Raw genomic sequence first — 72,089 nt, 5'->3', positions numbered from 1 at the left:
AGATGATATTCCAGTGGAAATTCACCAGAAACCATAGCCATACTTACATCAGAAAAAATAGGTTTCAAGCCCAAAAGGGTAATGAGATAAAGAACATCTCTTTTCATGATAAATTGGTCAGTACATCAAGAAGATTAACATTTGTATTAATAAATACATATGCTCCTAACACTGAAGCAGTGAAGTATATTAAGCAACTAGTAACTGATCTTAAAGGAGAAGCAGATAACAATACAATGATTGTAGGGTACTTAAATAATCCAGTATCAGCAGTAAGATATATTATCCAGGCAGAAAATCAACAAGGAAAAGTTGTAATTCAATCACACTTTAGAACAAATCAACTATATATATATATATATATACTATATATATATATACACACACACAGACACATATATATGCATATATACATATACACACACACATACACAGAACATTCCATCTGACAGCAAACAGATGACACAGGCTTCTCAAGTGCACATGGAACCTTCTCTAGAACAGAATACATGATAGACCACAAAACAAATATTAGCAAATTTAAGAAGATTGAAATCATATAACTATTTTCTCTGACTGCAGTGGTATGAAATTAGAAATCAAAAAAGAGGAAAGTGAGAAGATATACAGAAATGTGGAAACTCAACAGTGCACTTCCATTGGGTCAAAGAAGAAATCAAAAGGGAAATTAGAAAAAGCTTTCTTAAATGAAAATGGAACCAAAGCAAATCAATTCTTTTGGAATGCAGCAAAAGCAGTTCTAAGAGATGAATTTATAGCAATGAATGCATATATTAAGAAATCAGATTTCTTTTTCTAAAATATAAATTTATTTATTTTAATTGGAGGCTAATTACTTTACAATATTGTAGTGGTTTTGCCATACATTGACATGAATCCACCACAGGTGTACATGTGTTCCCCATCCTGAACCCCCCTCCCACTTCCCTCCTCATACCATCCCTCTGGGTCATCCCAATGCACCAGCCCCAAGCACCCTGTATCATGCATCAAACCTGGACTGGCGATCCTTTTCACATATGATAATATACATGTTTCAATGCCATTCTCCCAAATCATCCGACCCTCTCCCTCTCTCACAGAGTCCAAAGGACTGTTCTATACATCTGTGTCTCTCTTGCTGTCTCACATGTGGGGTTATCGTTACCACCTTTCTAAATTCCATATATATGCATTAGTATACTGTATTGGTGTTTTTTTTTTTTCCGGCTTACTTCACTCTGTATAATAGGCTCCAGTTTCATCCACCTCATCAGAACAGATTCAAATGTATTCTTTTTAATGGCTGAGTAATATTTAATGAGCCATATTTAATGACTGTGTATATGTACCACAGCAAGAAATCAGATTTCAAATAAACATCCTACTTTGCATCTCAGTAAACTAGAAAAAGAACAAATAAGACCAAAATGAATAGAAAGAGGAAATAAGATTCAGAGAGGAAATAAATAAAATGGAGACCAGAATAACAATGGAAAGGATCAATCATACTTAAAAGAATTACTGCAGAAATAGAATTGTAAGAGACTACTTGAACAATTATATGACAACACATAACTCAGAAGAAATGGATATATTTCTAGAAAAAAACTACCAAGACTGAATCAAGAAGAAAGAGAATCTGAGCAGGCCAGTAATGAGTAAAGACATTGAAACTGTAATCAAAACAACTCCAAACACAGAAAACTCTAGGACCAGATATCATCACTGGAGAATTCAATTAAACTTTTAAAGAAGAATTAATACCAATTCTTCTCAAATTGTTCCAAACTATTGAGGAGGAGGGAACATTTCCAAACTCATTCTAAGAGGTCAGCATTATTTTGATACAAAAACCAAATAAGAATATCACAAGAAAAGAAAACTATAGACCAATATTCCTGATGAATATATAGGCAAGAGTTCTTTTCCAAGTATTAGAAAACTGAATTCAAGAACATATTAAAAGGGTTATATGTCATCATAAAGTGGGGTTTATCTCTGGGTTCAACATATACACCAATCTGTGTAATCCATCATGTCAGTAACAAGATAGATAAAAATGTCATGACCATCTCAATAGATGCAGAAAAAGCATTTGACAATATACAACATACTTTCATGATAAAAACCTTTAACAGACTGGTTATAGAAAGAACATATCTCATGTTAACAATATATAAATGTATCACAGCAACAAGCTGTGTACCATAAAGTTATGCAGTGTTACATATTTTTATTCAGTAAAAGATAGTACATCATATATAATTAACACCATATAATTTAGCTTATGTGGGACTTTGGATAAGTTACTTCAATTTCTGAAACTCACTTGGGTCATGGTAAAATGTGGGAGAAAAACTGCCAATTTGTTGTGAGAGTTAAATATCTTAGATGCCTCCTATAATATGTGGTTAAAATACTGTATCTGGAGTTATACTTTTGTAATTATATCTTAATATTATGTTTATTTAATTTTTGATTATAATTATTAGATCTTGTTGGCTTAAAATGGAAATTTTATATATTGTGTTTAAGGTGATGGTACTGAAATTTGAATTCATAATGGGCAGACACAATATTATCTCTTCTCAGATGGGCATCTATTGAGTCTTTCAAGGACCAGTTGTGAGTTAATCTGGAAATATTTGTGATTGGTTGTGAGGACCTTCCCGTAGACCAAACAGCCTGCATCTGCATTAAGTACAATTTTTTAGAACCTGGAATTTCACCTCCCTTAGTGTATAGGTTATCTTCATAACATTTGCATTCCTCTAAATTCTGTAATTCCTCTGTTTTTTTTTTGGAGGGGTCATGGAACTCCTAGGTGCATATATTTTTTACAGGTAAATTAATATAATTTTACTCAGTACTGAGTGATAATTTTTTTCCCCTGTTCATATGTATGTAAATGGTATCCAACTTCTGATGTTTTGACTTGTTTGTTCGACTCGATGATGGTAACAAAGTCCTACCACTCAGAGGAAAGTGTACTTCAAATTTTGAATTTTATCTTTCCCTGGCCTAGTGATACATGACACTCTCCTGAGATACTGGGTAGCAGCCACCACAGCTCACAGTCAGCCAAGCAATCATGAGGGTCAGCAACTGATACAACCATTCTGAACCAAGACAACTCTTCTGCTTTTCACTTTAAGTACAGTATTCAATAAGTTACATGATAATATTAAACACTTTATATTATAAAATAAGTTTTGTGTTAGATGATTTTGCCCAACTAAAGACTAATGTAAGTGTTCTGAGCTTGTTTAAGGTAGGCTAGGTTAAACATATAATCATTAGGGATTTGATTTAGGTCATACCTGAATGGTCTAGTGGTTTCCCCTGCTTTCTTCAATTTAAGTCTGACTTTGGCAATAAGGAATTCATGATCTGAGCCACAGTCAGCTCCTGGTCTTGTTTTTGCTGACTGTATAGAGCTTCTCCATATTTGGCTGCAAAGAATAATTTTGGTGTTGACCATCTGGTGATGTCCATGTGTAGAGTCTTGTGTTGTTGGAAGGGGTGTTTTCTATGACCAGTGTGTTCTCTTGGCAGGACTCTATTAGCTTTTGCCCTGCTTCATTCTGTACTCCAAGGCCAAATTTGCCTGTTACTCCAGGTGTTTCTTGACTTCCTACTTTTGCATTTCAGTCCCCTATAATGAAAAGGACATCTTTTTGGGTGTTAATTCTAGGAGGTCTTGTAGGTCTTCACAGAACCGTTCAACTGCAGCCTCTTCAGCATTACTGGTCAGGGCGTAGACTTGGATTACCATGATATTGAATGGTTTGCTTGGAACCAGACAGATCATTCTGTCATTTTTGAGACTGCATCCAAGTCATGCATTTCGGACTCTTGTCGACTATGATAGATACTACATTTCTTCTAAGGGATTCTTGTCCACAGTAATAGATATAATGGTCATCTGAGTTAAATTCTCCCATTCCAATCCATTTTAGTTTGCTGATTCCTAAAATGTTGATGTTCACTCTTGGCCATCTCATGTTTGACCACTTCCAATTTGCCTTGATTCATGGACCTAACCTTCCAGGTTCCTATGCAATATTGGTCTTTACAGCATTGGACCTTCCTTCCATCACCAGTCATATCCACAACTGGGTGTTGTTTTGACTTTGGCTCCATCTCTTCATTCTTCCTGGAGTTATTTCTGCACTGATCTCTAGTAGCATATTGGCCACCTACGAGCTGGGGAGTTCATCTTTCAGTGTCCTATCTTTTTGCCTTTTCATACTGTTCATGGGGTTCTCAAAGCAGGAATAGGTGGTGGTTTGCCATTCCCTTCTCCAGTGGACCACATTTTGTCATTTTCAGGGGCTAGATCTGATAGACAGAGTGCCAGATGAACTATGGACGGAGGTTCGTGACATTGTACAGGAGACAGGGAAAAGACCATCCCCAAGAAAAAGAAATATAAAAAAGTGAAATGGCTGTCTGAAGAGGCCTTGCAAATAGCTGTGAAAAGAAGAGAAGCCAAAAGCAAAGGAGGAAAGGAAAGATATACCCATTGAATGCAGAGTTCCAAAGAATAGCAAGAAGAGATAAGAAAGCCTTCCTCAGTGATCAGTGCAAAGAAATAGAGGAAAAGAACAGAATGGGAAAGACTAGAGATCTCTTCAAGAAAATTAGAGCTACAAAGGGAACATTTCCTGCAAAGATGGGCTCAATAAAGCACAGAAATGGTAGGGACCTAACAGAAGCAGAAGATATTAAGAAGAGGTGGTAAGAATACACAGAACTGTACACAAAAGATCTTCATGACCCAGATAATATTGATGGCATGATCACTCACCTAGAGCCAGACATCCTGGAATGTGAAGTCAAGTGAGCCTTAGAAAGCATCACTATGAACAAAAATAGTGGAAGTGATGGAATTCCAGTTGAGCTCTTTCAAATCCTAAAAGATGATGCTGTGAAAGTGCTACACTCAATATGCCAGCAAATTTGGAAAACTCAGCAGTGGCCACAATAATGGAAAAGCTCAGTTTTCATTTCAATCCCTAAGAAGGCAATGCCAAAGAATGCTCAAACTACCGCACAGTTGCACTCATCTCACATGCTAGTAAAGTAATGCTCAAAATTCTCCAAGCCAGGCTTCAGCAATACATGAACCGTGAACTTCCAGATATTCAAACTGGATTTAGCAAATGGAGAGGAACCAGAGATCAAATTGCCAACATCCGCTAGATCATTGAAAAAGCAAGAGAGTTTGAAAAGCAAGACTAAGAAACACCTATTTCTGCTTTATTGGCTATGCCAAAGCCTTTGACTGTCTGGATCAGAATAAACTGTGGAAAATTCTTAAAGAGATGGGAATACCAGACCACCTTACCTGCCTCTTGAGAAATATGTATACCAGTCAGGAAGCAACAGTTAGAACTGGACATAGAAAAACAGACTGTTTCAAATCAGAAAAGGAGTATGTCAAGGCTGTATATTATCACTCTGCTTATTTAACTTATATGCAGAGTACACCATGAGAAACGCTGGGCTGGATGAAGCATAAGGTGGAATCAAGATTGCTGGGAGAAGTATCAATAACCTCAGATATGCAGATGACACCACCCTTATGGCAGAAAGTGAAGAACTAAAGAGCCTCTTGATGAAAGTGAAAGAGGAGAGTGAAAAAGTTGGCTTAAAGCTCAACATTCAGAAAACTAAGATCATGGCATCTGGTCCCATCACTTCATGGCAAATAGATGGAGAAACGGTTGAAACACTGGCTGACTATTTTTTTGGGCTCCAAAATCACTGCAGATGGTGACTGCAGCATGAAATTAAAAGACACTTGCTCCTTGGAAGAAACGTTATGACCAACCTATACAGCTTATTAAAAAGCAGAGACATTACTTTGCCAACAAGGTCTGTCTAGTCAAGGCTATGGTTTTTCCAGTAGTCATATATGCATGTGAGAGCAGGACTATAAAGAAAGCTGAGCACTGAAGAATTGATACTTTTGCACTGTGGTGTTGGAGAAGACTCTTGAGAATCCTTTGGACTACAAAGAGATCCAGCCAGTTCATCCTAAAGGAAATCAGTTCTGAATATTCATTGGAAGGACTGATGTTGAAGCTGAAACTCCAATATTTTGGCCACCTGATGCGAAGAAATGACTCATTTGAAAACACCCTGATGCTGGGAAAAATTGAAGGCAAGAGGAGAAGGGGATGACAGAGAATGAGATGGTTGAATGGCATCTCTGACTCAATGAACGTGAGTTTGAGTGATCTCCGGGAGTTGGTGATGGACAGGGAGCCCTGGTGTGCTGTGGTCCATGGGGTCACAAAGTCAGACACAATGGAGCGACTGAACTGAACTGTACTGAGGCTAAGCTGTATTTGGTAAGATGAGTTTATATGGATGCATATACATTATACTATACATTAAGGAATACCCAGGAATTTGACTCTAAATCTTCTGTAGTATTTTTATTTTATGACAGAGAAATTTTGATAATATATAAAATGTCCTTATCACAGTGTGGCACAAAAATCTTACTAATGCTGATAAGTATTAATATGGCTGGATCTATGATAGCTGACTAATATTTATTGAGAACTAACTCTGTGCCAGATACTGTGATAAGCACTTTATTAAGTCATTTATTATTTCACTGCAAGCCTGTAAGTTTTATATATAATAATAATATGAGAAACTATCATTATCACTATTTTACAGAGCAAACAGATAAAGGGAAATTAAAGTAGCTTTCTCAAGATCATATAGCTAGAACCAGGATTTAATAACTGGCAGTCTGGATCCAGGGCTTCCCTGGTGGCTCAGTGGTAAAGAATCTGCCTGCTAATGCAGGAGCTATGGCTTTGTTTCCTGGGTCAGAGAGGTCCCCTGCAAGAGGTAATGGCAACTAATGGCAGTAATGTTGCCTGGGAAATCCCATGGACAGAGGAGCCTGGTGGGCTACAGTCTACAGGGTCGCAAATGAGTCGGACATGACTTAGCAGCTAAACAACAACAACAAAGGAACCTGAATTTCTCACTCTTGGAAATTATACTGTGGTTATGTAAGATATTAACATTAGAGTTTAGTTGAGAGATGTAAGGGCCTTTGAATTAATTCTGTAAATTTTCTAAACCTTTAAAATCAGTTCAAAATATGTAAAAATCAATTATTTAAAACTTATGATCCTAAAAGATGATGCTGTGAAAGTGCTTCACTCAATATGCCAGCAAATTTGGAAAACTCAGCAGTGGCCACAATATTGGAAAAGGTCAGTTTTCATAAAAATCCAAAAGAAAGGTAATGCCAAAGAATGCTCTAACTATTGCACAATTGTACTCATCTCACATGCTGGTAAAGTAATGCTCAAAATTCTCCAAGCCAGGCTTCAACAGTATGTGAACCGTGAAATTCCAGATATTCAAGCTGGATTTAGCAAATGGAGAGGAACCAGAGATCAAATTGCCAACGTCTACTAGATCATTGAAAAAGCGAGAGTTCCAGAAAAACATCTATTTCTGCTTTATTGACTATGACAAAGCCTTTGACTGTGTAGATCACAACAAACTGTGAAAAATTCTGAAAGAGATGGGAATACCAGACCACCTGATCTGCCTCTTGAGAAACCTATATGCAGATCAGGAAGCAACAGTTAGAACTGGACATGGGAAAACAGACTGTTTCCAAATCGGTAAAGGAGTACGTAAGGCTGTATATTATCACCCTGCTTATTTAACTTATATGCATAATACATCATGAGAAACGCTGGGCTGGATGAAGCCCAAGCTGGAATCAAGATTGCCGGGAGAAATATCAATAACCTCAGATATGCAGATGACACCACTCTTATGGCAGAAAGTGAAGAGGAACTAAAGAGCCTCTTGATGAAAGTGAAAGATGAGAGTGAAAAAGTTGGCTTAACGCTCAACATTCAGAAAACTAAGATCATGGCATCTGAGCCCATCACTTCTTGGCAAATACATGGGGAAACAATGGAAACAGTGACTTACTTTATTTTTGGGGGCTCCAAAATCACTGCAGATGGTGACTGAAGCCATGAAATTAAAAGACACTTGCTCCTTGGAAGAAAAGTTATGACTAAGATAGACAGTTTATTAAAAAGCAGAGATATTACCTTGCTGACAAAGGTCTGTCTAGTCAAAGCTATGGTTTTTCCAGTAGTCATGTATAGATGTGAGAGTTGGACCATAAAGAAAGCTGAGTGCCAAAAAATTGATGTTTTTGCACTGTGGTGTTGGAGAAGACTCTTGAGAGTCCCTTGGACTGCAAGGAGATCCAACCAGTCCATCCTAAAGGAATCAGTCTTGAATATTCATTGGAAGGATTCATGCTGAATCTGAAACTCCAGTACTTTGGCCACCTGATGTGAAGAACTGACACATTTGAAAAGACCCTGATGCTGGGAAAGATTGAAGGTGGGAGGAGAAGAGGACGACAGAGGATGAGATGGTTGGATGGCATGACCGACTCAATGGATGTGAGTTTGAGTAAACTCTGGGAGTTGGTGAGGGACAGGGAGGCCTGGCGTGCTGCAGTCCATGGGGTTGCAAACTGTGGACACTACTGAGCGGCTGAGCTGAAATGATGATTTCCGTTTTTCTTTCTTTTTCTGAAATGAATCTTTACAACTCTTTCCCGGTACTTCCTATTTAATTTTTGTAATATTCATACCTTCTCCACACACAACAGGTAGCATGTCCTGTTGGAACTTCAGTTTCTAAAAATGCTGCAGTTTTAGATACAAGAACACTCATCACTATATATCATTCCTTATTTCATTCCAATATCTTACCATCTTCTTTGTATCCAGAGAGTAAGTTCAATTTTGACCTAAGTGTCACAGATTACTACCATGTCTTTTCATCAGATATAGTCAATTCTAATTTTCATGTCAATGATTTTACCTGGCTAGCAATTCTAAATTTGTCGTTCCCAAAGGGTGTAGAATCAGAAGATTTGTTTTGTGAGTTAGCTTAGTTAAATTATATTAGCAACTTTGTTTTAATTGCTTCTAAGGGACTTCATCCCCAAAGTACTAGAAATTTTCTAAATTCTACTCAAACCATACTGTGAACTTTAAATTGCTTTTGGGATTAAAAACATCCTCAAAGCAGCAAAGATCTTAAGTTGTTTTGGTACTCCATTGGCTGATCCTTTACTAGTGAAATAAATGACTATAAAAAGCTCTAGCTTTCATTTTTACTGAAAATCAGTTCTGTTTTGCTAGTGGTTAGTTGCCTTTTTTTCCCACAATGTAGAAATGGCAGCTACTTTATATTAATGAAAAAAAAATGATAAACAAATACTTCTTCTTTTAGTTGTTTTACTGAATTTACTGGGTTGGAATTTATGAGACTAGCAATCTCATAAAAAAGTAAGTCGACTTCTGTTTCTGTTTTAATATAAAAATACTGATACAAATAATTATAACATATTGCTAATGCTTAAGAATATTTTAGAATGACTCACCTCTCTTTATTATAGGTTTTCTGAATATGTAGTGAGAGGATCATCAGCAGAGCAGCTCTTAGAGCAGAAGTTAAGCTGCTAGATTTCTGTGGAGGGAGAAGCTAATCTATATTTTCTCAAGCATGGAGGTAAAAGAGTAAATTCCCTGTCCCTTAAATCTTTCAGTTCATATATATATTTTTTTGTTTTGAGTGGAGATTATGACAGATGCACTAAAGTTTTCTGAGATCAACTTGTTATTCTTTATCTGGCAGGAAAATAAAGTCACCTAGATGTACCCAATTACCCAATTGTACCAAGTTGCCCAATTTGTACCAAAAAAAGACTAAGAAGAATAATTGTATATAAAATATTTTCTTTTATAAGTATTGCTGCTGCTACTTCTGCTAAGTCGCTTCAGTCGTGTCCAACTTTGTGCGACCCCATAGATGGCACCCACCAGGCTCCCCCGCCCCTGATATTCTCCAGGCAAGAACACTGGAGTTGTTTGCCATTTCCTTCTCCAGTGCATCAGAGTGAAAAGTCAAAGTGAAGTTCCTCAGTCATGTCCCACTTTTCATGACCCCATGGACTGCAGCCTACCAAGCTCCTCTGTCCATGGGATTTTCCAGGCAAGAGTACTGAAGTGGGGTACCATTTATAAGTATTACTAATGCCTTAATTAATATTTTAGGATATTATAGGTATACATTTCTCCTCAAATTAGAAATTACCAAACATCCTTTTGCTAAAGATGTTATCTTTTCAGTTTGTTTTTCTAGTCGCAATCTATTTGCAACTGATGTTATATTACTGTTGATGCAGGATTACACATACCATTTGATTTTAGTAGCTGTAAAACAATTATTTTTGTTACAGATAACATTAGTTGTATTCTGGCATGTTTGATCAAAATGTTATGGTGACATTGCATTCAAAATAATTTCAAACTCATAATGTGAGACATAATTCTAACCCAGCTATATTGTTCTGAATCTCTTCTAAAAAGGGCACATTTTCTTTTCTTTGCATTTAAGCCTTCTTCATGAGTTCTGAAAGTCTAACTGATTTTAGCTTAGAGGATTTTAGCGTATTTTTATGCTATCTGTGTATCCAGTTATAGGTCCACATTACGCATAAGGGAAACCACTTAAGGCTGCAAACAACTCTTACAAACACTGTGATAACAGATCCACATGTATTCCAACTGCTGCAGAATTTCTTTTGTTGAAAGAAAATGGGAAAGATCATTAGTTAATGGAAAGACCATTAATATGGGAAAGACCAATCAGTCTTCTGTTACAGAATTTGTCCTCCTGGGGCTCTCTGGCTACCCAGAGCTTGAAGCCATTTATTTTGTGCTGGTGTTATTTATGTACCTGGTGATCCTGCTGGGAAATGGTGTCATCATCATTGTAAGTGTCTGTGACTCTCACCTGCATACCCCCATGTACTTTTTCCTCAGTAACTTATCATTCTTGGATATTTGCTACACCAGTTCTTCTATCCCCTTATTTCTCAGCAGCTTCTTAACTTCAAAGAAGACCATTTCCTTCTCTGGATGTGGAGTACAAATGTTTCTCTCCTTTGCTATGGGAGCCACGGAATGTGTCCTTCTAAGCATGATGGCATTTGACCGCTATGTGGCCATCTGCAACCCTCTGAGATACCCCATCATTATGAGCAAGAATTCGTATGTGCCTATGGCTGCAGGGTCATGGATTGCATGGGGTGTCAATTCTATGTTGCAGACTTCTCTTGCAATGCGGCTTCCTTTTTGTGGGGATAATGTCATTAATCATTTTACTTGTGAAATCTTGGCTGTCTTAAAATTGGCCTGTGCTGATATCTCCGTAAATGTTATCAGCATGGTTGTTGCTAATATGATTTTTCTTGTGGTCCCAGTACTTTTTATTTTCATTTCTTATGTTTTCATTCTCTCTACCATCCTGAGGATTCCTTCTTCAGAAGGAAGGCGCAAAGCCTTCTCCACCTGCTCTGCCCACTTAACAGTGGTGATTATATTCTATGGAACCATCCTCTTCATGTATGCAAAGCCCAAGGCTAAAGATTCCTCTGGTATAGACAAACTCCAAGTCACAGACAAAATCATCTCTCTTTTCTATGGAGTCGTGACGCCTATGCTCAATCCCCTCATCTACAGTTTGAGGAACAAAGATGTGAAGGCAGCTGTGAAGAATATACTCTGTCAGAAATGCTTCTCAGGGGGAAAGTGAATGTTGCTTTAAAAAATTCATTTACTCTGAATGCAGGACTAGTTCTCACCTGTAAGTTCCAAAATAAATGTAAGGATTGGTAGCACCATTGATTCTTGAAATTCTCATTTTTCTGTTCCTATGGTCTAAATGTGAGAGAAATCTAAGGCCCACGTTCTTCATGACTCTCTTAAAGAGAAAAGGGAAATAAATCTATGGGTAGAAAAGATTCTCATCCAAACCACGGTTAGTTTAACTCTAGAATGATGAGTTCTATAATCTTATGTAAAGAGAAGTAGCATTTAACTAGTTTAACCTCTTATCTTCTATGTGCACCAATTTTCTGGTTTCAAAACTTTCCTAGGAAGGTAAAATACAAAGTGCCTTTTAAGGGTCAGTGTGCTAAATAAATTCAGCACTGAATGATTCATAATGGGGTAGTGTTTGACCTTAGAGAGGAATGACCACTTTTGGATGTTAGATACCTGGCTGTGTGTATATCATAGGAAAGAGTAGAAAAATGATGCTATTTTTCCTAGAGCTGATATTCTCTTGCCTGCAATCTGGCAAGCATATTTCTGTACAGTTGTCTGAAGGAATGTGAGGCTTTGTGCATACATGCCAACTGATGAGGGAATTTGGTCTATTTTTGTTTCAATGGATGAACAGTGGTGACTTTGAGTGAAAATTATAATTACTGTTAAGTGACATAAAAATTACTTAGTTTCTTAAAAACTTGTTTGTACAGTTCTCTGGGAACTTGGTAATGATTTAAAGTGTCACAGATTAGGTGTTTTTACTGTTACATGAATTTCCTGTAAAATATGAGCTTTCTATTCATTCATTGAGTCATTTCTTCCTTAATTCAATTATTCAATTAACCAGTGTTTACTGAGTATCTACTTTGTTTCAGGCATTATGCTACCTGTTAGCAATATATATATTGCAATATATATATATACACACATAAATAAATATATACACATAAATATAAATATAAACAACATGGAAATGAAAACCAAAACATCACCAAGGGGTGCACAATCTTGTGGAATATAGACTGACTTGAACAAAATATGAAGAATATTTAATATTAAATATTTTCCTTCTCCACTATTTTCTAAACTGGTTCCTTTGTTTGTATTCAAAGGAAATGCATTCATAGTATGTTGGATCTTTATTGCACTGAAGGAATGAGGGTAGAATAGGACATTCTAAGAAGTCAGATCTCTGATACCCCCTAACCCTCTAGCTGGCTCTGCCTTTGTTTCATATGTTCTGTGTTTCTTAATATTTTATTTGGGAAAAATAAAAGTTGCTGGGAAAAGTTTTAAAACTACTATGCTATACTATAGCATCCAGTAAGAGTTGTAAGACAGAACTGGATACTTTTGGATTGGTGTTTTAGAGGGGTCATTTTGGAACTGCAGAGGATGAAGTGGTACACCTGCTGATAAATTCCTTGGTCACTTTCACATTTCTTGACCAGCCACTTGCCCTTACCTTGTTTTCCTTCCTGTAGGCTTCAGAGTACTGAGATCCACTCATTTCCTTGTAGTTTTTATTCCCATCCTGATTGGTTATGGAACAAGGTTTCTCAAATAACTTTCATGATTCATTCTTTCCTTTAAAGTTTTACTTTAATTAATAGAGGCAACAGAGAAGAAAAAAAAGATAGCATGAATGGGAACATTCCACAGGTTTAGAAAATCTTCCAGACTTTACCAGAATTAGCTCTGATATAAGAGAACCAATTTGACTCCTGAATGCAAATTTCTTTCCTCATTCTTTCCTTATATTTCTGTTCCTTTTTTGGTTTTAAACTTCACTAAATACTTAATGTATGTTTTTTTTTTTTTGGTCACTAACACTATGCTTTGTAGTATTTCCCCCTCAACTGTTCAGTATTTACTTTATTCTACCTTGTTCATTTGTGTTTACAAATATATTCGTATATGCAAATGTAAAGAACATTTTAAGGAAACCTGGAGTCAAATAGTATGTTGTTAGACCATCTCTGAAATCACACATTCTCTGAGTTCTACGGTTATTAAAATCCAACTTGAAAAAGATCAGTTGGTCAATGTGAGGCGAGTATAGAATGCAATCCTTTATATGAAAATGTTTGAAAACTTTAAGGTACTAGAGAAATGGGAAATATGATTATTTTATTTATTAGTTTCTCAATAGCAGATCAGATCTCAAAACCAGATCCTGTATCACTATGAACTTCCGTATTAGAACTAATTTTGCATCCCATCAATTTTGTAAGGTAGTTATTCATTGTCATTTATATCTGATTTCCTCTTTTATTTCATTGTGGACCCATTGGTTTTTTAGTATTATGTTGTTTAGTCTCCATGTATTTGTTTTTTCCTATTTTTCTTTCTGTTTGATTTCCTAGTTTCATAATGCTAGGGTCAGAAAAGACACTTGAAATAATTTCTGTCCTCTTAAATTTGTAGAGACTTATTTTTTGTCCTAGTATGTGGTTCATGTGCACTTGAAAAGAATGTATATTTTTGAATGTAGTGTTCTGTAGGTGATGATTAAGTCTATCTGGTCTATTGTGTCTTTTTTGTTTGTTTGTCTCTTTAAAAAATTTTTTAAATTGGAGGATAATTTCAATATTGTGTTGGTTTCTGCCCTACATCAACATGAACATCCCTCCCATCTCCCACCCCATACCTCCCCTCTAGGTTGTCACAGAGCACCAGATTTGATTTCCCTGCATCATAGGGCGAATTCCCACTGACTATCTGTTTTACAGACAGTAATGTATATGTTTCAGTGCTACCATCTCAAATCCTACCCCTCCTTCTTTCCCCTACCGTGTCCGAAAGTCTGTTCTTTATGTCTGCATCTCCTTTGCTGCCCTGCAAATTTGTTCATCAGTGCCATCATTCTAAATTTCACCCATTATGTTTTGATTAGAGCAGTTAGTCCAGTGCCATTGAAAGTAATTATTGATAGATATGTACTTATTGCCATTTTAACCCTGTTTTCCAGTTGATTTTTTAGTTAATTTTTGTTTATTTTTTCTTCTTTTTTCTTTTTCTTTCTTGATTTGATGGTTTTCTTTGATTTTTATGCTTGAGTTACATTTGTGTATGTGTGTGTGTGTGTGTGTGTGTGTGTGTGTGTGTGTGTGTGAATCTATTGTATGTTTCTGATTTCTGGTTACCCTAGTTTTCAAGAATGTTAACCCACAATAATACCTATATGCTTCAGACTAATAGTCATATAAATTAAAATGCATTCTAAAACATCTATGTTTTTTTACTTCCCTCCCCCAAATTTTGTGATTTTTCTTTCCTACTTTACATGTTCATGTTTATCTATTTATTGTAGCTGTAATTGCTTTTACAAATTTTTGTTTGTTTGTTTAAATCTATGTACTGGCTTAGAGTGATCCTCAGTTCAGTTCAGTTCAGTTCAGTCGCTCAGTTGTGTCCGACTCTTTGCGACCCTGTGAATCGTAGCACGCCAGGCCTCCCTGTTCATCACCATCTCCCGGAGTTCACTCAGACTCATGTCTATCGAGTCCGTGATGCCATCCAGCCATCTCATCCTCTGTCATCTCCTTCTCCTCCTGCCCCCAATCCTTCCCAGCATCAGAGTCTTTTCCAATGAGTCAACTCTTCCCATGAGGTGGCCAAAGTACTGGAGTTTCAGCTTTAGCATCATTTCTTCCAAAGATATCCCAGGGTTGATCTCCTTCAGGATGGACTGGTTGGATCTCCTTGTAGTCCAAGGGACTCTCAAGAGTCTTCTCCAACACCACAGTTCAAAACCATCAATTCTTTGGCGCTCAGCCTTCTTCACAGTCCAACTCTCACATCCATACATGACCACAGGAAAAACCATAGCCTTGACTAGATGGACCTTAGTCGGCAAAGTAATGTCTCTGCTTTTGAATATGCTATCTAGGTTGGTCATAACTTTCCTTCCAAGGAGTAAGCATCTTTTAATTTCATGGCTGCAGTCACCATCTGCAGTGATTTTGGAGCCCCCCCAAATAAAGTCTGACACTGTTTCCACTGTTTCCCCATCTATTTCCCATGAAGTGATGGGACCGGATGCTATGATCTTCATTTTCTGAATGTTGAGGTTTAAGCCAACTCTTTCACTCTCCTCTTTCACTTTCATCAAGAGGCTTTTTAGCTCCTTTTCACTTTCTGCCATAAGGGTGGTGTATTTGCCTTTCCTGTTGTGATTTTTCCCTTCCCTATAGACTCTTGCTTCTTTGCTGTTTGGAGAGGACCTTTTAGTATTTCTTTTAAGTTAGGTTTAGTATTGTTGTAATCTTTTAATTTTTGCTTGCCTGAGAAATCCTTTATTTTTCCTCCTAGTCTTAATGATAATGTTGCTGAGGAGAGTATCCTGGAGTTCAGGTTTTTTTTTCCTTCCAGGATTTTGAAGATTTCATGCCACTCCCTTTCTGCCTGAAAAGTTTCTGCAGAGAAATCAACTGATAGCCTTATGGACATTCTCTTGTAACTGACTATTTATCTCTTGCTGCCTTTAGAATCCTCTCTTTAATTTTTTGTCATTTTAATTAGTTATGATATGTCGTGATGTGAGTCTATTTGATTTCATCTTGTTTGGGACCCTCTGTGATTCCTTCATCTAACCCTTTTTTTAGATTTGGTAAGTTTTCAACCATAATTTCTTTATATACATTTTCAATCACCTTCTTTCTCTGTTCCCCTTCTCGAACATATTATGCCTAGGTTGGCACTCTTTATATCTTATCATAGATCTTGTATATTGCATGTATTATGTATATATGTATACATATATATGACAATGCTGCTGCTGATGCTATGTTTCTTCAGTTGTGTCCAACTCTTTGTGACCCTGTGGACTGTAGCCCTCCAGGCTCCTCTATCCATGGAATTCTCCAGGCAAGAATACTGGAGTGGGTTGCCATTCCCTTCCCCAGGGTATCCTCCCGACCTAGGGATCAAACCTGAGTCTCCTGCAGGTAGGAGAGGATACCCTGGGGAAGGGAATGGCAACCCACTCCAACATTTGGGCTAACTCAGAGTTTTGGTTCCTACTGACTGCCTATTATCTTGAAAGTGTGTCATCTATTTCAGCTTCTTTATATGATAAGTAATTTTGGATTGTTTCCTGGACAATGTGACATTTGGAGACTATGAATTACAATAAATTCCTATGTGCTGGTTTTGTGATGAACCTGGTTTGAATCAAGCTGTAAATGTGGTCTTTTTGTTAACTGTTCATATTTTAGTTAAATGTACATTTTTCATCTTTAGCTGAATTGTGCATACATAGCATAGGAGTCAATCAGAGAACCTGGTTAAGATTTTAACATAGAACATGATGCTTTTTCTGTATCTCTCCTTTCTGGAATTCTCTCCTTAAGTTAGAGGGGCTTTGATTTCCCAGAACACAATTGGCTTGTCCAGAGAAAGTGCTAGTTTAATATCAGAGTTTTTCCCATTCCATACAATGCCTAGTTCAGCCAATAGCCTGAAATGTGAAACTCACATAAAAACATTACTTCTTCTGAGTAATTTTTTTGATACTTTGTACAAAGTTTATAGTTGTCATCTCTGAGAATCTTGAGTTTTATAGGAACTCTTTCAGTCACAGTGAAAACAATAGAAAAATTAGAAGCTTCCACCACATATTTTATGACTAAGAAGGTTTACACCTCTTCCTTTCTATGAGATTGCCCTCTTCCTAATTCACTAACTAATCATACTTATGTCATTTCCTAGTATATGGCAAAAACAAAGTAATGCTGATATTTGGAATGGAGAATATGCTAAAATGAATAAGGATTTTGAAATTCTCCTGAGGCCAGATTTGAGCATACCATAAGGGTTAAACGTAACTTAATAGTGAAATTTGAATATATTATTGTCTTCAGTTCAGTTCAGTCGCTCAGTAGTGTCCGACTCTTCGCGACCCTATGAATCACAGCACGCCAGGCCTCCCTGTCCATCACCAACTCCCGGAGTTCACTCAGACTCACGTCCATCGAGTCAGTGATGCCATCTAGCCATCTCATCCTCTGTCTTACTAAGGGTTAAATGAGGCATTATTTGAAAGCATATGATTCCTAGGAGGACCTCATTACATTTTGTATTTCTCTTTTTACTCTGTCTGGCTTGTTAGTCTCTTTCCACCTCAAGTCTCCCCATCATCTATTCCTTCCTTAATCAGGTAAAATGAAGGCTGAACTCCCGAGTTTACTTCCTTTGGTCAACTCCTCCTCTTTAGTCACTTCCTACTAGTGCTTCCTCTGATTTGCACTTTATTCAAATGGAACCACTTAGGAATTCATAATTAACTACCTTATTGTCCAAAACTCAGAGAACAGTAGATAATTGGTATGTACATAAACGGAGAAGGCAATGGCACCCCACTCCAGTACTCTTGCCTGGAAAATCCCATGGATGGAGAAGCCTGGTGGCTGCAGTCCATGGGATCGCTAAGAGTCGGAAATGACTGAGCGGCTTCACTTTCGCTTTTCACTTTCATGCACTGGAGAAAGCAATGGCTGCCTACTCCAGTGTTCTTGCCTGGAGAATCCTGGGGACAGGGGAGCCTGGTGGGCTGCTGTCTATGGGGTCACACAGAGTCGGACACGACTGAAGCGACTTAGCAGCAGCAGCAGCAGCAGCAGCAGCAGCAGCATGTACATAAAATGTACTAGGTAAAAAAAATAGTAAGCTCATTATACTATCTTAAAGTTTCTTTTAATTAAGTAATAACAGTGAAAAGTGCAGCATAAGATTGTCTCTCACTGCCTCATTCAGGTACAGACACCCATGAATCTTTGCTTAACTTATGTTCAAAAACTAGACAGCAAATAAGGAAGGCAGTAGGTGGAAGAGGCAGTATAATTTAATTAATTTATAAGACATCTTTGTTGTGTGCTAGGTGTCTTGTATATACCATCTTTAAAAATTTTTTATTTATTTTTTAATTGAAGGATAATTACTTTATGAATTTTGTTGTTTTCTGTCAAACCTCAACATGAATCAACCATAGGTATACATACATCCCCTCCCTTTTGAACCTCCCTCCCATATCCTTCCCCATCCCACCCCTCTAGGTTGATACACCATCTTTTAAAATTTGTTTCATTAATTAATAATGATAGATAGTGTTAATGAAGTACTGACTCAGAGTTGATTTCTTCTTTAATTTATTCAACACTGTGGATGTATCTTGTGTGGACTAGGGATTCATTATAGATATGAGATTTTCCCTACTTTTAAGGATTATCACCAGCTAATGTTGTAAGATAGATGAGAAAACTCAGGCTTGAATAAAGGTCACACAGGTCGTATATGGTGGCTGTTGCGACCTAACCTGAGCCATGACAGGCTCAACAGGCCACACCAGGCCTGAGCCTCAGGTTCTTGTGAGCACCAGTCATAATTCTAGGAAGCCCCACCCTAGGAGAGTTCCAAACCAGATTAAAACCTGAGTCATGATTCCGGGGAACCACACCCTTGGAAAGTCCCCGATGGCACCAAACCTGAGCCAATCCGGATAGGGATGCGGGATTTGGAAATCGGGCACGCGTACGGCTCAGCCAATCTTTACCCGCCAGCTATACTAAGAACCGCCTGTATAAAAGCAGCTGCACTGGATGAGACTTGAGCCCTGGCTCGAGCTAGCAATAAACCCCTTTATGCTTTTGCATTGCTGTGGACGTCTTATTCTCTCAGTTTTGGGGACTCGGACTCTGGGCATAACAGTGGCCAATACTTGAGCCTGTATTCCCTACATTACTTTTAGAATATGTTTGAAGAATAAGCTAAATATGAGCAAATATTTCAGGAAGACAAGAATAATTGTGAGAAATTCTTAAAAAGAAAAATAAAAGGCTGTCTATTAGTCTTACTTCCATTTCTCTGAAGGAGTATTACAATTTTGATTCTTAATTTTTATTTTGAATCAGAGGAATCTTTCCATTTGTGCTGCAAACTGAATTTATTTCATGGCAAAACAAAACAACAAAAAATCTTTATCTTCTATAGACTTTTGACAACATACTTATCACCGGCATATATGTGGAATTAACTTAAAATTTGTTCTTAAAAGTAAAACCTGAGTTTATAGTGCAGAATTAGAGTGGAAACATAAAATAAGATCAATGAGATCTTAAGAAACACCACCATGTACTATAACTCCTTAGTCAATCAAAGGGAAAATTTTTAACTTCTTCAGCATATTCTACTCAGTTGTTTATCTTCCTTTGTTTTATGTTTCCTCTATATAAAGATTATGTTCTACTTTATAAAAATATTTGGAATTGTGGTTTGGGGGATTAGATAATATATAAATTTTTCTTATTGTGCAATATTTTAGATACTTGCATTTATATTTATACTATTTTTTTCATTTTAACTAATTCAGTGGTTAATGATGGCCTACTATTTTTAATTAACTTGGCACTGCATTGTGGTCAGAGAAGCTGCTTGGCATTGAAACGTTGTTGTTGAATCACAACACCAGGATTCTTGGCCCCCGGAGGAGAAGAATTTAATCTGGGGCCAGAGACGAGGCTCGATTGCTCAGAGCTTCTGTGTAACAAAGTTTTATTAAAGTATAAAGGAGATAGAGAAAGCTTCTGACATAGGCATCAGAAGGGGGCAGAAAGAGTACCCCTGCTAGTCTTTAGCTGGATGTTATATAGTCATCAGCAGTCTGTTAATGAAAGAAAGGAATGTCTCAAAACTTAGAATGGCACCAGGCCCCATACCCATAAGATGTATTTTGGGATAATCTTGTCTCCAAATGGTTCATCTTGGGCCATAAAAGGATTAACTTGAATCTTGAAGAAGGGCAGAGCACCATACAAATAGTGTTATTTACATAGATTAGAGGAACAATATCGGAGTATAACATACTGGTTTATCAAGTAGGTTCTGAGCCAAAAGGCAGAACAGACTTGAAGACAGAGTTTGGGGTAAATGCATAGTACATTAGCATAGCTTAAGATAAACATTTCCATAAGAAAAAGGCGTTGGTTAACTTCAGGTGAAACCAGGTGTCATGGCAACACAGAATTTTAAGAGAAACCTCCTTTTAAATTTGTATAGAGAAGGAAAAAAATATCGCTATTTTGTTTCTTCCTGCCGCTAAGGGAGATAAAATTGTCTGACACTTGCAGGCTATTTCCTCCATTTGAAAACCCCTGGCCTTCCTGCCTGTTACCCTCTCAGCATGATTTCAATTTTCTTAAGTTTACTGAGGTTTTATTTGTGGCCCAAGATGTGGTCTATCCTGGAGAATGTTTCATGTGCACTTGAGTGAAGGTGTATTCTTCTGCGTTTGTATGCAATGTCCTAAAGATATCAATGAGACCCATCTGATCTAATATATCATTTAAGACTTGTGTTTCCTTATTCATTTTCTGTTTTGATGAAATGTCCATTGGTGTGAGTGGGGGGTTAAACTCTCCTGCTATTATTGTGTTACTGTTAATTTCTCCTTATATATATGTTAGTGTTTGTGTTATGGATTGAGGTGCTCCTATGTTGGGTGCATAGATATCTACAATTGTTATGTCTTCCTCTTGGATTGATCCCTTGATCGTTATGTAGTGTCCTTCCTTATATCTAGTAACCTTTATTTTAAGGTCTGTTTTGTCTGATATGAGGATTGCTACTCCAGCTTTCTTTTGCTTCCTATTTGCATGGAATATATTTTTCCATTGTCTCACTTTCAATCTGTATGTGTCTTGAGGTCTGATATGGGCTTCATGTAGACAGCATATATATGTGTCTTGCTTTTGTATCCATTCAGCCAGTCTGTGTCTTTTGGCTAGAGCACTTAATCCATTTACATTTAAAGTAATTATTGTTATATATGTTCCCATTGCCATTTTCTTAATCATTTGGGGTTGATTTTGTAGATCTTCTTTCTTCTGTTGTATTTCTTGACAATATAAATCCCTTTAAATTCGTTGTAAAACTGGTTTGGTGGTACTGAATTCTCTTAACTTTTGCTTGTCTGAAAAGCTTTTTATTTCTCCATCAATTTTGAATGGGATTACTGCTAGGCACAGTAATCTTGGTTGTAGGTTTTTCCCTTTCAGTACTTTAAATATATCCTGCCATTCCCTTCTGGCCTGAAGAGTCTCTGCTGAAAGATCAGCTGTTAAGCATATGGGGTTTCCCTTGTATGTTACTTGTTGCTTTTCTCTTGCTGCTTTTAATATTCTTTCTTTGTGTTTAGTCTTTGTTAGTTTGATTAGTATGTGTCTTGGCATATTTCTCCTTCGGTTTATCCTGTATGGGACCCTTTGTCCCTGTTGGACTTGATTAACTATTTCCTTTTCCATGTTGGGGAAATTTTCAACTATAATCTCTTCAAAAATTTTCTCATAATCTTTCTTTTTCTCTTCTTCTTCTAGGAACCCTATTATTCAAATGTTCATGCATTTGATATTGTCCCAGAAGTCTCTGAGACTTCCTCAGCTCTTTTCATTCTTTTTACTTTATTCTGCTCTTCAGAAATTATTTCCACCATTTTATCTTCCTGCTCACTGATTTGTTCTTCCACTTCAGATATTCTGCTATTGATTCCTTCTAGAGTATTTTCAATTTCAGTAATACTGTTCTTTGTCTATGTGTGTTTATTCTTTAATTCTTCTAGGTCTTTGTTAATTGATTCTTGCATTTTCTCTATTTTGTTTTCAAAGTTTTTTTTTTTTTTAATCATCTTTACTATCATTATCCTGAGTTCTTTTTCTGGTAGTTTGCCTATTTCCTCTTTATTTATTTGGACTTCTGTGTTTCTAGTTTGTTCCTTCATTTGTGCAGTATTTCTATGCCTTTCAGTATTGTTTTGTTTTGTTTTAAGTGATTGTGTTTGAGGTCTCCTTTCCCAGGCTTCAAGGAAAGTTGAATTCTTTCTTTGAAGCAGGTTAAATTCTTTCTTCCTTTTGGTTTCTGCCCTCTAAGTTTGGTCCAGTGGTTTGTGTAAACTTCCTATAGGATGAGATTTGTGTTGAGTTTTTGTTTGTTTGTTTGTTTGCTTTTCTTCTGATGAGCAAGGCTGAGTGAGGTGGTAATCCTCTGCTGATGATTGGGTTTGTATTTTTGTTTTGTTTGTTGTTTAGTTGAGGCATCCTGCCTAGGGTGCTATTGGTGGTTGGGTGGTGCCAGGTCTTGTATTCAAGTGGTTTCCTTTGTGTGAGTTCTCACTATTTGAAACCCCCTAGGGTTAGTTCTCTGGTAGTCTAGGGTCTTGGAGTTGGTGCTCCCACTCTAAAGGCACAGGGCTTGATCTCTGGTCAGGAACAAAGATTCCACAAGTGGTTTGTTATGGCATTAAGTGAGATTAAACAAATATCCAGAAACTGAGAAACCAAAGATGAACCCCAGACAAATGGTAGTTACAAAATTAGGCAAATAACAATTAAAATAATGGAATATACACATATATATGTATACCCATGAGCAAAGTCAAAACAGTCCAACAAAAATAAAGTACAGTAGATTGACCTGGCAGACAAAGGAAATCAAAAATTATAATTAGCAGTTAAGAACAAAACTAACTTAAGCACAAACTGGAAAACAAAACTAAAGCAAGATACCAAGGGGGGAATAAAGCAATGAAAACAAAACTAACAAATATGTTGAGAGGAAAGAAAAGAAAGAAAGAATACATATGCAGTTAAACAGAGGTAGATGAAGAAGATTTATATACATTAAGGATTAACTGCAAGAGGAAAAGAATAGTAGGAAAGGCAAACAAAGGAATAAATGTATAAAAAGTATAATAGGTTTAAAAAATTAAAAGTTAAAGTTATAAAATAGAGAAAAAAAACAAAAACAAAAATTGGAAGAAGTTAAAAAGAAGGAAAACTCCAAAGAACTGCAAAAGCCCAACATAGAGGCAGAGGTTTATAACAACAAGGGAAAGTGTGACTGAATACATACCCATCAGTTCAGTTCAGTTCAGTTGCTCAGTCGTGTCCCACTCTTTGCGACCCCATGAATCGCAGCACGCCAGGCCTCCCTGTCCATCACCATCTCCCGGAGTTCATTCAGACTCACGTCCATCAAGTCAGTGATGCCATCCAGCCATCTCATCCTCTGTCGTCCCCTTCTCCTCCTGCCCCCAATCCGTCCCAGCGTCAGAGTCTTTTCCAATGAGTCAACTCTTCGCATGAGGTGGCCAAAGTATTGGAGTTTCAGCTTTAGCATCAGTCCTTCCAAAGAACACCCAGGACTGATCTCCTTTAGAATGGACTGGTTGGATCTCCTTGCAGTCCAAGGGACTCTCAAGAGTCTTCTCCAACACCACAGTTCAAAAGCATCAATTCTTCAGCGTTTAGCCTTCTTCACAGTCCAACTCTCACATCCATATATGACCACAGGAAAAACCCTAGCCTTGACTAGACGGACCTTAGTTGGCAAAGTAATGTCTCTGCTTTTGAATATGCTATCTAGGTTGGTCATAACTTTTCTTCCAAGGAGTAAGCATCTTTTAATTTCATGGCTGCAGTCACCATCTGCAGTGATTTTAGAGCCCAAAAAAGTAAAGTCTGACACTGTTTCCCCATCTATTTCCCATAAAGTGATGGGACCAGATGCCATGATCTTCGTTTTCTGAATGTTGAGCTTTAAGCCAACTTTTTCACTCTCCACTTTCACTTTTATCAAGAGGCTTTTTAGTTCCTCTTCACTTTCTGCCATAAGGGTGGTATCATCTGCATATCTGAGGTGATTGATATTTCTCCCGGCAATCTTGATTCCAGCTTGTGTTTCTTCCATTCCAGCATTTCTCATGATGTACTCTGCATACACCCACAGGCAAAATCAAAACAGTCCAACAAAAATAAAGTATGATAGATTGACCTGGTGATAAAAAGAAACAAAATATTATATCTACCAGAACAAAACTAAGTAAAGCACAGGGTGAATAACAAAACTAAAGCAAGGTGCCATTTGGGGAATAAAGCAATGAAAATAAAACTAACAAATATGTTGAGAGGAAAAGAGAGTAAGGAAAGAAAGAAAGGATAGCTATGCAAAGCTAAATAGAGGTAGAAAAAGAAGAATTATATATGTTAAAGGTTAACTGCAAGGGGAAAAGAATAATAGGAAAAGCACACAAAGGAATAAATGTAGAAAAAATAATAATAGGTTTAAAAAATTAAAAATTAAAATTTAAAAAAAGAGAAAAGAAAAAAAAAAAAAGAGGAAAACTCCACAGAACTGCAAATACCCAATGTAGAGACAGAGGTTTGTGACAGCAAAAAAAAATGTGACTGAGGAAAAAAAAGAAGCTCAAAACCTTAATTGGATTTCTTAGTGCCTGTAAAGTCAACAAGTACAAAAGAGGGTGGAAAAAAGGGAAATAAAGGAAAAAAAAAATCCAAAAGAATATCTACTGAACAAGTCAAAAAATAAGAATAATAAAATGTTTTTCTTGAGGCACTGCTGCCAGAGTCCTTTCCCTTGCTGGGAGTCACAGTCCCCCTTACCTCCCTAGGACACCCTCCAACACTGTGCTGATCTTTGGCCCTGCTGTGGGGGCTCTCACATTCTAATCTGGTCCTACTCTGTGTTCCTGCCTCCAGTGTCCACAGCTATTAGAAATAGTGCATTTTCTTTTGTGAGAGCTCTCTTTTCTGGCCTTTTATATATTCCATAGACACAGTCTGCTTAGTTGATCATTTGGATTTAATCTGCAGCATGTACAGCTGGTGGGAAGGTTTTGGGTCTTCTTTGTTAGCTGCACTGCCCTTGGTTTTCAATAGTGGTTTTATTTCCTCCTCTACATGTGAGTCATCCACTGGGGTTTGCTTGAGGCTGCCCTGGAGGACTTGGGTTTACCCCTGTGAGGGCCGGGTGTGGAGAGCCAGGTGCAGCTGATTGGGTCGCAGGGATTCTGGCAACAGCAAGTACTCAGGGGAGTTGGCAGCTAGGGCAGCAGGAAATATAGTGCTCTAGAAGGGTATGGCAACCAGTATTGGCCAATATGCTCAGTATTCTTGCCTGGAGAACCCTCCTCTCTGACAGAGAAGCCTGGCACAGAGAAGCCACAGTCTACAGGATCGTAAAGAGTCAGACATGACTGAAGTGACCCTGCGTACATAGACACAAGATTATTTTTGCCTGTGGCAGCTCTGTCCCCGTAGGTGGAGCAGCTACTTGGCTTGCAGGGACCCTGGAGGTGCCGAGTGTACAGGGACATGGACTGCCTATGCCACAGAAGTTATGGCCCTATCAGAGTCTTTTTTCAAGCTTCTTGTAGTTGGCGATCAGAAGGCCTCTTTAGCCAGTCTTTTCCAAACCTACTTTAAAAAAAATTTTTTTTTAATTGGGGGATAATTGCTTTCCAATTTTGTATTGATTTTTACCATGTGTGCATGCATCCTAAGTCTCTTCAGTCATGTCTGACTCTTTGTGACCCCATGGACTGTCAGGCTCCTCTGTCCTGGGTTGCCATGCCCTCCTCCATGGGATCTTCCCCACCCAGGGATCAAACCCAAGTTCTCTTAAGTCTCCTGCGTTGGCAGGCAGATTCTTTACCACTGTGTCACTTGGAAAGCTTCAGCCATAGTTTACATGTTTTCTTTCCCTCTTAAGCCTCCCTCCCACACCCCTACCCCATCCAACCCCTCTAGGTTGTCACAGAGCACTGGGTAGGACTCCCTGTGTTATACAACATCTTCCCACTAGCTATCTGTTTTACATATGGTAATGTAATGTGTATGTTTCAATGCTACTCTCTCAATCCATCCATCCTCTCATTCCCCCACTGTGTCTACGGCTCTCTTCTGTTTGTTTCTGTCTCTGTTCCTGCCCTGCAAATAGGTTCATCAGTACCATTTTTCTAGATTTCATATATGTGTGTTAATATACAATATTTGTTTTTCTCTTTCTGATTTAACTTCACTGTGTATAACAAGCTCTAGTTTAATCCACTTCACTAGAATTGACTCAAATGTATTCTTTTTTATGGCTGAGTAGTTTTCTGTTGTAATGCATTCCACAACTTTTTTATCCATTCATATGTTAATAGACATCTATATTCTTTCCATGTCCTGGCTATTGTAAGTGAACCCTGGTGTACATTTGTCTTTTTGAATTATCGTTTTCTCAGGATATATGCCCAGCAGCTGGGATTTCTGGGTCATATGGTAGTTTTGGGACTTCCCTGGTGGCTCAGATGGTAAAGCATCTGGCTACAATGCGGGAGATCCAGGTTTGATCCCTGGGTTGGGAAGATCTTCTGGAGAAGGAAATGGCAACCCACTCCAGTACTCTTGCCTGGAAAATCCTATGATGGAGGAGCCTGGTAAGCTACAGTCCATGGGGTTGCAAAGAGTTGGACATGATTGAGCGACTTCACTTTCTTTTTTTTCTATGGTAGTTTTATTCCTAGTTTTCTAAGGACTGTCCATATTGTTCTCCACAGTGGCTGTATCAATTTACATTCCCACCAACAGTGCAAGAAGGTTCCCTTTTCTTCACATTCTCTCCAGCATTTATTGTTTGTAGATTTTTTGATGATGGCCATTCTGACCGGTGTGAGGTGATAACCTCATTGTAGTTTTGATTTGCATTTCTCTAATAATGAGTGGTGTTGAGCATTTTTTTTTCATGCATTTATTGGTCATCGGTTTGTCTTCTTTGGAGAAGTGTCTGTTTAGGTCTTCTATCCACTTTTGATTGGGTTGTTTTTTTATTCTGATACTGAGCTGCATGTGCTGCTTGTATATTTTGGAGATTAATCCTTTGTCAGTTGATTTATTTGCAATTATTTTCTCCTGTTTTGAGGGTTGCCTTTTCATCTTGTTTATGGTTTCCTTTGCTGTGCAAAAACTTTTAAGTTTAATTAGGTCCCATTTGTTTATTTTTGTTTTTATTTCCATTACTCTAGGAGGTGGGTCAAAGAGGATCTTGCTGAAATTTATGTCAAAGAGTGTTCTATGTTTTCCTCTTAGAGTTTTATAGTTTCTGGCCTTACATTAGGACTTTAATCCCTTTTGAGGTTTTTCATATGTATGGTATTAGGAAGTGTTCTATTTTCATTCTTTTATACATAGCTTTTCTGTTTTCCTAGCACCACTTATTGAAGAGGTTATCTTTCCTCCATTGTATATTCTTGCCTCCTTTGTCAAAGATAAGGTACCCATAGGTGCATAGGTTAATCTCTGGGCTTTCTATCTTGTTTTGTTGATCTATATTTCTGTTTTGTTCCAGTACCATACTGTTTTGATTAGTCTTACAATTTTATGAGATTACAGATGTTTTCAGAACATGATATAATTAGACTTGTAATCATGACATTTCTAACTCTGAAATTCTATAATGCTACATATGACTTTATTTTGTTCTGCTTATATTAAAACTCTTGCCTTAAAATACATAAGCTTTTTTGGTTCATAAACTCAAATATGTCAGTTTCTTATCATTTTCTCCATAACCAGGGTTTACTCACTATTTTTCTCATAGGGCCTCTTTGTTTTCAGGCTATAGATGATAGGAGTGATTATGGGAGTGACTACCCCATAGAACAGGGTAATCAGTTTGTTCAAAATCATTCTTTGGACTTTAGCTTCATGTCCACAAAGAGGATTGTTTCATAAAACACAATCACCACTTCTCAGTACGGCATAGATGATGAAAATATAGGCAACAAATGAGCTGTAATGGAGTAAATGAAAATATTACATTGCCCAACATTATTATACTCATTAAAAATATTTATGCAGACAGCTTTATTAAAGGCACTATTTCACAAAAATTATTAATTATATTTTTTCCACAAAAGAACACTCATAATGTGAGTACATTTTGTGCCAATCCATTGAGAAAGTTTAATCCCCAGATAGCTACCATCTAAACACTAAGTGTCTTATTTACAATGATGAATTATCTCAGAAATTTGTTTATGGCCATGTAGAAATCTCATGCCATCACTGCCAGGAACACACACTCTGTGAACTGCATTACATAGAGAGATAGGCATTTTTAAAGTTATGAATGAGATAGGTTTTTTTAATAATAGGAAGGGGGACAAGAGAGGATGCGTGCCAGATATCCAGGAAGGAGAGGTTACCAAAAAAGAAGTCCATGGTGTTCATGGCATGTGGAGGAAGGATTGTTAGAGGGTAAAAATGACTAAGGTACTGTTTTCAGGGTTTATCAGGCACATCACTAAAGACATGACAAAAATGAATTTTTGTCAGTTCCCTGGTACTCAGAAAGGTCTTTCAGAATGAATTCAATTTCAGTTGTCCAGATGATTCTTTGCATTTTCTGTTTCTTTCTTGAAATGATCCAGAAAAAGAAATAGCACATAAGTTAAATGAGTTGTCCTATGTTACATAAAGTAAGAGGTAAAAACTATGTGAACACTATCTGGAGTATTGGTAATATCAGTGAGATCAGCTCATGGGATTTTTCTTCTAGAGCATAAAACAGCTGAGCAACATCAGTAACTTATTAAAAATACAGGCTGCTATATTCCATTTCCTGGGACTGTGATACACAAAATCTGAAGCAGGGAATAATGATTAGTATTTTTAATAAATATCTGTTATGAGATAGGTTAAAAAATATAAACTAAAATTTATCTGTCAAAAATATAAAAGAATAATTTCATTTGCTTGAAACATTGTTCTGATGTTACTTATTTGGGTGCTTCACTTAAGTAATGTTGGACATAGGATTTTGAGGACCCCTGTGACTTGGGGTGAAGAAAGGAAGAAATAATTGAAGAGCTCTGTTCTTGGAGAGAAGCTTAATCATATGGTAACAGACCAGGACCTAATATGACATTCAGAAACAAATTCCTTGTAATCAGGTCAATAAACTTTAGAAACAATGATGCTGGATACCCAGTTTTAATTACTTCCCTGTTCAATTGCTGTTTTCCTCCCATTATCTTCAGACTTTTAGTCAAAATTTGTTTTACCTATTTAGTGGTTTGTGGTAAAGAAACTGTGTTTACTATTTGTGTGAAGCAGTTCAAGGAAAGGTGAGTTCTGCCTGCAAAAGTTAAAAACAAACAAACAAACAAACAAACAAAAAAACCAGCTCAGGGTACTTGGAATATATATGTATTCACCATTACCTCCTAATTGGTAAATTAGATAGTGACTATATGTCAGTTAATTTGGGTGTATCTCTTTGGGAAAATTCTTTGGAGATTCGTATATAATGGAATGGGGTTGAGTTAGAAGTTAAGTTGTGGAGTTACAATAGAAAACTGAATAGCGTGATGGCTTATAGGTTTCAATTACATGATTTCAAACTTTTGAATTAGTTGTGAATTTCAAAATGCCACTCATATGCACATAGCACATGTAAATTCTAAGTTTCAGAGCCAGATGAAATAATTATTTTGTACAACAAAACCCTTTTCTCTTTACTCACTAATTGATTTACAAATTAGAATTAAATAATATATATATAATTCTTACAACAGTGCCTAGAAATTTGTCTTTTTATTATTATTTTTAATAACCAAGAGTTAATGTAGTTAAACAAGGGCTTTCTGCAATATTGTGAATAAGACAGGAGGATGAACAAGGGTGTGGATAAAAACATTAAAATATGCTTGGATTAAAGATTCCAGCCATATATCATAAGATTGAGAATGAGATAAGATATATTCTCAGTACTTCTGATTTGTTATTTGAAATACAGTAATGGATTTAATATAATTAAGTCTTTAGGGCATTATTCTTGAAGTTTTCAAGAATTTTAAACATTTTCCCCTTGAGCAATTTAAACTTATGGCTTAGAAAATTTCATGAATCCCTGGAAGTAAGAAATATTTAAATTGCCTTCCTGAGTCTGGAGAAGATTCTTTAGAGAAATTCCTGTGTCTTCACAATGGGGCAGTATTCCTACTTGGGTTTCAAGGGCAGATAAAATCTTCCATATTCTCAAATATTAACTTCCCTCTTACTTTTGTACTAGAAGAATCAAATTATACTCTCTTTGTAAACAATCTTATTTGGCTCTAATTTATAGGAGCTTTTAGGAAGAAAAACACCAATACAGTATACTAACACATATATATGGAATTAAGAAAGATGGTAACGATAACCCTTGTATGCGAGACAGCAAAAGAGACACAGATGTATAGAACAGTCTTTTGGACTCTGTGGGAGAGGGCGAAGGTGGGATGATTTGGGAGAATGGCATTGAAACATGTGTAATATCATATATGAAATGAATCGCCAGTCCAGGTTCGATGCATGATACTGGATGCTTGGGGCTGGTGCACTGAGATGACCCAGAGGGATGGTACAGGGAGGGAGGGAGGTTCAGGATGGGGAACACGTGTATACCTGTGGTGCATTCATGTTGATGTATGGCAAAACCAATATAATATTGTAAAGTAATTAACCTCCAATTAAAATAAATATATTTATATTAAAAAATAAAACAATTTGAAATAATGCCTTTGCTATTAATGTTTTCCAGAGAAGTCCTGTGATATTATGGCTCCTCAGTGGTAATACCTTCAGAAATTTATCAACCTTGTGGAAAATTTTGTGTGATAAGCTACAAATAGAAGACCAATGCAAAGCAATCTGCTATGTCTTGCAACCTAGGAGGCAAGTTGACCTTCCATTTAAGGTAATAACTGAGAACATACTAAAAACATATTTCCAAGGGGATATTGAACTAAGTCAAAGTAAGCCATGTGTTTTGGAGATAGAATATATTTTTATCATGAACTGTCTATAAAGAATGGGAATTAAAAAAATTCTAAGATGATATTTTCATCAATATACTGAAGAGAAAAATGAAAAATAGAACCAAAACAGTAATTTGAAACCTGAAGTAATTTGACTGTCCTAAAAAGTTGTATATTTAGGTCAAGAATCCATCATTTAATCAGAATATAGTTTCCTGGCCTTTGGTTTGGTGTAAGTGAGTACATGTCTACTGGTGTCATTTCTAACTGGTCCAGTGAGGTTGCTGTGAAATAGGCAGCAGATTTGCAGTCTTATCTAGAACATAAATTAGGCTGGTGTCACCAGAGTTCTGATTCTATAACAGTTTACCTCATGGGACCAATTCAGTTTTCTTTGGTTTAGTTTGCAAACATTTTTTACAGTGCTGATCATGAACAGACATTCCCTACCCTGCAGTCTCTCTATTTTGAAAATTTTGTTACTTGTTCTTGAATACATTTTATGATTTGTGTGAGAATGAAATGGAACAATGAGTCCTTGGCTAACAAAAGAATTTTGACTTTCATAGTTATTATGTATGCATGAGTATTTTTGGAATTGTTTTGAGAAATTTTATTTTTTTTGGTTGTTGCTGGTGATGCATTCCTGTGAAAACTTTAGACCCAGAGATCAAACCCATGAGACCATAATTTTTGTGACACACACTAATTTAACATTTAACAGAATGAGTGGAAATAGCCTTTAAAAAAATCAACCTGTAAGTTCCTTGTTTTCAATGGTGTTGGCTTTTGCTACAGTGGTATATACACTCTTCACCACTGGATGAGGAAAGTTGGATATAACATGCATCAATATTATGTCATGGATGATGAAAATTATACATGGTTAGTTGGGTAAGAAGAGAACATATACCTGAACAGGTCTGATTGATAAAAATTTAGTGATACATTTGTAAGATGTGAAACTGGGGACAGAAACATGAAAGAATTTGAAAAAATGAACAATTGAAGATGAAGGAAACCAAAATAGTGTTTACAATATGCCAGATGCGTTTATGCATTTAAACTTTATCTCTCTAAAGAACACCACAATGACGCTGTTAAAATCTCCATGGTAACATTCAGCAGGGCAATATAATACTCAAAATTGAATATTCCAAAATATATTTACAATTCATATTATTCTTTATCTGTGTTGCTGCTGCTGCTGCTGCTAAGTTGCTTCAGTCGTGTCCGACTCTTGGCGACCCCATAGACGGCAGCTACCTGGAAATAGTTGCTCTGAAAATCGTTCAGCTGCAAATCATCTTACTCAACTTTGCACAATAAAATTTAGGGGATTGAAGAAATCAAGAAATTATGTGTTAAAGAAAAAGAAATCCCCATGTGTAGGTGAGAATGTTGAGATATAAAAGTTATTTGTTCAAAGTCACATATCTAGTAACTGGTCCTGTTAGCAGAAAGGATATCGATGAAGGATCCTAATCCTGTAGTCACTGCTGGCCAGAAACAGGCTTAATCCATAGGGAAATCATGTATAGTGTGTGTTCATATGTTCTTCACAAAGATAGAGGCCTGTTATCCATCCAGTCCACATACAAGATCTTTTTCTTTTGAGCACTGTGCCAGATTAATAAGAAAGTCTGTGCTGAAGATCAATTTTAAATATGAAGCACACATCAGCCAGAAGGGAAGATGCTTGTTCCATGTGCTGAGGTAAATGGGAGCAAGATGTTAGCCATCTCTCTCTGTAATCTAAGATTGACAAAATTTATTAATGGGTCTCAACTAGGCCAGTAAACCAGAATAAAGATATTTACTTTAAAAAGAAGTAACCAGTTGGTAGGGAAAATGAGTTGAAGACATGAGTCCTGAATACAGGATAAAACTTTTGGCTATATATTCTAGACATTTACCTCAGCAAATCCTAACCAAACATCTCTCTATTTTAAAAAGGCCAAGTTGGATTAGAAGTTCTCTAAGTCTATTCTGGCTTCGACATTTAGAAAGAAAGAGAGGAGTTAGTTGGGAAATATTTAATTATCTTAGCATTGGAATCAGAAATCATTTTAGGGAAAGATGAATGTAAAATGTCTTGGAGTACTGAAGACTCTGACAAAGATCTAAGATAAGGATGAAGAAATGAGTGGGACTCAACCTGGATGAGAAAAGGAAAAGACTTCATTGGTTTCCTTCTGAAAGTGGACAAAAGAGTGGTGAAGTGAGACAGAAAGGAGAGATGGGACATGAAGGGCCAGAGCCAGAGCACTGAAAAGAAAGGAAAACTGAGTGCTGGGTGGGGAAAGCCCAACAGAGAAACCCTCAGTGGAAGTGAAGGTATATACTGACTAAAGTGGGTGTTAGAGACCAGGCATGCCTAACTTTTGCCTTTCTGGAAATAAAAAGTAAAGTGTTTTATTTTCACACATGGATTGGGGGTTGAAATTTTAACAGGTTGTGGAAAATGTGATAAATTAAAAAAGTTTGACTCACTGTGGGCCAGCACAGGAGCAGCATTCAGGCAATTACGGTTCTGGAAAGCAGAGTGTCCTTGAAATCATAAATGCATTACTGTGATTCTCTGAAATATTAGAGAGACCATGAAATTGGGGTTATGGAGTGAGAATTTCAAGCAAGTTAATCTAGATCTTTCATATCTGTACTAGGTAGGAATTATCTTCTTTGTGTAGATTAGGAAAGCAAGTTTCAAAAAGTTCAAGTGATGATTTGCCTAATTTTATGTACCAGTAAGAATCATGGTTTGATTTAGAGCCCAAATTTCACACTCTGAGGATAGCGTTCTAATTCTCTACAGAGGATGACTGGAACCTCTTCTTTCAGTAAACGTGGTCTTCATCCTCTTTCCTTTCAGATTCTACATCAAATAAGGTTTAAAAGTTAATTCAACTACATTCTTTAATGTCACATGTAAGAAAGCAGATGTAAACTAATTGAGAAATCTTCAGGTTTTTATTTTGGCTTAGAGATATATGGGAAAATTGTATGCATTTTACATGTATCAGAAGTTAACATATTTAAGGAAGCAATGTGTTATTAAAAATCTTTAGTGCAAATTATCATCTTGCTGGACTGTGGGGAACAAGCTCTTGAGCTCACAGTGCAAGGTGGGAAGAATAGAGACATGCACATCTGAGTATAGTTCATTGTGATATACTTCAATAATATATGTACAAAGAATAAAACTGCAATTAAGATTTTTGCACATGGTTTTGATGATTGAGCAATGTTATTAAGAGTAATATTATGAAAGACAAGATTGCAGATGGGAAACAAAGACACTCCAAGGAGGTAAAATATATATTAAAGACATAGAAATGTTAAATTCATGATGAGTATAGGAATGACAAGTCTGTTGCTGTTTCAGAGCAGAAAGTGTGCATGGAAATAGAATATTGGGAGATGAGGATAGAGACACAGATAAAAGAGAACACAAGGCCTATGTATGTGAAGGCTCATCTAAGCCTGCTCTTTAGAAAGTGATTTTTAAACATATGTTTCAATATGTGATTGGTTGTAAGATATGGTGTAAGAAATTTTATTTGAATAATAAAATACTAAAACTTGGAAAGTGATTTTGTTTCTAAGAAAGGAAGGGGTTCAATATTATTTTCATATTCAAATTGCCTTCTTGAGGGGAGAAATTGGGTGACATTATAGTTGGACATGACTGAAGCAACTTAGCATGCACACATGCATAGTCATTGGACTCCAGCCAATCTTCTCAGTCTTATCTCCTAATGTTCCTTGTGTCAGTTTGTCTGTCTATTCATAATATAATTTTCAGCTTTATGAAGGGCAAGCAAACTCTCTCTCATTATAACTTTTTAAAAAATTGCTCCTCACTTGGCACATCTCCCGTGGTCTTTGACCTGATTAAGTTCAGTGCTACTTTTGATTAATCATCTGCTCCCAACATAGAGATAGGGTTCTTATTGACTGTGCCCTATATTTGATTATGAACTGCCTGAAAGAAGGACTTGTGTTAACTCAGCTCTAGATTCTCAGTGTATTTAGTAAATGTGGCATGAATGAGTGAATAATTAATATGATATTGCTAATAATATTGGAGGGCAATGCTCTTTTTCAAGTTCTCCTAACAAAAACCCCTTGAAAGTTGCTAGAATGTAAAATTTAAATATAGGCCATGTATGCTTTTATTCACTACTACTGATGGACTAGGCGGATTAAAATGGGCAAGACAAACTCTACAGTCGTTTCTAATTTTTTTCTTTCTGGGATTTACTCACTATCCCAAAGTTGAAATCACCATATTTGTGCTGTGCTTGCTGATGTACTTGATCACCTTACTAGGTAATAGTATTGTGATTTCTTTTAGTGCCCTGGATTCTCACCTACACACATACATGTACTTCCTCAGCAACCTGTCATGTCTGCACATCTGGTATACTTCTGTCCTGATTCCAATGCTGGCGAACTTTATTTCAGGGAAAAACACCATCTCATTCTCAGGGTGTTGCTGCCCAGAGGTACTTCTTTTTGGCCATGGGCTCCACTGAGTGTGTGCTCTTGTCTGTGATGACATATGACTGATGTGTGGCCATCTGTAACCCTCTGAGATACCTCATCATCATGAACAAGAAGGTTTATGTACAGATTGCAGCTGGCTACTGGGTGACAGGCTCCTTCACTGCCCTGGTGGAAATGGTTTCTGTGTTGCAGCTGTCTTTGAGTGGAAGAAGATGTCATTTCATTTGTGAGATTCTGGCTGTCCTAAAATTGGCTTGTGTAGACACTTCAAAGTTTCAGTTAATCATGTTGATGATCAGTGTACTTCTTTCTTGATTCTGCTCATTTTTATTTCTTGAGTGTCCATCCTCTGCAGCATCCTAAGAATCAGCTCAGTGAATGGTCGAAGCAAAGCCTTTTCAACATGTGCAGCCCACTTGAGTGTAGTGGATATGTTCTATGGGACAGCTCTCTCCATGTATCTGAAGCCCTCAGCTGTAGATTCACAGGAAACAGATAAATTTATGGCTCTACTCTATTTGGTTTTAACCCTCAAATTGAATCCAAACATCTATAGTCTAAGCAACAAAGAGATGAAAACAGCTGTGAAAAAGATGCTGATTAAAAACCCCTTTTGTACTTTCTTAGTCCCCAGTGGCAAATAACATTGATAAGCACATGTGAAAACACATAAATTTAAGGAATATTTAGTGGTCAAGGTACATCAGAACTTTGGAACTGGGGAATACACTCATTTCAAATGTGATGTGTGGTTTTCCGAGTCTGTTTCTTGATCTATAATTGAAGTTGTTAGATAATATAAAAATATATAAGTATATCTCAAACTCTTACATAGATTTTAATGATGACAAATTTTATTTCAGGGAGTTAGAATATAAAATTAACTAATGTCAGTGTAGCCAATTATTAAGCATTCAGTATTATAAATATGCACTATATAAGCATAGTAACTAGTAGATTTTTGAGCTAATTTATGATTAACATTTTTCTGAATAGTGACATTTGATGATAGCAATCATATATTCTATAAATGTGTGGTTGTGTTTTACATATTTGGGTATGCTTTTGTATCCAGATAGATGTGTGGGAATGTCCATGTACAAATATAAAAAGTCTGCATAAAACAATCCTAAATAAAACTGGGGTGGAGATGTATCATTATGAACAAAAAAAATCAGAGTTTAATGATATTTTGTTTGTCATAGAGTGCTGACTTTATATTGTTAACTCAAAGAAACTACAGAGTACCTCAGTGAAACAATCAGCTCATTTCTGTTGTACTTTTTTCAGATGCCTGGTTGTTTAAATCCAAGAATATAAATGAACTATTAACATTTAGAGAAGAAAGGCAAGATATAAACCCTATATTATAGAATTTACAATACCCCAGACTCATTAAATTGACATAAAATATTGAAATGTATGAAGATATCTTATTCTATAAACCACAATATATGAGTAATTACAAAGTGTACAGTTAGCAGCTTTTGTAACATTTATATTCTGCCTGTGGACCAGTTGCTTAAATGTGAAGTTGATATGCACATCTAATTTACCCTTTATCATGGAGATGTCACAGAGCTAATGGAATTATAGTGATGGCTTTAACTCAAGCTGAAAATTACCACTTGCAGAAAGACAGAGAAGCTTTAGAGGGTAAATCTTAGAGCAAGTGAGAAAATCACACTAAAGGTTGAACTAGTCTGTCCAAAGAGTAACAACTTCATCAAAACAGATAGATAGGTTGTGGTTATTGTATTAATGCCTTGGGACAATGTTCTATGGCCATTGGAAGAGCAGAAGAATGAAAGAGTGGAGATAATTGTAGAGAAGAATGACTAGCACTCTATGTGCCAAGGAGGAAGGAGAGTATACATAAATAACAACTAACACAGTGATTGGATTTAAAGCAATTATTAATTTCAGCCAATCGTTCTCACTCATTCTACCTTCATTCAGAGGTTTAATCTACACTTCTGTGGAAAGAACTATTATGCTTCTGGCTTACAAAATCAATACTTGTCAACTTAATTATTGCTACCACAGGAATAGCTGTGTGGTGTTATGGAAAATCATGGGCTTTAGAACCAAAGAACTCAGGATTGCATTTGTACTCCTCCATGTCTTAGCTGTGTGACCTTGGAAAAACCTAACTTGACCTATCTATGGTTTGGTTATTTAGTTTGGAATATGGGCAGAGTACGCCTACTGACTACTGACATGACAATCATGAGAGATAATTATGAGGCTGACATGACAGTCAAATGAGAAAATATTGAATAAATATGAAAGCAGCAGTCAATTGATAATGATTTTTTATTAGTCCCTGGGCTGGATGAAGCACAAGCTGGAATCAAGATTGTTGGGAGAAATATCAATAACCTCAGATATGCAGTTGACACCACCCTTATGACAGAAAGCAAAGAGGAACTACAGAGTCTCTTGATGAAAGTGAAAGAGGAGAGTTGAAAAGCTGACTTAAAATTCAACATTCAAAAAATGACGATCATGGCATCTGGTCCCATCACTTCATGGAAAATAGAGGGGGGAAACAATGGAAACAGTGAGAGACTTTTATTTTTTGGTGCTCCAAAATCACTGCAGACATGAAGTTAAAAGACAGTTGCTCCTTGGAAGAAAAGCTATGACAAATCTAGACAGCATGTTAAAAAGCAGAGACATTACTCTGCTGACAAATGTCCGTCTAGCCACAGCTATGGTTTTTCCAGTAGTCATGTATGGATGAATTAGACTATAAAGAAAGCTGAGCACAGACAAATTGATGCTTTTGAACTGTGGTGTTGGAGAAGACTCTTGAGAGTCCCTTGGACTGCAAGGAGATCAAATCAGTCAATCTTAAAGGAAATCAGTCCCGAATATTCACTGAAGGATTGCTGCTGAAGCTGAAGCTCCGATACTTTGGCCACCTGATGCGAAAACTGACTCCTTGGAAAACACCCTGATGCTGGGAAAGATTGTAGGCAGGAATAGAAGGGGATGACAGACGATGAGATGGTTGGATGGCATCACCAACTCGATGGACATAAGTCTGAGGAAACTCTGGGAGTTGGTGATGGACAGGGAAGCCTGGCATGCTGCATTCCACGGGGTTGCAAAGAGTTGGATACGACTGAGTGACTGAACTGAACTGAAAATAACACACTAACACTCTACTTCTTACAAGGTGAAAATGATCACAAGTTCAATTTTACTTTCAGTATTTGTCCATATGCTTAATGGACAAAACTACAAACAAAATGTATGTGATAACATTTCTAAGAATAAGAAGAAGTTATAGGTTCTGGGAAACACTGTCCTTAATTACTCCCATCTCTCAGAATACATGTATATGCAAATCCTTCTAATACATGATTGAATTATGCTAGTGTATCTTTATCTCCTTATTTTTATTTTTCCTTCTGTTTTATTAAAATATAGTTGATTTATAGTATTCTATTAGTTTCAGGAATACAAGATAGTGATTCAATATTTTAATAGAATATATTCAATTTATTTATACAAAACAATGGATATATTTCCCTCTTCTGCATAATATACCCTGTTGCTCACTTATTTTGTAAATAGTAGTTTGTGTCTCTTAGTCCTATAGCCCATCTTGTTCCTCCCACATATGTTTGGTGATCAGACACTGGTGACCTCTAGTTTGTTCTCTGTATCTGTATCTTACTGTTTTGTTGTATACACTCATTTATTTTATTTTTTAGATTCTTCATAATAGTGACAACAGAGTATTTTTTGTTTTCTGACTCATTTCACTAAGCTCTAGGCCCTTCCACGTTGCTACAAATGGCAAAATTTTATTCTTTTTGTGACTAACAGTCTCTCTCTCTCTCTCTCTCTCTCTATATATATATATATATATATGCACACCACATCTCTATCCATTTATCTGTCGATGGACACCTAGGTTTCTTCCATATCTTGGCTATTATAAATAGTACTTTTCCATTGAATAAATTTTGGAAGGATTTTCAGGGTAAATAACACTCAAATTGTATTTAATTAGATGACTGTGATGCCATGGGGAATATATCATGATAGGAATGAACTGACATATACTATTGTCATTAAATGTGAAAGAACATGATATATTTGGATAACTACATAGTGAATACAGCATAGTGTGTGCAGAGGGGGTGGGATAAACACAGAAAGGGGGAAAAGGAGGAAAAATTTGTAGTAGAGAAATTAGGCTGGGGCCAGATCCAGTCCCTGAGTAAAACAAAAATGAGTAATAAACAGAAAAAACATGAACTCCTATAGTTCTCTCAAAAAGGGGAGTGAAATATGTTTTACTTGTTAAGTTTTTTTTGGAAAACAGAATTTCACTTTTTTTTTTGTCTCTAAAAGTTTACTCCTACTTCTAACACTAGTTGTCCTTATTTTCATAAAAGATAAAATCAGATTATTACTTTGAAATTTCCTTCCAGTTTTTAGATTCTGTGATTTTACATATATCCTTTAGTTTCTTTGTTCTGCTTGTATTGAAAACCTTTCCTCAAATATATGAGCTTATTTTGTGCATAAGCTCAAAGTTGTAAGTTCCTTATCCTTGCCTTCAGAAGCAGTCTAATTGTCTATTTTCTCCTGGCACCATGCACCTCTATATTTTTCAGGCTGTAGATGATAGGACTGAGCATGGGTGTGACTACTGCGTAGAACATGGCAATCAGTTTGTCCAAAGAAGTGTCTTTGGACTTGGTTTATATACATTAAGATGATTGACACATAAAACACAGTCACCACTGTAATGTGGGCCGAGCAGTTGGAAAAAGCCTTTTTTCTTCCTCCAGATGAATTGGTTCTTAGTACAATAGAAAGGATGAAAATGTAGGAGATGAAAATCAATAGTAATGAAACAAACAAAAATAGTACACTGCCAAACATTAAAGTAATTCCATTCAAGGAAATATCTGTGCAAGCCAGCTTAAGAAAGGCCAATATTTCATAAGCAAAATGATTGATGACATTTTTCCCACAGAAGAGTAAGTGTACTGTAAGAATTGTTTGTGTCAATGAGTTGAAAAAGCCCCATCTTCATGAGAGAGCTGCCATTTGAATACGAAGTGCCTTGCTCATGATGATAGGGTACCTCAAATGCATGCAGATGGCTATGCAACAGTCATGTGCCATCATTGCTAGGATCACACACTCTGTGGATGCCATGGTGAAGGAGACAGATATCAGAACAACACATCTAGTGAAGGAGATTTTTTTTTCTCTGATAGTGTGTCATTGTTGAGGGGATAAAGGAGGATGTGCACAAAATATCAAGAAAGGAAAGGTTACCAAGAAAGAAGTATATAGGGATGTAAAAGTGGGAATCCAGGAGACTGAGGATGATCAAAGTGCTGTTCCCTAGGAGGATCACCAGGTACATCACCAAGAGTATCACAGAAAGGAACTTTTCGGCTCTTGGGTACTCAGAAAGTCCCTGAAGAATGAACTCAATGCCTGTTGAATTGGTTCTTTCCATTTTACTTTTGCATACCTGAGTATTGCAGAAGAGATGTAGGTGTTAAGGGGTCTATACAGTATTATCATATGAAGTAAGAGATCATTGAAGGAAGGGAAAGTAGCTGGTTGGTTTTAGTTGTGAAATTAGGTTTTTATATTCCTCTTCCTGCTTATAAACTATGGAGTAGAAGATACACAATATTTACATTGGTAGTTTATTAAAAATACAAACTCCTGTGTTCTATTTCCTGAGACTGTGATAGAGAGGTTCTGAGACAGGGAAGAACTATTTGCATTTTTAAAAGTTTGTTATTTCTGACTTAGTTGAACCACAGATGTACTATGATAATTGCTATTTTGGAAATACCACGCTTAATATCTTAAGACTATTGATTTATTTGGTTTTGTATCATGTCAGTCATTAACAGTAGCATTAGTTTATAGTGAAGTCGCTCAGTCCTCCATGCTTCATATCTTAAGATTATTGATTTATTTGGTTTTGTATCATGTTAGTCATTAACAGTAGCATTGGTTTAGGGTTGTGTAATTTATTAATATGCTCACATGTATTACTTATTTAATCATCACTATAATTTTCTGAGGAAAATAAATTTCATAGAATATGTTTAAAAATTATTTTAACACATTTATACACAATAAGTAATAAATTGCTATTCATATCTGCCTTTTCTGATTTACATCCCTCCTTTTTTACCTGCCTGGTTATTGCCCTCCCAAAATTATGCCAGTTGTCTAAGAAGTGGGAATAAGACCTCTTTTAAAATAGTGCTCGCCAGATGATTCTATTGGACAACTGAGGAAGAAAACCACCCACCTAGTGGAGTGTTTAAAACTTTAATATACAGATGAGTCACATGGGAAATCTTTGTAAAAGATTCTCAATCAGTGGATCTCAAGTGATATCTGAGATCTGAATTTATGGACATGTTTCCAGATGGTGTTGATGCTGATTTTCTAGAAGCACATGAATAGCAAGGCCTTTTAGACCATCTCTCATTGATAACTTGGAGCATACCATTGGTGTTTCAATTCTATGTAGGACTGTAATTGAAGAGCAGACAATGCAAAACTAAATATATTGGTGAGACTTCTGAGTAAGTGTATTGCGATGAGTTTTGGGTTCTTTAGATTTTAAAAATACAAAGAACAAAATCACACACAAAAGAGTTATCTTTTAGTTCTGTCCATATAAAAGTTTTTCCTCTTCTATTTGTTGAATTTTAAGTTATGCTCAACATTTTCCAAAATAGAAATTAGAGATTGGCTCTAGATCTGAGTTGTGTGCCATAGAGTATGGAGAAAAAGATTTTAATTTGAAAACATTTAAAGAATAAATATTAGCAGATGACCTTCTTTATAATAAATAAGTAAAAGAGCACAAATTTGAAAACAGCTCTTCATCCTCAAGACAGTCTACCTAGGTTAATAAATATCCCTAGAGGTAACATCTTGATTCAATGTATGGGTTTTAGTTAGGTTTCTCAAACAGTAAGTATACTTCTGATATAGGATTGACGATTTCTCTCAGTAATAGTCATTTGCCAACAGGTTATGCTGCTTTCTTTGAAACGTCCAGTTTACAATGATGAGACAATTCAATCAGCATAATATAATGTTTATGTATCTATTTGCTGTGGAAAGGAGGACTCTCATCCAATTCAATCTGTTACCTACTTCATAAGTATACATTTCCAAGGGAGTATGAAGGGTTGGTTGGACAGGATATATTTTATTTGGTATAAATATTTAAGTTTGATTGACTGTAGGTACACTTATCAACCTACATTTTCTCTGGGAATAAATATATGATAGAGGCCTTGAAAGTGCTGCACTCAATATGCCAGCAAATTTGGAAAACTAAGCAGTGGCCACAGGGCTGGAAAAGGTCGGTTTTCATTCTAATCCTAAAGAAGGGCAATACCAAAGAATGCTCAAACTGCCACAAAATTGCACACATCTCCACATGCTAGTAACGTAATACTCAAAATTCTCCAAGCCAGGCTTCAACAGTACGTGAACCGTGAACTTCTAGATATTCAAGCTGGGTTTAGAAATGGCAGAAGAATCCGAGATCAAATTGCCAACATCTGTTGGATCATCAAAAAAGCAAGAGAGTTCCAGAAAAAATATCTATTTCTGCTTTATTGACTATCCCAAAGCCTTTGACAGTGTGGATCACAACAAATTGCAGAAAATTCTGAAAGAGATGGGAATACCAGACCACCTGATCTGTCTCTTGAGAAATCTGTGTGCAGATCAGGAGGCAACAGTTAGAACTTGACATGGAATAACAGATTGGTTCCAAATAGGGAAAAGTACATCAAGGCTGTGTATTGTCACCCTGCTTATTTAACTTCTATGCAGAGTGCATCATGAGAAACGCTGGGCTGGAAGAAGCTCAAGCTGGAATCAAGATTTCCGGGAGAAATATCAATAACCTCAGATATGCAGATGACACCACCCTTATGACAGAAAGTGAAGAGGAACTAAAAAGCCTCTTGATGAAAGTGAAAGAGGAGAGTGAAAAAGTTGGCTTAAAGCTCAACATTCATAAAACGAAGATCATGGCATCTAGTCCTATCACTTCATGGGAAATAGATGGGGAAACGGTGGAGACAGTGTCAGACTTTATTTTTTTGGGCTCCAAAATCACTGCAGATGGTGACTGCAGCCATGAAATTAAAAGATGCTTACTCCTTGGAAGGAAAGTTATGACCAACCTAGATAGCATATTCAAAAGCAGAGACATTACTTTGCCAAAAAGGTCCGTCTAGTCAGGGCTATAGTTTTTCCAGTGGTTGTGAGAGTTGGACTTTGAAGAAAGCTGAGCACCGAAGAATTGATGGTTTTGAACTGTGGTGTTGGAGAAGACTCTTGAGAGTCCCTTGGACTGCAAGGAGATCCAACCAGTCCATTCTAGAGGAGCAGTCCTGGGTGTTCTTTGGAAGGACTGATGCTAAAGCTGAAACTCCAATACTTTGGCCACATCATGTGAAGAATTGACTCATTGGAAAAGACTCTGATGCTGGGAGGGATTGGGGGCAGGAGAAGGGGACGACAGAGGATGAGATGGCTGGATGGCATCACTGACTCGATGGACGTGAGTCTGAGTGAACTCTGGGAGTTGGTGATGGACAGAGAGGCCTGGCATGCTGCAGTTCTTGGGGTCGCAAAGAGTCGGACATGACTGAGCGACTGAACTGAATTGAACTGATGAGACCAGATGCCGTGAATTTAGTTTTCTGAGTGTTGAGTTTCAAGCCAGCTTTTCCACTCTCCTCTTTCACCCTCATCAAGAGGCTCTCTAGTTCCTCTTCACTTTCTGTTGAGTGATATCTTCTGCATATCTGAAGTTGTTGATATTTTTCTCAGCAATCTTGATCCAGCCCCGCATTTCACATGATGCACTCTGCATGTAAATTAAATAAACAGGGTGATAAAATACGCCCTTATCTTACAGCTTTCCCAATTTTGAGCCAGTTCATTGTTCCATGTCCTGTTCTAACTGTTGCTTCTTGACCTGCATACAGGTTTCCCAGGAGTCATGTAAGGTGGTCTGATATTCCCATCTCTTTAAGAATTTTCCACAGTTTGTTGTGATCCACACAGTTAAAGGCTTTACAATAGTCAGTAAAGCAGAAGTTTTTATGGAATTCCCTTCCTTTCTCTATGATCCAACATATATTACCAATTTGATCTCTGGTTTTTCTGCTTTTACTAAACCCAGCTTGTACATCTAGAAGTTAGTTCACGTACTGTTGAAGCCTAGCCTGAAGGATTTTGAGCATGACCTTACTAGCATGTGAAATGAGCACAATTGTCCGGTAGTCTGAAAATTCTTTTGGTAGTCTGAAAAGTGCCAAAGATTGTGATTGGAATGAAAACACCTTTTCCAGTCCTGTGGCCACTGCTATTTTCCAAATTTGTGGGCATATTAACTGCAACACTTTAACAGCATCATCTTTTAGGATTTGAAATAGCTTAGTTGGAATTGCATAATCTCCACAAGCTTTGTTCATAATAATGCTTCCTAAGGCCCACTTGACTTCACACTCCAGGATGTCTGGTTCTAGGTGAGTGACCACACTATCATGGTTATCCTGGCCATTAAGAATTTTTTGCATATACTTCTGTGTATTCTTGCCAACTCTTCTTAATCTTTTCTTCTGTTAGGTCCTTACCATTTTTGTCCTTTTTTGTGCCCATCCTTACATGAAATGTTCCCTTGATATCTCCAGTTTTCTTGAAGAGATCTCTAATCTTTGCTATCCTATTGTTTCCTCAACTTTTCATTTTTCACTGAAGAAGCCCTTCTTCTCTCCTTTCTATTTTCTGGAACTCTGCATTCAGTTGGGTGTATCTTTCTCTTTATCCCTTTCTTTTTGTTCTTTTCTTTCTTCAGTTATGTGTAAAACCTCCTCAGACAACCACTTTGCCTTCTTGCATTTCTTTTTTTGGGATGGTGTTCATTGCCTCCTTTAGTTAGGAGCCTCCATCCATTGTTTTTCTGGCACTCTGTCTACCAGATCTAATCCTTTGAATCTATTTGTCACCTCCACTGTATAATCATAAGGAATTTGATTTAGGTCATATCTGAATGGCCTTGTGGTTTTCTCTACTTTCTTCAATTTAAGAAATTGAATTCAATTTTGCAATAAGGAGCTCAAGATCAAACTTCACTGTTATTCCAGATATCTCTTGACTTCCTACCTCTGCATTCCAATCCCCTATAATGAAAAGGATATCATTTTTTTGGTATTAGTTCTAAAAGGTCTTTGTGGGTCTTCATGGAGCTGATCAACTTCAGCTTCTTTGGCATCAATGGTTCAGGCATAGTCTTGGATTACTATTTTGGTGAAATGTTTGTCTTGAAAACAAACTGAGATCATTCTGTCATTTTTGAGATTGCACCCAAGTACTGAATTTCAGACTCTCTTGTTGACTCTGAGGGCTACTCTATTTCTTTTAAGGGATTCTTGCACACGGTAAATATAATGGTCATCTGAATTAAATTTTCCCATTCCTGTCCATTTTAGGTCACTGATTCCTAAGATGTTGATGTTCACTCTTACCATCTCCTGCTTGACTACCTCTAATTTAGCTTGATTCATGTACCTAACATTGCAGGTTCCTATGCAATATTGTTCTTTATAGCATCAGAATGTACTTTCACCACTGGACACTTCCACAGTTGAGCATCGTTTCTGGTTTGCCCTGTTTCATTCTTTCTGAAGCTATTAGTAATTGCCCTCTGCTCTTTGCCAGTAGCATATTGGACACCTTCCAACTTGGGAGGCTCATCTTCCTGTGTCATCTTCTTGCCTTTTCATATTGTTTGTGTTCATGGGGTTCTCGCAGCAAGAATACTGGAGTGGTTTGTCATTCCCTCCTCCAGTGAACTACTTTTTGTTAGAACTCTGCACTTTTGCCTGTCCATCTTGGGTGGCCCTGCATGGCATGGCTCATAGCTTCATTGAGTTACACAAGCCCCTTCACCATGAGAAGGCTGTGATCCATGAAGGGGAAAATGTTAATATAGTTAATTTATAAAATATTATATTGAATCAGATTTTTTTTTGAAAAACCATTGTTAACTCAGATATGGCAGATACAAATTTCAGCATTTATACATGATGTGGTTCATTTATTTTTTAAAAAAAATTTATTGAACATTGATTATATGTCCTGTCCTCTACTAGATCTTTTTGATATTATAGGATGATAAAAATTTCCTGCTCATCATATAAGAGCTTTATGTGTTGGTGGAGAGAAATTATAAATAAATGAACAATATAAAAATAAATATATGATAGATGTATTAATTCATAATGATTTTGAATAATTGGCTGTGTACTTATTTTAGGTTACAAACTGTCTTTTAGAACACTTTTTATCTTTATTATTATTTTCTTTTTAATTAATTAATTCATTTTAATTGGAGGCTAATTACTTTACACTATTGTGGTGGTTTTTGCCATACATTGGCATGAATCAGCCACGGGTGTACATGTGGTCCCCCATTCTGAACCCCCTCCCACCTCTCTCCTTATCCCACCCCTCTGGGTTGTCCCAGTGCACCAGCTTTGTATGCCCTTCATGCACTGAACTTGGACTGGTCATCCATTTCACATATGGTAATATACATGTGTCTTTATTATTTTCTAAATATTTAAGAGTGATTATGTTTTCCTGGGGCTTCCTAAGAGATTTTCAATATTTTACATTTCCATAATAGTTTTCTGAAAAGCCACAAGCATGTTTAATTTCTGCAGCTAGAAATTAAAAAGTAACTAACTAAAAGTAACAACAGTAACCAAGACATATTTTGGCAACCAAGATATATCATATATTTATATGTCATAAATATATATTTTATCATATATTTTAATCTTTTTATTTTATATTAGAGTATAGTTGATTAGCAATGTTATGTTATTCTCAGGTGTAGAGCAAAGTGGTTCAGTCATACATTTACATGTATCTATTAATCTTCAAATTCTTTTCCCATTTAGTTTTTACATACTATTGAGCAGAGTTTCGTGTGATATGTCAGAGGTATTTGTTGGTTAATGACTTTAAATACAGTAGTGTAATTCTCAAACTCCTTAAATGTTCCCACACACCACCCTTCAGTAACCATACATTTGTTCTGTAAGTCTGTGACCCTCCATTTTATAAAGAAGTTCTGTTGTATCAGTTTTATATTCCATATATAAGTGATATTATACAATATTTCACTTTTGCTGTCTGACTTATTTCACTCAGTATGACAATCTTTAGTTCTGTCCATGTTACTGCAAAAGGCTTTATTTCATTCTTTTTAATGGCTGAGTAATATTCCATTGTATATATATATATATATCACATTTTCTTTTCCTATTCATCTGTAAAAGGACAAACTCTTAGAGGAAAACATAGGCAGAACACTCTAACATAAATGACAGCAATATATGTTCTGTCTCTCAGAGTAAAATGAGTGGGACCTAATTAAACTCAAAAGCTTTTGGTCAGCTAAGGAAACTGTGAAGCAAAACTAAAAGGCAAGACACACAATGTGAGAAAATATTTGCAAATGATGTGACTGACAAGGTATTAGTCTCAAAATTAAAAACAGCTCATATGGTTTAATCATCAAAACAAACAACCCAATCAAAATAGGCAGAAGAACTAAATAAACATTTCTCCAAAGAAGACATACAGATGGCCAAGAGGCACATGAAAAGATGTTCAACATTGCTAATTATTAGAGAAATGCAAATCAAGACTATATTTAAATATCACCTCATAGCGGTCAGAATGGTTATCATCAAGAAATCAACAAACAAGGGCTGGAGAGAATGTGGAAAGAAGGAACCCCTCCTACACTGTTGTTATAAATTGTTGCAGCTACTAGGGAGAACAGTATGGAGGTTCCTTTAAAAAGTAAAAATAGAGCTATCATATGATCCTGCCTCCTTATGGCAGAAAGCAAAGTACTAAAGAGCCTCTTGATGAAAGAGGAGAGTAGAAAAGGCTGGTTTAGAACTCATTGTTCAAAAACGAAGATCATGGCATCCAGTCCCATCACCTCATGGCAAATAGATGGGGAAACAATGGAAACAGTGAGCTTTATTTTGGGGAGCTCCAAAATCACTGTAGATGGTAACTGCAACCATGAAATTAAAGGATGCTTGCTCCTTGGAAGAAAAGTTATGACCAACCTAGACAGCATATTAAAAAGCAGAGACATTACTTTGCCAGCAAAGGTCTGTCTGGTCAAAGCTATGGTTTTTCCAGTAGTCATGTATGGGTGTGAGAGTTGGACTCTAAAGAAGGCTGAGTCCTGAAGAATTGATGCTTTTGAACTGTGGTGTTGGAGAAGACTTTGAGAGTCCCTTGGATTGCAAGGAGACCAAACCAGTCAATCCTAAAGGAAAATCAGTCTTGAATATTCATTGGAAGGACTGATGATGAAGCTGAAACTCCAATACTTTGACCACCTGATGGGAAGAACTGACTCATTGGAAAAGAACCTGATGTTGGGAAAGATAGAAGGCAGGAGGAGAAGGGGACGACAAAGGATGAGATGGTTGGATGGCATCACTGACTCAATGGACATCAGTTTGAGCAAGCACCAGGAGTTGGTGATGGCCAGGGAAGCCGGGTCTGCTGCAGACCATGGGGTTGCAAAGAGTCAGTGACTGAACTGAAACTGAATGATCCTGCCATCACATTCCTCATCATATATCTGGAGAAAGACATGGCCTGAAGTGACAGTTGCAGTTCAGTGATCTTGTAGCACTGTTTAAAATATCTTATAGTTTTGAATGACACTTTGTGAAATTGTTTTCACATGGTAATCTTCTCTATTTGAATTTTGTGTCTGCAGCAGCTTTGAATTCTGAGTTACATAGTATAAATCATAATTCATATTCCATCAGAGAAGTTTTTCCTACCCAGCAAGTTCCTCACAGCAATCTTTACATCCTTATTCCTCAGACTATAGATGAGAGGATTGAGCATGGGGGTCATCACTCCATAGAGGAGAGAGATGAGGGCCTCAATGATGTCTTGATTATCTGTACCAGCGGAGCTTTTAGATTTGGGCTTAGCATACATGAAGAAGATTGTTACAAAGAATACAATCACTACTGTAAGATGGGCTGAGCAGGTGGAGAAGGCCTTATGTTTTCCTTCAGTGGAAGGAATTCTTAGAATAGTGGCAACAATGAAAATGTAAGAGATGGAAATTACTAGCAATGGAATAACTAGAACAATCAGATTTGACCCTGCCATGCTGATCACATTAATTGAAATATCAGCACAGGCTAATTTTAGGATAGCCAGAATTTCACAAACGAAATGGTTGATTACATTGTCAGCACAGAATGGTAATTGCATTGCAAGAGATGTCTGCACCACTGAGTCAACAATACCTGCAGCCCAGGATCCAGCTGCCATGGGCACGTAAGCACCTTTTCTCATGATGACAGAGTATCTCAGTGGGTAGCAGATGGCCACATAGCGGTCAAGTGCCATCATGCCTAGAAGTACACACTCTGTGGCTCCCATGGCAAAAGAGACAAACATTTGCACCATGCATCCAGAGAAGGAAACCCTTTTCCTTACTGTAAGAAAACTGTCAAGAATTAATGGGACAGAGGAGCTTGTATAGCAAATGTCCAGGAAGGAAAGATTACAGAGGAAGAAATACATGGGGGTGTGCAAATGAGAATAACGGATGATTACAGAGATAAGGACTCCATTTCCCAGCAGGATCATCAGGTACATCCACAGAACTAGGACAAAGAAAACTGTCTGGAGCTCTGGGTGAGCAGAAAGCCCAGTCAGAACAAATTCTCTCAACACGGAATCATTGGTTCTTCCCATATTGTGTATATCCTTTCTCCAACAGCACTCTATGGATAATACAATAGATATTTGTTAATACAGTGTTTCCAAGAGCTCCTGTTTTAAGAATCATATTCTTTGTTATTAAAGTGTTAGTTGCTCAGTTGTGTCCAACTCTTTGTGACCCCATTGCCTGTAGCTCACCAGAGTCCTCTATCCATGGGACTTCCCAGGCAAGAATACTATAATGGGATGCCATTCTCTTCTCCAGGGGATCTTCCTGACCTAGGAAATGAACCTGGGTCTCCTGCATTGCAGGCGGTTTCTTTACCAACCAAGCCACCAAGAAAGCCCTTTGTTATTATAGTTCTCTATTTGAAAGCAACAAGATAACTCTGGGACAATCTCTTACTTTAAACCTTGACCACTAGAGCAGGAATCCTAAGCTAATTTTCTCAGAGTTAAGAGAGAACACTTTTTGATTGTAGGATGCTTGATTCTCAAGCCAGTTTATTGCCCTTTCTAGTGGCTCTACTTCTTAACACATTGATTTAGTATCAGTGATCTGGATGCAGCAGGCAGATAAAATTTATTTGCAAGTGGTTCCTGTGCTGTATTTTTAGAACTTGTAAATTTGAATTACATTTTAAAAATGAATGTTTTAAAGGTAGTGTATAAGCTGTAAAATTATTTTCAGCTTGTGTTCAAAAAACTGTAGTATTTGAAAACATTAGATCCGTTTCCATTATGGAGCTCAGGTATAACTGACTCATTAGGTTTGAAGCACATTCTCCATCTTACCAGAGTGTACCAGAATACCCTCCTCTCTCTCTTCTTTGCTTGTCAGTGGAGATGATTATTAGTTACCAATTGGTGGCTCAATGGTAATGAATTCACCTACCAAGGCAGGAGCCTTGGGTTTGATCCCTAGGTTGGGTAGATTCCCTGGAGAAGGAAATGGCAACCTATTCCAGTATTCTTGCCTGGGAAATCCCATGGACAGAGAAGCCTGGTAGGCTACAGTCAATGGGATCACAAAGAGTCAGATACAACTGAGTGATTAAACAACAGTATATCTACATTAATAACAATGTAAGATGTAAGGTTTAATCTTACTTTATTGAAGAAAGGACCCATGAAAGCAAAAATTTCTTGGGCTCATCAAAGTCATAATGCAGTCCTGTGTGACTAAGTCTCTTTTTAGAGCTCAGTATCCTTTGGTGGTAGCTAGTCATTGCATCAGAGAAGGCCATGGCACCCCACTCCAGTACTCTTGCCTGGAAAATCCCATGGATGGAGGAGCCTGGTAGGCTGCAGTCCATGCTAAGGGTTGGACACGACTGAGCGACTTCCCTTTCACTTTTCACTTTCATGCATTGGAGAAGGAGATGGCAACCCACTCCAGTATTCTTGCCTGGAGAATCCCAGGGACGGGGGAGCCTGGTGGGCTGCTGTCTATGGGGTTGCACAGAGTCGGACACGACTGAAGTGACTTAGCAGCAATCATTGCATATTACCCCATATTACCCTCACTGAAAGGACATGGCTTTGTATCACTACAGTATCTAACTTCCTCAGTATAATGAGAAATTATGTATTCAAGTAAATGTTTTTTCTTTTTGAAAATAGAAAATAAATGAATATATTTATGAAGCCATTTTTATTCTGAATAGAGGGTTGTAATATTGTGTATTGTAGGCCTCACATAATTTATTTTTACCTATGCAAGAACTGTCACTTAGGGAATCAACTCTAGAAACAATGCTTTTATTCAAAATACGTTTAAATACTAGTGATATGCAACTATCATTTTTTTCACAAATAATATTTATAAGAAGGATAATATACAAAGCAAATAAAAGAGAGTTTCTCTGATATAAGTTACACTGGTTTGGAGGTAAGAGAAAAGCAATATCTCTTCAGGGTCTTATTCACTCATCCTCCTTCAATTTTATTTTTATAGGATTCCAAAGGACATAGTTTGAAAACCACCAATGCAATAAATAATAGATAATTTTAGTAACTTGCATTTTAAATAATTTTATTAGCAAGAATAATTATAAAATAATAATATATATATATTAATTAATTTATGCCAGATACGTTTCTAAAAGTTTGAATTCATAACAGTCCAAGGAAGGACTGTTGTTTTATGGTATATGGATTGTTCTTCCTTAGACTTTTGTTAAACATCACCAGTAAATCATAATATCAGTAGATGAAAGAAAATAAAAAGCAAAGAAAACCATAGAAAAAATGAAAAGACCACCTAGGAAATGGGAGAAAATATTTGCAAATTATGCAACAGATAAGTGCTTATTCTCCAAAGTGTAGAAACAGCTCATATAACTCAACAACAAAAAGCAAACAACACAACTGAAAAATGGTCACAAGACCTTAATAAATATTTCTCCAAAGAAGACAGATATGGTCAGTAGGCACATGAAAGGATGCTCAACATCCTTAATTATTAGAGAGAAACACAAATCAAAACTACAAAGAAGTCCCCACCTCACACTGGTCAAGTGGTCTTCATTAAAAAGTCTACAAATAACAAATGCTGGAGAGGATGTGGAGAAAAGGGAGCCCTCTTAAATTTGGTGGGAATGTAAGTTGTTGCAGCTACTATGGAAAACTGTGTGGGTGTTCCTCAGAAACTAAAAATAGAATTTCCATATGATCTAGCAATCCCACTCCTGGATGTATACTTGGACAATACTATAATTTAAAAAGATACATGATATATGCACCTGCATGTTCATAGCAGCACTATTCACAATAGCTAAAACATGGAAACGACCTAAATGTCCATCAATAGATGAGAGGGTAAAGAAGATATGATACATGTATACAATATAATACTACTGAGCCATATAAAGAACAAGAGAATGCTATTTGCAGCAACATGGATGCAACTAGAGATTGTTATACTAATCAAGGTAAGTCAGAAAGAGAAAGATGAAACACCACATGGTAACACTTATACATGAAATCTAAAATATAGCACAAATGAACCTATCTATAAAACAGAAAGAGACTCACTGACTAGAGAATAGACAGTGGTTGCCAAGGGGCAAGGGGGTTGGGGAGGGAAGGTGTCAGAGTTTGGAATTAGCAGATGTAAACTTTTGTATATAGGATGGAGAAACAACAAGGTCCTACTGTATAGTACAAGCAACTATATTCAGTATCCCATGATAAACTATAATGAATAAGATTATAAAAAAGAACATATATGTGTGTATAACTGAGTTACTTTGCTGTGCAGCAGAGATTGGCACACTTTTTAAGTCAACTATACTTCAATTAAAAAAAAATTAAAAGAAAATAAAAAGCAATTTCAGGAGAGGCACAAAATAAATTTGGTGAAGATCAATTCATAATTTTCATATAAACTAGTTGAAGTTCACAAACAGAAGGTTACTTCCTAATCTTGAGAGGAAACTATAATAAAAATCTAGAGGAAATTACTATTAACTAATAATTAATGGAGACAGGTTATACATTTTGATTGAGATCTGGATTAAGATAAGGATGCCTAGTTTTACAGCTGCAAGGGATTTACATATATCATTAAAAATTATATAGCATAGCAAAACAGGAGTAATTCAAAAGTATAGTATGTTAAGAAATGGGATAAAAATATAAGGCTTCCATTTTCCCCCAAATTAGTCTACACATTCAATTAAATGCATTCTAATTTTAGCTGCATTTTTTTGAGGTATATGAATACCTGTTCTAAAATATAAACTGAGGAATAAAATTGTACAACTTGCACACAGTTTTATAAAAGAAAAGGAAGGGGGAAGTCCATATTTAAAACACTCCAAGAAAGCCACAGTAACAAAAATCTTATGATAATGGTTTGGGAACATTTAAATAGTCTGGTAGAAAAGAAAAGAGATCTCAAATATAGACACATGGTTTTACTGGAATGTGGCATATTGTGAAATTGTCATACTAAAACAGTGGGGAAGTGATAGCTCAGTTGGTCATGTTAAGAAAATGTCTTTATACATGAAAAAAATAAAATTTGATCCTTGGATTATCATACATACAGTTGGAAATCAAATATATTAACAACTTACATGTGAAAAATTATTAAATTAATAGAGAGTATAGAAAATCTTGAGAACTTTTGGTGGAGGAAAAGCTTTTAAAACATAGAACCTTCAACTAATAGAAAATTGATCAAAGGATATCAATTAGTGATTCACAGAAGGGTTGATAAGTATATGGAAAGATTCTACAACTTGGGAAATCTGAAAACTGGTTACAGAATGTTCCATATCAGAAAAATTCTAATTGAAATACCCATAAAGTATTCATTTTCTTTGAAAAAGTAGGTGTATCAAATGTTGGCAAGCATGTGGGCAGGTAGAACTCTGATGGGAGTGTACACTGATATATTGGAAAATGCTATGGATGTATTAAAGTTGGACAGGACCCAGTCATTCTGGTCCTGGGAATATGTCTCAGGTAAGTTCTTGCCCCTGACTGTAAGGGAATAACCATGAGGATGTTCATCCTTGCGTTGTTTCTGGCAAAAGCAGTTTGGCAGCATCTTTGATATTCATCATCTGAGGAATGAGTCTAGCATATGTAGGCATGCATTCTAGAACAGTTTGCATAAGTGAGGAGCAAATGAACTAGATGTCAATAGCAACATAAATAGATCCTTATAAAAGTGTTGAAAAAAATAAGCAAAGTTGTGATTAGTAGCATGGTAAAATTTATACATCAAATTTAAATACATATTTTACAATGGTTCATTCATTTTTAGGGAAGGAAATGATAGTAGAATCAGTGGTTTTAGGAGAATGTAGGTGACTTTTTAAAGACTGAGGAAAGTAATGTACGCATAAAAAGAAAAAATACAGAAGAGCATGATTAACTAAAACCTAAGTTTTAAAGCAAAACAAAAACACATGTAAAATCATAGAGAGCAACATAAGGCATACACATATGAAGGAGCTCTGATCAGCAATATAGTTTAATAGAAGGAACTCTCATATATGTAAAAGTAAAGGAAAGCTGAGTTAAATATCAAAGGAAAGGAAAATTGAGTTCTGACACCATAAAGACAACACATAATGGATTGGAAGAAAACATAAGGCATTTAAAAAACAGTTTAAAGCTTAGTTAGATAAGATAATGCAAATAGTTTTTAATTTAGTTAAAAAAAATCAGTCATAGATGGGTTGGTCAGCACTGAAGGATGAAAGGATGTTTCCAGGGTCAATGAGAGGCAGTGCTCATCCAGCAAATTTTAAATCAAGTATAACTTTGGAGGGTCTTGGTGGTGCAGTGGTAAAGAATCTGCCTGCCAATGCAGGGGAGATCATGTGAGAGAGCTCTAGGGCAATATTTCATTGCATCAATTGAGTTTGACCTTAATGAGCTGAGGAGGAATAGTCTTAGGTAATGGGTTGAGATAAAAATGCATCATTGAGGCTTCTGGAAAAGAAAACAATGTATAGGGATGCAATAGTCAGAAAAAGAAAGAAAAAGAGGAACAAAATTTTCAGTTTGTAAAGTACATTAAATATAGTATTCATCAAATATAATTTATTCTCCAGGCAATTGGGAAGCTTTGGAATTTTGACCAAGGGAATATTAAGATGAAAAGACAGAAAAAGGTTAATATAGAGACATTGTTCAGGGTCATGTACTTTTCTCACCAATATTGAACTGTGCTGGGTCTGTAAATATTGTTTTTGAGGGCAGTCATTGGCTCTTCCTCTAGCTTTTAGAGAACCTGACTCATTTGGACTTACACACAGAATAGAAGTAATGACTTTATAGAGCTATTGCCAACTGGGTGAAGAAGAACATATTCATTTTGTCTTCAGTTATTCTCCATATTCCCTAGGATGTGTTGAACATTATAAGCAATAGTAGCCAAATGTACATGAGCTTAAAAAAATCTGGTTCTATCTGTTATGAGCTCTGTGACATTATGCTCACATTTTTAAGCTTCTCTCAGCAGCTGTGTGCTCACCTGTATAATGGAGCAGCTTGGTCTAAATTTATCTGTTATCACATGTGCTGAGTTTATGGAATAGAGTAGGAACTTAAGAAACATTTGACCCTTCCTACAGTCATAATTGTTGTGGTTGAGTTCCTAAGTCCTGTCTGACTCTTTGTGACTCCATGAACTGCAGCATACCAGGCCTCTCTCTCCTTCACTATCTCCCTGAGTTTGCTCAAACTGATGTCCATTGAGTCAGTGATGCCAGCTTATCCTCTGTTGTCCCCTTCTCCTTTTGTTCTCAATCTTTCCCAGCATCAGGGTCTTTTCCAATGACCCTTCACATCAGGTGGCCAAAGTATTGGAGCTTTAGCTTTAGCATCAGTCCTTCCAATGAATATTCAGGGTTTACTTGTTTAGAATTGACTGGTTTGATCTCCTTGCAGTCTGAGGGACTCTCAAGAGTCTTCTCCAGCACCACATTTTGAAAGCATCAATTCTTCAGCACTCAGCCTTCTTTATGGTCCAACTCTCAAATCCATACATAACTACTGGAAAAATCAGCTTTGACGAGATGGACCTTTGTTGACAAAATGATGTCTCTGCTTTTTAATACGCTGTCTAAGTTTGCCATAACTTTCCTTCCAAGGAGCAAGTGTCTTTTAATTTCGTGGCTACAGTCACCATTGGCAGTGACTTTGGAGCCAAAGAAAATGAAATCTACCAGTTTCCACTTTCTCCCTATTTGCCGTGAAGTGATAGGACCAGATGCCATGATCTTCGTTTTTTGGATGTTGAGTTTTTAAGCCAGGTTTTTCACTCTCCTTTTTCACCCTCATCAAGAAGCTCTTTAGTTACTCTTCACTTTCTGCCATTAGAGTGGTATTATTTGCATATCTGAGGTTGTTGATATTTTTCTCCCAGCATTCTTGATTCCATCTTGAGCTTCATCCAGCCCTGCATTTCGCGTAGTGTACTCTACATATAAGTTAAATAAACAAGGTGACCATAAACAGCCTTGATGTACTCCTTTCCCAATTTTGACCCAGTCCTTTGTTGCATGTCCAGTTCTAACTGCTGCTTCTTGACCTGCATACAGGTTTCTCAGGAGGCAGTTAAGGTGGTCTGGTATTCCCATCTCTTTCAGAAGTTTCTTCAGTTTTTTGTGATCCACACAGTCAAAGGCTTTAGCATAGTCAATGAAGCAGAAGTGGATTTTTAAAAAATTCCCCTACTTTTTCTATGATCCAACGAGTGTTGGCAATTTGATATCTGGTTCCTCTGTCTTTTCTAAATACAACTTGTACATCTGGAAGTTTTCAGTTCATGTACTGTTGAAGCCTAGTTTGAATGATTTTGAGCTTTACCTTGTTAGCATGTGAAAGGAGTGCAGTTGTACAGTAGTTTGAGCATTCTTTGGCAGTGTCCTTCTTTGGGATTGGAATGAAAACTGACCTTTTCCAGTCCTGTGGGCACTGCTGAGTTTTCCAAATTTGTTGGTATAATGAGTGCAGCACTTTAACAGCATCATCTTTTAGGATTTGAAATAGCTCAGCTATAATTCCATCACCTACAGTAGCTTTGTTTATGGTAATGCTTCCTAAGGATGTCTGGCTCCAAGTACGTGACCACCCTGTTGTGGTTACTCAGTTCACTAAGATGTTTTTGTACAGTTTTTCTGTGTATTCTTGCTACCTCTTCTTAATCTCTTTTGCTTCTGTTAGGTCCTTGCCATTTCTGTCCTTTATTGTGCCCATCTTTCCATCTTTCCAGAGATACCAAATGTTCCCTTGGTATCTCTAATTTTCTTGAAGAGATCTCTAGTCTTTCCCATTCTCATGTTTTCCTGTATTTCTTTGCATTGCTCACTAAGAAGGCTTAAGGTGTCATAATTAGTTGTAATTCAAAGAAGATGTGACCTTAAATTATATTCTTAGGAAACTGAATTCCAAATTCTATATCTTTCACATGCTGTGGAGGAGAGGGCTGCACTACTTTTCAGAATCTAGGTTTACTCATCTGTTATCACAAGCTTATTCACAGATTCCATGAGTGAATCCAGAGATATGATATAATGAAAGCACTTTGGAAGCTAAATGTAATATTCAACATTAATTCATTCAACATATGTGTAGCAATGGCTTTTTGTGCCACAGAATATAATAAGGATTGGTGGGGAGCAAATGAAGTCATTACAACCATCTATTTTTCTCAAGACTGAAGGAGAATTCTTCATACAAATATTTTAGTACATGTTAAACAACTTACTGTTTTCTTTCATATGACTTTACAATTTTGAACCTTACAAGACATTTTCCTAAGCTCCTGACTTTTCATTTTAGAAACAGAGAAAACAATTCTGAGTGAAGGTAAATTACTTACTCAGAGTGAAGGTAAATTACTTACTCTGTTCTGTGCCTAATTAATTGTGTGTAGGAAGCAAGTGTTGACTGGCTTTAAAGGTCACTCTCTTTCCAAACACCGTGTTATCTTAGACAGGGGAAGTGTGCTGTGTTAATTTTATTGGTTTTAATGGCAATTGGAGAGAGGCTAAATTAAGTAAAACTTGGAATCCAAACAGAATAATGGGCATATGAATAATATGACAACCACAGATTTATTTGATCCAATAAGCCAAATTTCTCCTATAAATTATATAGCACTTAGCACAATGTAGGAATAAATGGAATAAATGCTTTTTTCCCTGGAACATTTGTGTTATACAAAGTTAGTAGAGTGATCCAGGCCAGTGGTAATCAAAATGAGAGATAAAGGGCGTATGGTGGGCTTTTGCTTTTATATAATTTCCTCTCTGGTGTCAAAGTTAACTCTGGAGCTCAGGGGCATTTGATTAAGAGGTACTGATTTTGTTATCCTGTCCCAGGGAGCTTCCAGAAAGTGTTCATGGAAGAGGTAGTTTGTGTTTATTCATACGTACAGGTTTAGATATAGGAATCATATTGTTTGTTGTAATTTGAATCAGTACTTATTTTGAATATAATCATTTAGGTGATATGGTATCTTAGGTATTTTTAAAAGCTTTTAAAAACATATTTTTAAATATGGTGGTCATAGCAACAGCTAAAGATGATAAAATGATTGCATTTCAGTTCCATACATTTGGGACAGATTAATATTTTTGGCAGATTATAGGTCTAATACTAGCATTCAGATTGTTTAGATGTTAAAGAAAATATCAGATAACATTTGTTTTCCAATAATGTCTCTAAGATCACTAATTAAAGGAATCTAATGTTCTCATTCTATTTGCTGTGGGGATGGCAGGAGAGGCAGAAGTGTTTTTGAAGAGGCAGATGTAGCAACTGCTGCTGCTGCTGCTAAGCTGCTTCAGTCGTGTCCGACTCTGTGCGACCCCGTAGAAGGCTGCCCACCTGGCTTCCCTGTCCCTGGGGTTCTCCAGGCAAGAATACTGGAGTGGGTTGCCATTTCCTTCTCCAATTCATGAAAGTGAAAAGTGAAAGTGAAGTCGCTCAGTGGTGTCCAACTCTTAGCGATCCGATGGACTGCAGCCCACCAGGTTCCTCCGTCCATGGGATTTTCCAGGCAAGCGTACTGGAGTGGGTTGCCATTGCCTTCTCTGAGATGTAGCAAAGAACACTGTATTTTATTTTAGAATACCTAGAATTGAAAATGATTTGGAATATTTTTTCTCTTCTTTAAATGCAGCCAAATCATACCTCAGATCTTTGATGTGAAAATTACCCATCAATGGTCTAAAATATAGCATGGAACATTATGACACTAAATGATGAAAACTTGAAACATGAGAAATTAGATGTATCCAGCTAAGCATATAAAATTGATATCTTACCAAAATCTGAGAAACAGTATTTACAGCAGGTGAATATGGAACATTTTATCATTTATGTACCTCTGAGCCTGAGGAATCGTTTCCTTTCCTTGGTTTGAGATCAGTCTTCTTCTTTAATTGCAGATTTGTTTTACAGATTCAAAAAATACTTTCAGTTTTATGTATAATATTCAGGATAAAGAGAGGAGATATTGGTAAGCATTAGATAATAATCAGGGTGCTATAATTACTTTCTTCAAGTTTTGACTTATCAGTAGATTATTCCTCAGGTAAAACTGATAGATGAATCTATTAAAAATATTTTTCCTCTGAAGTCCAGAGTTTCTAGTTTAAGCTTAGGAAAAAATATGTAAAATAACTCAGAGATTCTTGGGGACTTTGTGGTTGTCTAACTGCTTTTCTACATTTTGAACTCCATAAACATCCTCCAAAAGACCAGCCATTAGCTTTCCAAGGCAATTTATAAGCTTTTGGGGGCAAGTCAGGGAGGGGTTCAATATTTGAAGGAAAATGAAATTAAGAATGTAAACACGAAGGATTAAAAACTTTCCCAAACTCCAGGGGGAATGGAGTTAGATCCAATTATAGCATATAATTAGCATGTTCTTGTAATGCAACTCAAATATGAAACATGTATCACTGTCTACATTACCACAACATTTGAGGATTTTAAGACCCAAACAGAAAAAAGTCTTTAAATAAGTATTAGTGATTTGGTGGGGGAGGGGTATTATTTGAAAACTTAGATTATTTTCATTTGTCTAACAATGGCACCCCACTCCAGTGCTCTTGCCTGGAAAACCCCATGGACGGAGGAGCCTGGTGGGCTGCAGTCTGTGAGTCGCTAAGAGTTGGACACCACTGAGCGACTTCACTTTCACTTTTCACTTTCATGCATTGGAGAAGGAAATGGCAACCCACTCCAGTGTTCTTGCCTGGAAAATCCCAGGGACGGGGAAGCCTGGTGGGCTGCCGTCTATGGGGTCGCACAGAGTCGGACACGACTGAAGCGACTTAACAGCAGCAGCAGTGCTTTCAAATATCAAATGTGTTTCTTAGAATACTACAATGAGTTAGTCCAATTATTCCTATTACACAAATGTAGAGGCTCAGACTCTGAAAGTTGAAATATTTTGGTCAAAGTTATTCAGCCATTATATGAGAAGGTAAAAATGATCTCAAATTCAGCTTTTGTGACTTTAGTCCCTGCAGTCTATCTGTAACACTGCCCCTCTAGCGCTGATAAGAGCCTGAAATGAACTTTTAGAATTTTGCACTCCACTCTGCAATGGATGCCGGAAACTTAGTAGAGAAGAATGTAAACAATTGAAACTGACAATTAAATGTCAATAAAAAGTTAAAACTGAACTTCCTCCCCTTCTAGATCCAAGTCAAAGTTGAAACATATGGAAGAATGTAACCTGTTATTAAAAACAATTTTTCTTTGATTTTAATAACAAAGATTGCACTCAGACTCAACCTTTGTCCTAGAAATGATTTTGCCTTTCTCAATCACTTCCTGGTAAAGCTGTTTAAGATAAGCCTACTTTTTCAAGTTGGTAATTTCTTTTTAACCTTCTAAATATTTAAAAAAAAATTTAGTTCACTTCAAATGCTATAAATTGTTTTCCTTGGGCATCTGACGTTTAATACCAAAGAATAATAAATAACACAAAATCGAGTGTCAAGAGAAGAGCATTTTTCTATATATTTTTCATGTATGTATTTAACTTTCTTATCCTAATTACAATTTTAAGAGATACATGGTTTTACTATCTTCATTTTAAAGATTTGGAAATTGAGGAAATAAATAGTATTCATTGCTTGAGATACACGCACACACACACACACATGCACATATATATGAAACAAATTTTCCTAAATGGACAAAATATATTTGATGGCAGAAAACTTTCTATTTTATATTCTGTATAATAACATGGTGGAAACTCAGAATATATACTTGTTAACCAAGGGACAATATACTGTATACATTTAGTTCTTCAAATACTGTGTATAGTTTGTATATTATGAACTTATATGTTGCTTTAATATTTACAGCAACTGCAGTAGTAATTTCTAGTAAAAGACCACCAAAGAATTAAGAGATGTTGGAAAGAGGCAGGACTTGAACCCCCTTTCTCCAACGTCTTTTGCTGTGTATTCAACCTGAAAAACTCAAAATCTATATATTTTATGTGCTATTCTGCATTTTTATTGACACAGAATTGACATATAACATTGTATAAGTTTGAGATGTGCAATGTGTTGATTTGATACACTTATTTATTAATAATGTAATAGAATGCTACCATAACATTAGCTAACATTTTTATCACATCATATAATTATTTTTTGATGGTAAGACAGTGTTATCATTACCTTGATGGTAAGAACTTTTAAGATCTAGTCTTTTAGAAACTTTTATGTGTATAAGATAGTTTTGTTAACTATAATAAAAATGCTGTACATTAAATTCCCAGAATGTATTCATCTTGTAACTGTAAGTTTATACACTTAGACCAGCATCTCCCCAGTTCCCTTACTCCATAGCCTCTGTTAACCACCATTCTACTTTCTGTTTTTGTAAATTCAGCACTTTTAGATTCCACATGTAAATGATATCAGATACTTACTTTGTCATTCTTTGTCTGACATCTCACTTACCATAATGGTCTCAGAGTCCTCCATCCATGTTGTTTCAAAAGGCAGGATTTCTTTCTTTCTCATATCTGATTATTTTTTCATTGTTTGTATATACCATATTTTCTTTATCATTCACCACTTTGACAGACACCTAGATTGCTACCATACCTTGGCTATTGTGACTAATGCTATAATAAACAAGCAAGTACAGGTATCTTTTTGATATCCTGCTTTCATTTTCTTTGGATGTATACTCAGGAGTGGGCTTTGTAGATCATATGGTAGTTTTATTTTTAATTTTTTGAGAGATTTTCTTACTATTTTCCTGGTTCCTGAAGCAATTTATATTTCCACCGACAGTGCACAGGCCTTTCTTTTTCTCCAAATCCTTACCAACACTTGCTTGCTCTTGTCTTTCTGATGACAGCCATTCTGACTAATGTGAAGTGCCCTCTGATCATGGTTTTGATTTGCATTTCCTTGAAAATTAACAGTGTCGAGCATCTTTTCATGTACTTGTACTTGTTGGTCGGTTGTATATCTTCTTTGGACAATGTCTGTTCAATTCCTCTGCCCATTTTTTAACTGGACTGTTTACTTTTTGTTATTGAGTTGTATGATTTCTTTATATATTTTGGATATTAACCACTTTTCTGATACATTGCTGTATATATCATACATAAGTGAAGTGAAGTTGCTCAGTCATGTCCGACTGCGACCCCATGGACTGTAGCCTACCAGGTTCCACCATCAATGGGATTTCCCAGGCAACAATACTGGAGTGGGTTGCCATTTCCTTCTCCAGGAGATCTTCCCTCCCTAGGGATTGAACCCGGGTCTCCTGCTTTACCGTCTGAGCCACCAGGGAAGTCATATCATACATAGGTTGTATTGTATTCTGTTGTTCCTTTTGCTGTGCAGAAGCCTTTTGGTTTGATGTAGTCTCACTTGTTCATTTTTGCTTTTGTTCTTTGTGCTCTTGGTGTCATATGCAAACTGATTGCCAGGACTAATGTCAAGAAAATTTTTCCTTATGTTTTCTTCTAGGATTTTATAATTTCAGGTATTATATTTAAGTCTTTAATTTATTTTGAGTTAATTTTGTGAATGGTGTAAGATAAGGGTACAGTTTCCTTTTACTGAATATAGATTTCCAGTTTCCTGATAGTTTATTGAAGAGACTATACTTTTCTTATGGAGTATTTTTGGCTCCCTTGTCAAATATGTTTTGACTGTATACGTGGGGGTCATTTCTGGGCTTTTTTTTTTTTTTTGTTCCATTGGTCTGTGTGTCTGTTTTTATGCCAGTACCATGCTCTTTTGATTACTAGAGTTTTGTAATATAGTTTGCTGCCAGGAATGCCTTCAGTTTTGTTCTTTTGCCTCAGAATTCCTCTATTTGGGATTTTTTATGGCCCCCATACAAATTTCAAGATTTTTTCTAGTTCTGTGGAAAATGTCATTAGAATTTTGATAGACATTGCATCAAATGTATAGATGACTTGGGTAGTATGGATATTTTAACAATATTAATTCTTCTCATATAAAAATTGAACTATTTTTGAATTTGTATCTTCTTCAGATCTTTGATTTCCTCAAAGTCTTATAGTTTCACTTCATGGCTAAATTAATCCCTAAGTATTTTATTATCTTTGGTGATATTGTAAGTGGGATTGTTTCATTTATGCTTTTTCAGATAGTTTATTGTTAGTATATAGAAATGTACTGAATTGTGTTTTTTTGCTTATGTTGAAAGTCTAGCCCCCATTTCCCTCCTCCCCCCCAATGCCTAGTACCTTAGAATGTGTCTGCATTTAGAGAAATGGCCTTTAAAAAGGTGGTTAAATTAAAATGAGGCCATTAGTGTAGGTCCTTATACAATGAGTTGTGTCATTATAAGAAAAGAACATTTGGATGCACATAGATACACCAGAGATGCTCACCCACAGAGGAAAAGACATAATGAGAAGGAGAATATCTGTAAGTTAAGGAAAGGCATTAGGAGAAATCAAACCCACCAACATTTTAGACTTCTAATTTCCAGAAATGTGAGCAAATAAATTTTTTTTAAAGACATTCAATCTGTAATGTTTTGTTATGGCAGCCTTATCAAACTAATTTAACCTCTTTTTCATCATTGTTAATAGAGGAAACGATAGAATGAGAAAGGCTAGAGGTCTTTTCAAAAAAAATTAAAGATACCAAGGGAACATTTCAAGGAAAGATGGGCACAATAAAGGACAGAAATGGCAAGGACCTAACAGAAGCAAAAGAGATTAAGGAGATGTGGCAAGAATACACAGAAGTGTACAAAAAACATCTAATGACCTGGATAACCACAATGGTGTGGTCATTCACCTGGAGCCAGACATCCTGGAGTGTGAAGTCAAGTGGACCTTAGGAAGCATTATGATGACCAAAGCTAGTGGAAGTGATGGAATTACCACTGAGCTATTTCAAATCCTAAAAGATAATGCTGTTGAAGAGCTGTGCTTATTATGCCAACAAATTTGGAAAACTCAGCAATGGCCACAGGATTGGAAAAGGTCAATTTTCCTTGCAATCCCAAAGGGCAATGCCAAAGAATGTTCAAACTACTGTACAATTGCACTCACTTCACATGCTATCAAGGCTGAAAATCATTCAAGCTAGGTTTCAATAGTACATTAACTGATAACTTCCAGTTGACTTTAGAAAAGGTAGAGGAACCAGAGATCAAATTGCCAACATCCTTTGGATCATAGATAAAGCAAGAGAATTTAAGAAAATTTCTATTTCTGCTTCACTGACAATGTATGAAGCCTTTGATTATGTGGATCACAATAACCTGTGGAAAATTTTTTAAGAGATGGGAATACCAGACCACCTTACCTGCCTCCCGAGAAACCTGTATGCAGGTCAAGAAGCAACAGTTAGAATGGGACATGGAATAATAGACTGGTTCAAAATTGGGAAAGAAATATGTCAGGGCTGTATATTTTTACTCTGCTTATTTAACTTATATGCAGAGTACATTGTGAGAAATGCAGGGCTGGATGAATCACAAGCTGGAGTCAAGATTATCGGGATAAATGTCAACAACCTCACATATGTAGAAGATGCCATTCTAATGGCAGAAAGTGAAAAGAAACTAAAGAGCCTCTTGATGAAGGTGAAGGAGGAGAGTGAAAAAGCTGGCTTAAAACTCAATATTCAAATAGCCAACATCATGACATCTGGTCCTATCACCTCATGGCAAATAGATTGGAAAAAAGTGGAAACAATGATAGATTTTATTTTCTTGGGCTCTAAAATCACTGCAAACAGTGACTGTAGCCACAAAATTAAAAGATGGTTGCCCCTCAGAAGAAAAATTATGACAAACCTAGACAGCATATTAAAAAGCAGAGACATCACTTTGCTGACAAAGGTGTGTATAGTCAAAGCTATGTTTTTTTCCAGTTGCCATGTATGGATATAAGACCTGGAACATAAAGAAAGCTGAGTGCCACAAAATTGATGCTTTCATAATGTGGTGCTGGAAAAGACTCTTGAGAGTCCCTTGGGCTGTGAAGAGATCTAACTAGTCAATCCTGAAAGATATCAACCTTGTGTTCACTGGAAGGGCTGATGCTGAAGCTGAAGCAAAGGGCCATCTTATGTGAAGAACTGATGCTAGGAAAGATTGAGGATAAGAGGAGAAGGGAGTGACAGGAAGAGATGATTAGATGGCATCACTGACTCAATGGGCATAAGTTTGAGTAAACTCCAGGAGATAGTGAAGGACAGGGAAGCCTGGAATACTACAGTCCATGGCATCTGGTCCCATTACTTCATAGGAAATAGATGGGGAAAGAATGGAAGCAGTGGCAAACTGTTTTCTTCATAAAATTAAAAGAAGCTTACTCCTTGGAAGAAAAGCTATGACAAACTTAGCATATTAAGAAGCAGAAACATTACTTTGCCAACAAAGTCCATGTAGTCAAAGCTAGTGTTTTTTTAGTAGTCATGTATGGATGTGAGAGTTGGACCATAAAGAAGGCTGAGTGCCAAAGAATTGATGCTTTTGAATTGTGATGTTGAAGAAGACTCTGAGAGTCCCTTGGACTGCAAGGAGATCAAACCAGTCAATCCTAAAGGAAATCAGTCCTGAATATTCATTGGAAGGACTGATGCTGAGCCTGAAACTCCAATACTTTGGCCACCTGATGTGAAGATCTGACTGATTAGAGAAGATCTGACTGATTAGAGAAGACCCTGATGCTGGGAAAGATTGAAGACAAGAGGAGAAGGGGACAACAGAGGACGAGATGGTTGGATGGCATCATTGACTCGAAGGACATGAGTTTGAGCAAGCTCTAGGAGGTGGTGAAGGACAGGGAAGCCTGGTGTGCTGCAGCCCACGGTTTTGCAAAGAGTCAGACATGACTGAGTGACTGAACAACAAACAATCAGAGTATATATAAGTAACAGCTATCACAGTGATGAAATTAAGGCAGTTATTAATTCCAACTAGTCATGTTCATTCATCTGCCTTCATTCAAAGACTAGGCTTTTACTGTCTTTGTAAGAACAGGGTGTATGTGACCTGTGGATGAGGAGATAAAAATTATCCAATCTTCAAAAACCCTATTTCTATATGGACTCTTCCAAATCAAAGTTTGTATTGCTTTTAAAGTTTTCAGTTATCTGTCCTTGGGTCTATTATCTCCAAGTGGGTACATTTCTGCAACTGACTTCACCAAAATCTGTAAGCATATGACTATGCCTTAAGAGCTGTGGGTTCGGTCCCTGGGTTGGGAAGATCCTCTGGAGAAGAAAATGGCAACCCATTTCAGTTTATTGCCTGGAGAATCCCATGGACAAAGGAGCCTAGTGGGCTACAGTTCAGGAGGCTGCGGAGAGTCAGACATGACTTAGGCGACTAACACTTTCATTGTTTTTTTCCTTTAGTTTGTGAAGATGTCTTAAGGCTTCTGAAAGTATTATCAGTATTAATATTGTGGTTTGGTCTGCCCAATTTGAATAAACTTTAGTAGTACACGTTGTAGATAATCGTGGTTTTCTCATTCTTTTATTGCTTATGACTAGTACTTGATTATTTGGTTATTTTAATACATTTAATATTAGGATGGGATAGCATTACTTTTTCTTTTTAAATACAATGGAATGGAAAGATCAGAAATCAATGTTAATGGTTTATCCTGTATAAGAAATAATCAATTCCTTTTAAAGTCAACACATAGAATGCCTCTGTATTAAAGAGATATTGGAACAGATTACGATAAATAAAAAGGTTTGTGAACAAAGTGAGAAGCAGTGTTTAGACATATTAGTAAAGAAGAAGACAGATGTGTAAAATCCAGGAGAGAAATCAGGACTAAAGCTATATATCTAAAAGTCCTTTGCACAGAGATGGAAACTGAGCCTTAAGTATAGATAATATGAGTTTTAGGACAAATATGTATAAGATGATTGGTTATGTTTTTCTATAATTGATCAGAGTTGTAGTGTAGGGAAAGAACAGTATACTTGGGATCTGGAGTAAAGAATTCAAATTTGGTTTTCATATAAATGCTGAATGGTATTAGGTTATGTTTAAACAATTGAGTCTAATTTTCTCTTCTATGAAATAGGCATAGTTTATTTAATATACTTATAATAATGATTATTTTAAAGTTCTTTTTTGCACATCCAAAAGACCACCTGTCTGTCATCTAATATGTTAGATTTATCACTTTGATACAATCAAGGATTATTTGATACAGTAAATTTTTGATCTTTATTCTGGCTAGATTCTGACTTCAGTCAGTCTAAATTTACTCATGATTTCAACTGTATTGAGCAACACCTATTACTGTATTGTAAGTCTAGACTTATTTACTCTGGCTACTTAGGGATATAAGCATAAAATACCCCAAGATGTCTCTTCCTCTCTTTTGCTGTCTCTCTGTCTCTTCTCTTTGTCCCACATTAACTACCTCTTTCTCAGCTTTATTACATTGCCACTCACACTGGAATATACAAAAAATATTTCTTTTGCAGGGGACAGATAGGTGGGGAGGAGTTACATTTCTCTTTCTAACCAAGAAGGAATAAGAGGACCATATTTGCCCTTCTACCTGAAGCACTGAAAATAATGCCCCCCCCCAAAACGTGAAATACCATTTTTTTCAGATGTTGAACATCAAGCAAGATAGGGCAGTGATCCCTGGGAGATGAGAAATTAATGAAGTGAGCCCTATAATTTTCCCAGCTTACCTCCTTGAGTGAATTTCCAGGTAATAAAATAAGGAGAGGGAACCCATCTGAAAAGGGTTTAGGGGATGGAGTTGAGAGGCCAGGGAGAACAAGGCAGCTAGTTTTCAAGTCAAAATCAAGAGAGGAGGAAGCAGCAGAAGAAAAGAACTCTGGAGATCTAAAATGACAGACCTGCACTTTCAAATGAGTACTTATCACTGCAGGTATATGAAGAAACTAACTGGGGCCTGGGAAAGGATCATCCACGGAGATTGGAAGGAATGATTTTAAGAGGTCACATAAGGTTGAAAATAAAACCAACACATTATACACCTAAAAAAAGCCACTTTGTACAACCTAAATAGTTGTACTTTTTAGTTGTTCAGTTCAGTCGTTCAGTCATGTCCGACTCTTTGTGACCCCATGGACTGCAGCATGCCAGGCCTCCCTGTCCATCACCAACTCCCGGAGTTTAACTAAATACTTAATAAAGCTGAAAAAAGAAAGTAGATGTTTAAAAAAACAAAAACATAGCACTGATATAATTACTGGATCCAACATTTAAAAGTTTTTCTGATTATATCTCATATAGTTAAAAAGGTAGAGAAAAACTTGAGCATGTCATTTGAGATACAAAAGATGATATTTAAAGATATAGCACATGTCTTAAAAAGATAATTAATTAGATCTAGGAATGAATACAAATAAACTTGAAATCAGAGCAATAGTACCTTTATTTTTTAAAGGTCATTTATTATTTTTAATTAATTAATTAATTTTAATTGGGGGCTAATTACTTTACAATATTGTAGTGGTTTTTGCCATACATTGACATGAATCAGCCATGGGTGTACATGTGTTCCCCATCCTAACCCCCTCTCCCACCTCCCTCCCTATCCCATCCCTCAGGGTCATCCCAGTGCACCAGCCCTGAACACCCTGTCTCGTGCATTGAACCTGGACTGGCGATCTATTTTACATATGGTAATATACATATTTCAATGCTATTCTCTCAAATCATCCCACCCTCGCTTTCTCCCACAGAGTCCAAAAGTCTGTTCTTTACATCTGTGTCTCTTTTCCTGTCTCACATATAGGGTCATCGTTACCATCTTTCTAAATTCCATTTTATGCGTTAATATACTGTATTGGTGTTTTTCTTTCTGACTTACTTCACTCTGTATAATAGGCTCCAATTTCATCCACTGATTCAAATGCATTCTTTTTAATGGCTGAATAATATTCCATTGTGTATATGTACCACAGCTTTCTTATCCATTCATCTGCTGATGGACATCTACATTGCTCCCGTGTCTTGGCTATTGTAAACAGTGCTGCAATGAACATTGGGGTACATGTGTCTCTTTCAATTCTGGTTTCCTCGGAGTGTATGCCCAGCAGTGGGATTGCTGGGTCGTATGGCAGTTCTATTTCCAGTTTTTTAAGGAATCTCCACACTGTTCTCCATAGTGGCTGTACTAGTTTGCATTCCCACCAACAGTATAAGAGGGTTCCCTTTTTGCTGCATCCTCTCCAGCATTTATTGTTTGTAGACTTTTTGATAGCACCCATTCTGACTGGCGTGAAATGGTACCTCATTGTGGTTTTGATTTGTATTTCTCTGATAATCAGTGATGTTGAGCATATTTTCATAAATTCAGGATAATTATTTTACAATATTGTGATGGTTTTTGCCATTCATCAACGTGAATTGGCCACGGGTATACAATAGTAACTCTTTAAAATAAAGTGAATGAAACAAAGAGAAAATGACTGAAAAAGTGAACAGATTGGGTGAGAAGGCTTTAAGTAGTCTGGTATACATGTAATTGGAGTACAAAAATGCAAATGCATTGGCAAAAATGTATTTAAAGAAATAGTGGATGGAAATTTTCTAAATTTGATGAAAAATAAATATATCGTCACAAGAATATCAATAATTAGAAGAATGAGAAACAGGAAGAAAACCACACCAAGGTTAAGATTTTTGCCAGGATCATTCTTGGCATTAGCCTTGGTTCCTTTTTAGTGGAAAAGTATCACACTTAGAAATCAAAATCTGGCAATAGATGTACAATTACTATTAATGTATCACTGATCCCAAGCCCTCTCAGTGGGCATATTTGGGGAATAAATGTGCTTTTTTTATGTACATGTGTACATGTAAATATACATACATTTACAAACATTTACATCCATTGTTGATTTCTAAATATGTACCTATATCAATCTATCTCTCTATCTTTCTATATGTATATTACTCTCTATATGTATATATTGAAGGCAGTGAGCTCACATTGTCTCTAATTCTAATCCAATACCACAGAGCTTATTCTAGTTTTTCCTCTTTTTGTATATTTTATGCCTCCACTAGTAGAAACCTGGCTGTCACTATACCTTATATGTTTACTTGTTATTTCATACCCTGTATGTAATTTTGCTCCCATTTCTTTTGATTCATATTACCTTCTGTCACTTCACTGTCCCTATGCTAGTATCTTTTCATTTTTTCTTACAAAGTGGTAATATTTTATTTGATCACAAGTAGAATTTTAATTTCAATATGTCCTTATAGTCAATAAATTTTAATATATGAAACTATAAAAAGCAAATGTATATGGTGATGTTTCTAAAAATGCATTTTGGAAAGAAGTTATAGCTCACAAGAAATTAATTGTGGAACCACTTTTGTTAATTACTCCCACCTCTCAGAATAATAATGTACATGCAAATATTCTAATATATGAA

The 72,089-nt window shown here is 36.5% G+C and overlaps 2 protein-coding genes and 2 pseudogenes across 2 annotated transcripts; 2 read left to right on the top strand and 2 right to left on the bottom strand.

Moving 5' to 3' along the window:
* Nucleotides 1–10,722: 10,722 nt before the first annotated feature.
* Nucleotides 10,723–11,685, top strand: LOC120864103 (olfactory receptor 13C7-like). The gene has a single exon (XM_040240943.1). It carries the CDS (start codon nt 10,723–10,725, stop codon nt 11,683–11,685), a length of 963 nt encoding a protein of 320 aa, XP_040096877.1.
* A 23,860-nt stretch (nt 11,686–35,545) lies between these two features.
* Nucleotides 35,546–36,488, top strand: LOC120861834 (annotated as a pseudogene).
* A 3,954-nt stretch (nt 36,489–40,442) lies between these two features.
* On the bottom strand, nt 40,443–41,442 carry LOC120864096 (annotated as a pseudogene).
* An 8,307-nt stretch (nt 41,443–49,749) lies between these two features.
* LOC120864089 (olfactory receptor 13C8) lies at nt 49,750–50,712 on the bottom strand. The gene has a single exon (XM_040240916.1). It carries the CDS (start codon nt 50,710–50,712, stop codon nt 49,750–49,752), a length of 963 nt encoding a protein of 320 aa, XP_040096850.1.
* Nucleotides 50,713–72,089: the final 21,377 nt, after the last annotated feature.

This window comes from Oryx dammah, unplaced genomic scaffold (genome assembly GCF_014754425.2).
Source record: "Oryx dammah isolate SB20612 unplaced genomic scaffold, SCBI_Odam_1.1 HiC_scaffold_1, whole genome shotgun sequence".
In the NCBI taxonomy this organism is placed as follows: domain Eukaryota; kingdom Metazoa; phylum Chordata; class Mammalia; order Artiodactyla; family Bovidae; genus Oryx; species Oryx dammah.
This window is presented reverse-complemented; position numbering and strand designations above follow the sequence as displayed.

Coding starts and splice junctions, on each gene's coding strand:
- LOC120864103 (XM_040240943.1), top strand. CDS start 10,723: ATGGGAAAGACCAATCAGTCTTCTGTTACAGAATTTGTCCTCCTGGGG.
- LOC120864089 (XM_040240916.1), bottom strand. CDS start 50,712: ATGGGAAGAACCAATGATTCCGTGTTGAGAGAATTTGTTCTGACTGGG.